General features: G+C 35.0%; 1 pseudogene; it reads right to left on the bottom strand.

Moving 5' to 3' along the window:
* Positions 1–40,741: 40,741 nt before the first annotated feature.
* Positions 40,742–55,223, bottom strand: LOC142638527 (disease resistance protein At4g27190-like; annotated as a pseudogene).
* Between the last annotated feature and the right edge of the window lie 15,083 nt (positions 55,224–70,306).

Below are 70,306 nucleotides of genomic sequence, written 5' to 3'. Positions count from 1 at the left end.
TAAGTTACTATTATTAAGTATCAAACAGAAACTTGGTGATGCATGGTCCTCGAACCACATACCTTGTGAAAATTGATATATTATTAAGTATCAAACAGAAACTTGGTGATGCATGGTCCTCGGACCACATACCTTGTGGAAATTGATATATTATTATGTAACAAATAGAAACTTGGTTATGAATGGTCCTCGGGCCACATACCTTGTGGAACTTGATATCTCATTATTTGTTAAACAGAACCTTAGTTATGCCGGGTCCACAAACCTTCTACTTTGCGAAAATTAACATCTTAAGTTACTATTGTTAAGTATCAAACAGAAACTTGGTCATGCATGGTCCTCGAACTACATACCTTGCGGAAATTGATATCCCATTATTTGTTAAACAGAACCTTAGTTATGCCGGGACCACAGACCTTCTACTTTGGGGAAATTAACATCTTAAGTTACTATTACTAAGTATCAAACCGAAACTTGGTAATGCAAAGTCCTCGGACCACATACCTTGTGGAAATTGATATATTATTAAGTATCAAACAGAAACTTGGTGATGCATGGTCGTCGGACCATGTACCTTGTGGAAATTGATATATTATTCAGCATCAAACAGAAAGTTGGTTATGCATGGTCCTCGGACCACATACCTTGTGAACATTGATATATTATTAAGTATCAAATAGAAACTTGGTCATGGATGGTCCTCAGACCACATACCTTGTGAAAATTGATATCTCATTATTTGTTAAACAGAACCTTTGTTATGCCGGGTCCACAGACCTTCTACTTTGGGGAAATTAACATCTTAAGTTGCTATTATTAAGTATCAAACAGAAACTTGGTGATGCATGGTCCTCGGACCGCATACGTTGTGGAAATTGATATATTATTAAGTGTCAAACAGAAACTTGGTCATGCATGGTCCTCAGACGACATACCTTGTGGAAATTGATATATTAATAAGTATCAAACAGAAACTTGGTCATGGATGGTCCTCGGACCACATACATTGTGGAAATTGATATCCCAATATTTTTTGAACAAAACCTTAGTTATGCCGGGTCCACATACCTTCTATTTTGGGGAAATTAACATCTTAAGTTACTATTATTAAGTATCAAACAGAAACTTGGTGATGCATGGTCCTCGAACCACATACCTTGTGAAAATTGATATATTATTAAGTATCAAACAGAAACTTGGTGATGCATGGTCCTCGGACCACATACCTTGTGGAAATTGATATATTATTATGTAACAAATAGAAACTTGGTTATGAATGGTCCTCGGGCCACATACCTTGTGGAACTTGATATCTCATTATTTGTTAAACAGAACCTTAGTTATGCCGGGTCCACAAACCTTCTACTTTGCGAAAATTAACATCTTAAGTTACTATTGTTAAGTATCAAACAGAAACTTGGTGATGCATTGTCCTCGGACCACATACCTTGTGGAAATTGATATATTATTAAGTATCAAACAGAAACTTGGTCATGCATGGTCCTCGGACCACATACCTTGTGGAAATTGATATATTATTAAGTATCAAACAGAAACTTGGTCATGCATGGTCCTCAGACCACATACCTTGTGAAAATTGATATATTATTAAGTATCAAATAGAAACTTGGTCATGGATGGTCCTCAGACCACATACCTTGTGGAAATTGATATCTTATTGTTTGTGAAACAGAACCTTAGTTATTCCGGGTCCACATACCTTCGACTTTGGGGGAAATTAACATCTTAAGTTACTATTATTAAGTATCAAACAGAAACTTAGTGATGCATTGTCCTCCGACCACATACTTTGTGGAAATTGATATATTATTAAGTATCAAACAGAAACTTGGTCACGCATGGTCCTCGGACCACATACCTTGTGGAAATTGATATATTATTAAGTATTAAACAGAAACTTGGTCATGCATGGTCCTCAGACCACATACCTTGTGAAAATTGATATATTATTAAGTATCAAATAGAAACTTGGTCATGGATGGTCCTCAGACCACATACCTTGTGGAAATTGATATCTTATTGTTTGTTAAACAAACGTAACCTTAGTTATGCCGGGTCCACGTACCTTCTACTTTGGGGAAATTAACATCTTAAGTTACTATTATTAAGTATCAAACAGAAACTTGGTGATGCATGGTCCTCGGACCAAATACCTTGTGGAAATTAATATAATAGTAAGTATCAGACAGAAACTTGGTCATGCATGGTCCTCGGACCACATACCTTGTGGAAATTGATATTTTATTAAGTATCAAACGAAACTTGGTCATGGATGGTCCTCGGACCACATACATTGTGGAAATTGATATCTCATTATTTGTTAAAAACGAATCTTATTTATTCAGTGTCCAATGACCTTCTACTTTGGGGAAATTAACATCTTAAGTTACTATTATTAAGTATCAAACAGAAACTTGGTGAGGCATGGTCCTCGGACCACATACCTTGTGAAAATTGATATATTATTAAGTATCAAACAGAAACTTGGTGATGCATGGTCCTCGGACCACATACCTTGTGGAAATTGATATATTATTATGCATCAAATAGAAGCTTGGTTATGAATGGTCCTCGGGCCACATACCTTGTGGAACTTGATATCTCATTCTTTGTTAAACAGAACCTTAGTTATGCCGGGTCCACAAACCTTCTACTTTGGGGAAATTAACAACTTAATTTACTATTATTAGGTATCAAAAAGAAACTTGGTGATGCATGGTCCTCGGACCACATACCTTGTGGAAATTGATATATTATTAAGTATCAAACGAAACTTGGTGATGCATGGTCCTCGGACCACATACCTTGTGGAAATTGATATATTATTAAGTATCAAACAGAAACTTGGTCATGCATGGTCCTCGGACCACATACCTTATGGAAATTGATATATTATTAAGTATCAAACAGAAACTTGGTGATGCATGGTCCTCGGACCACATACCTTGTGGAAATTGATATATTATTATGCATCATATAGAAACTTGGTTATGAATGGTCCTCGGGCCACATACCTTGTGGAACTTGATATCTCATTCTTTGTTAAACAGAACCTTAGTTATGCCGGGTCCACAAACCTTCTACTTTGGGGAAATTAAATCATAAGTTACTATTATTAAGTATCAAAAAGAAACTTGGTGATGCATGGTCCTCTGACTACATACCTTGTGGAAATTGATATATTATTATGTATCAAATAGAAACTTGGTCAAGGATGGTTCTCGGGCCACATAACTTGTGGAACTTGATATCTCATTATTTGTTAAACAGAACCTTGGTTATGCCTTGTCCACAAACCTTCTACTTTGCGGAAATTAACATCTTAAGTTACTATTATTAAGTATGAAACAGAAACTTGGTTATGCCTTGTCCTCGGACCACATACCTTGTGGAAATTGATATTTTATTAAGTATCAAACAGAAACTTGGTCATGGATGGTCCTCGGACCACATACATTGTGGAAATTGATATCTCATTATTTGTTAAACAGAATCTTAGTTATGCCGTGTCCAATGACCTTCTACTTTGGGGAAATTAACATCTTAAGTTACTATTATTAAGTATCAAACAGAAACTTGGTGAGGCATGGTCCTCGGACCACATACCTTGTGAAAATTGATATATTATTAAGTATCAAACAGAAACTTGGTGATGCATGGTCCTCGGACCACATACCTTGTGGAAATTGATATATTATTATGCATCAAATAGAAGCTTGGTTATGAATGGTCCTCGGGCCACATACCTTGTGGAACTTGATATCTCATTCTTTGTTAAACAGAACCTTAGTTATGCCGGGTCCACAAACCTTCTACTTTGCGAAAATTAACATCTTAAGTTACTATTATTAAGTATCAAACAGAAACTTGGTGATGCATTGTCCTCGGACCACATACCTTGTGGAAATTGATATATTATTAAGTATCAAACAGAAACTTGGTCATGCATGGTCCTCGGACCACATACCTTGTGGAAATTGATATATTATTAAGTATCAAACAGAAACTTGGTCATGCATGGTCCTCAGACCACATACCTTGTGAAAATTGATATATTATTAAGTATCAAATAGAAACTTGGTCATGGATGGTCCTCAGACCACATACCTTGTGGAAATTGATATCTTATTGTTTGTGAAACAGAACCTTAGTTATTCCGGGTCCACAGACCTTCGACTTTGGGGAAATTAACATCTTAAGTTACTATTATTAAGTATCAAACAGAAACTTAGTGATGCATTGTCCTCGGACCACATACCTTGTGGAAATTGATATATTATTAAGTATCAAACAGAAACTTGGCCATGCATGGTCCTCGGACCACATACCTTGTGGAAATTGATATATTATTAAGTATTAAACAGAAACTTGGTCATGCATGGTCCTCAGACCACATACCTTGTGAAAATTGATATATTATTAAGTATCAAATAGAAACTTGGTCATGGATGGTCCTCAGACCACATACCTTGTGGAAATTGATACTTAATAAGTATCAAACAGAAACTTGGCCATGCATGGTCCTCGGACCACATACCTTGCGAAAATTGATCTATTATTAAGTATCAAATAGAAACTTGGTCATGCATGGTCCTCGGACCACATACCATGTGGAAATTGATATATTATTAAGTATCAAACAGAAACTTGGTCATGCATGGTCCTCGGACCACATACCATGTGGAAATTGATATATTATTAAGTATCAAACAGAAACTTGGGGATGCATGGTCCTCGGACCACATACCTTATGGAAATTGATATATTATTAAGTATCAAAAAGAAACTTGGTCATGCATGGTCCTCGGACCACATACCTTGTGAAAATTGATATATTATTAAGTATCAAATAGATACTTGGTCATGGATGGTCCTCGGACCACATACCTTGTGCAAATTGATATCTCATTATTTGTTAAACTGAACCTTTCTTATGCCGGGTCCACAGACCTTCTACTTTTTGGAAATTAACATCTTAAGTTACTATTATTAAGTATCAAACAGAAACTTGGTGATGAAGGTCCTCGGACCACATACCTTGTCGAAATTGATCTATTATTAAGTATCAAACAGAAACTTGGTCATGGATGGTCCTCAGACCACATACCTTGTGAAAATTGATATATTATTAAGTATCAAACAGAAACTTGGTCATGCATGGTCCTCAGACCACATACCTTGTGAAAATTGATATATTATTAAGTATCAAATAGAAACTTGGTCATGGATGGTCCTCAGACCACATACCTTGTGGAAATTGATATCTTACTGTTTGTGAAACAGAACCTTAGTTATTCCGGGTCCACAGACCTTCGACTTTGGGGAAATTAACATCTTAAGTTACTATTATTAAGTATCAAACAGAAACTTGGTGATGCATTGTCCTCGGACCACATACCTTGTGAAAATTGATATATTATTAAGTATCAAACAGAAACTTGGTCATGCATGGTCCTCGGACCACATACCTTGTGGAAATTGATATATTATTAAGTATCAAACAGAAACTTGGTCATGCATGGTCCTCAGACCACATACCTTGTGAAAATTGATATATTATTAAGTATCAAATAGAAACTTGGTCATGGATGGTCCTCAGACCACATACCTTGTGGAAATTGATATCTTACTGTTTGTGAAACAGAACCTTAGTTATTCCGGGTCCACAGACCTTCGACTTTGGGGAAATTAACATCTTAAGTTACTATTATTAAGTATCAAACAGAAACTTAGTGATGCATTGTCCTCGGACCACATACCTTGTGGAAATTGATATATTATTAAGTATCAAACAGAAACTTGGTCATGCATGGTCCTCGGACCACATACCTTGTGGAAATTGATATATTATTAAGTATTAAACAGAAACTTGGTCATGGATGGTCCTCGGACCACATACCTTGTGGAAATTGATATATTATTAAGTATCAAATAGAAATTTGGTCATGGATGGTCCTCAGACCACATACCTTGTGGAAATTGATATCTTATTGTTTGTTAAACAGAACCTTAGTTATGCCGGGTCCACAGACCTTCTCCTTTGGGGAAATTAACATCTTAAGTTACTATTATTAAGTATCAAACAGAAACTTGGTGATGCATGGTCCTCGGACCAAATACCTTGTGGAAATTAATATAATAGTAAGTATCAGACAGAAACTTGGTCATGCATGGTCCTCGGACCACATACCTTGTGGAAATTGATATTTTATTAAGTATCAAACAGAAACTTGGTCATGCATGGTCCTCGGACCACATACATTGTGGAAATTGATATCTCATTATTTGTTAAACAGAATCTTAGTTATGCCGTGTCCAATGACCTTCTACTTTGGGGAAATTAACATCTTAAGTTACTATTATTAAGTATCAAACAGAAACTTGGCCATGCATGGTCCTCGGACCACATACCTTGCGGAAATTGATATATTATTAAGTATCAAACAGAAACTTGGTCATGCATGGTCCTCGGACCACATACCATGTGGAAATTGATATATTATTAAGTATCAAACAGAAACTTGGGGATGCATGGTCCTCGGACCACATACCTTATGGAAATTGATATATTATTAAGTATCAAAAAGAAACTTGGTCATGCATGGTCCTCGGACCACATACCTTGTGAAAATTGATATATTATTAAGTATCAAATAGATACTTGGTCATGGATGGTCCTCAGGCCACATACCTTGTGGAAATTGATATCTCATTATTTGTGAAACAGAACCTTAGTTATGCCGGGTCCACAGACCATCTATTTGGGGAAATTAACATCCTAAGTTACTATTATTAAGTATCAAACAGAAACTTGGTGATGCATGGTCCTCGGGCCGCATACGTTGTGGAAATTGATATATTATTAAGTATCAAACAGAAACTTGGTCATGCATGGTCCTCGGACCACATACCTTGTGGAAATTGATATATTAATAAGTATCAAACAGAAACTTGGTCATGGATGGTCCTCGGACCACATACATTGTGGAAATTGATATCCCATTATTTTTTGAACAAAACCTTAGTTATGCCGGGTCCACATACCTTCTATTTTGGGGAAATTAACATCTTAAGTTACTATTATTAAGTATCAAACAGAAACTTGGTGATGCATGGTCCTCGAACCACATACCTTGTGAAAATTGATATATTATTAAGTATCAAACAGAAACTTGGTGATGCATGGTCCTCGGACCACGTACCTTGTGGAAATTGATATATTATTATGTAACAAATAGAAACTTGGTTATGAATGGTCCTCGGGCCACATACCTTGTGGAACTTGATATCTCATTATTTGTTGAACAGAACCTTAGTTATGCCGGGTCCACAAACCTTCTACTTTGCGAAAATTAACATCTTAAGTTACTATTATTAAGTAGCAAACAGAAACTTGGTGATGCATTGTCCTCGGACCACATACCTTGTGGAAATTGATATATTATTAAGTATCAAACAGAAACTTGGTCATGCATGGTCCTCGGACCACATACCTAGTGGAAATTGATATATTATTAAGTATCAAACAGAAACTTAGTCATGCATGGTCCTCAGACCACATACCTTGTGAAAATTGATATATTATTAAGTATCAAATAGAAACTTGGTCATGGATGGTCCTCAGACCACATACCTTGTGGAAATTGATATCTTATTGTTTGTGAAACAGAACCTTAGTTATTCCGGGTCCACAGACCTTCGACTTTGGGGAAATTAACATCTTAAGTTACTATTATTAAGTATCAAACAGAAACTTAGTGATGCATTGTCCTCGGACCACATACCTTGTGGAAATTGATATATTATTAAGTATCAAACAGAAACTTGGTCATGCATGGTCCTCGGACCACATACCTTGTGGAAATTGATATATTATTAAGTATTAAACAGAAACTTGGTCATGCATGGTCCTCAGACCACATACCTTGTGAAAATTGATATATTATTAAGTATCAAATAGAAACTTGGTCATGGATGGTCCTCAGACCACATACCTTGTGGAAATTGATATCTTATTGTTTGTTAAACAGAACCTTAGTTATGCCGGGTCCACAGACCTTCTACTTTGGGGAAATTAACATCTTAAGTTACTATTATTAAGTATCAAACAGAAACTTGGTCATGCATGGTCCTCGGACCAAATACCTTGTGGAAATTAATATAATAGTAAGTATCAGACAGAAACTTGGTCATGCATGGTCCTCGGACCACATACCTTGTGGAAATTGATATTTTATTAAGTATCAAACAGAAACTTGGTCATGGATGGTCCTCGGACCACATACATTGTGGAAATTGATATCTCATTATTTGTTAAACAGAATCTTAGTTATGCCGTGTCCAATGACCTTCTACTTTGGGGAAATTAACATCTTAAGTTGCTATTATTAAGTATCAAACAGAAACTTGGTGATGCATGGTCCTCGGGACACATACCTTGTGGAAATTGATATATTATAAAGTATCAAACAGAAAGTTGGTCAAGGGTGGTCCTCGGACCACATACCTTGTGGAAATTGATATATTATTAAGTATCAAACAGAAACTTGGTCATGGATGGACCTCGGACCACATACCGTTGTAAAATTGATATATTATTAAGTATCAAACAGAAACTTGGTCATGGATGGTCCTCGGACCACATACCTTGTGCAAATTGATATCTCATTATTTGTTAAACTGAACCTTTGTTATGCCGGGTCCACAGACCATCTACTTTTTGGAAATTAACATCTTAAGTTACTATTATTTAGTATCAAACAGAAACTTGGTGATGCATGGTCCCCGGACCACACACCTTGTGGAAATTGATATATTATTAAGTATCAGACAGAAACTTGGTCATGGATGGACCTCTAACCACATACCGTTGGAAAATAGATATATTCTTAATTATCAAACAGAAAATTGGTCATGGATGGTCCTCGGACCACATACCTTGTGGAAATTGATATCTCATTATTTGTTAAACAGAACCTTAGTTATGCCGGGTCCACAGACCTTCTACTTTTTGGAAATTAACATCTTAAGTTACTATTATTAAGTATCAAACATAAACTTGGTGATGAAGGTCCTCGGACCACATACCTTGTGGAAATTGATCTATTATTAAGTATCAAACAGAAACTTGGTCATGGATGGTCCTCAGACCACATACCTTGTGGAAATTGATATATTATTAAGTATCAAACAGAAACTTGGTCATGCATGGTCCTCGAACTACATTCCATGCGGAAATTGATATCTCATTATTTGTTAAACAGAACCTTAGTTATGCCGGGTCCACCGACCTTCTACATTGGGGAAATTAACATCTTATGTTACTATTATTAAGTATCAAACAGAAACTTGGCGATGCATGGTCCTCGGACCACATACATTGTGGAAAATGATATATTATTAAGTATCAAACAGAAACTTGGGGATGCATGGTCCTCGGACCACATACCTTATGGAAAATGATATATTATTAAGTATCAAAAAGAAACTTGGTCATGCATGGTCCTCGGACCACATACCTTGTGAAAATCGATATATTATTAAGTATCAAATAGATACTTGGTCATGGATGGTCCTCAGACCATATACCTTGTGGAAATTGATAATTCATTATTTGTTAAACAGAACCTTAGTTATGCTGGGTCCACAGACATTCTACTTTGGCGAAATTAACATCTTAAGTTACTATTATTAAGTGTCAAACAGAAACTTGGTGATGCATGGCCCTCGGACCACATACCTTGTGAAAATTGATATATTATTAAGTATCAGACATAAACTTGGTCATAGATGGTCCTCGGACCACATACCTTGTGAAAATTGATATCTTATTAAGTATCAAACAGAAACTTGGTCATGGATGGTCCTCGGACCACAAACCTTGTGCAAATTGATATATTATTAAGTATCAAACAGAAACTTGGTGATGCATGGTCCTCGGACCACATACCTTGTGGAAATTGATATATTATTAAGCATCAAATAGAAAGTTGGTCATGCATGGTCCTCGAACCACATACCTTATGAAAATTGATATCTCATTATTTGTTAAATAGAACCTTAGTTATCCCGGGTCCACAGACCTTCTACTTTTTGGAAATTAACATCTTAAGTTACTATTATTAAGTATCAAACAGAAACTTGGTGATGCATGGTCCTCGGACCACATTCCTTGTGGAAATTGATATATTATTAAGTATCAAACAGAAACTTGGCGATGCATGGTCTTCGGACCACATACCTTGCGGAAATTGATCTATTATTAAGTATCAAACAGAAACTTGGTCATGCATGGTCCTCGGACCACATACCATGTGGAAATTGATATATTATTAAGTATCAAACAGAAACTTGGCCATGCATGGTCTTCGGACCACATACCTTGCGGAAATTGATCTATTATTAAGTATCAAACAGAAACTTGGTCATGCATGGTCCTCGGACCACATACCATGTGGAAATTGATATATTATTATGTATCAAACAGAAACTTGGGGATGCATGGTCCTCGGACCACATACCTTATGGAAATTGATATATTATTAAGTATCAAAAAGAAACTTGGTCATGCATGGTCCTCGGACCATATACCTTGTGAAAATTGATATATTATTAAGTATCAAATAGATACTTGGTCATGCATGGTCCTCAGACCATATACCTTGTGGAAATTGATAATTCATTATTTGTTAAACAGAACCTTAGTTATGCTGGGTCCACAGACCTTCTACTTTGGCGAAATTAACATCTTAAGTTACTATTATTAAGTGTCAAACAGAAACTTGGTGATGCATGGCCCTCAGACCACATACCTTGTGAAAATTGATATATTATTAAGTATCAGACATAAATTTGGTCATAGATGGTCCTCGGACCACATACCTTGTGAAAATTGATATATTATTAAGTATCAAACAGAAACTTGGTCATGGATGGTCCTCGGACCACATACCTTGTGCAAATTGATATATTATTAAGTATCAAACAGAAACTTGGTGATGCATGGTCCTCGGACCACATACCTTGTGGAAATTGATATATTATTAAGCATCAAACAGAAAGTTGGTCATGCATGGTCCTCGGACCACATACCTTATGAAAATTGATATCTCATTATTTGTTAAACAGAACCTTAGTTATCCCGGGTCCACAGACCTTCTACTTTTTGGAAATTAACATCTTAAGTTACTATTATTAAGTATCAAACAGAAACTTGGTGATGCATGGTCCTCGGACCACATTCCTTGTGGAAATTGACAGATTATTAAGTATCAAACAGAAACTTGGTGATGCAAGGTCCTCGGACCACATACCTTGTGGAAATTGATATATTATTAAGTATCAAACAGAAACATGGCCATGCATGGTCCTCGGACCACATACCTTGCGGAAATTGATATATTATTAAGTATCAAACAGAAACTTGGTCATGCATGGTCCTCGGACCATATACCTTGTGGAAATTGATAATTCATTATTTGTTAAACAGAACCTTAGTTATGCTGGGTCCACAGACCTTCTACTTTGGCGAAATTAACATCTTAAGTTACTATTATTAAGTGTCAAACAGAAACTTGGTGATGCATGGCCCTCAGACCACATACCTTGTGAAAATTGATATATTATTAAGTATCAGACATAAACTTGGTCATAGATGGTCCTCGGACCACATACCTTGTGAAAATTGATATATTATTAAGTATCAAACAGAAACTTGGTCATGGATGGTCCTCGGACCACATACCTTATGAAAATTGATATCTCATTATTTGTTAAACAGAACCTTAGTTATCCCGGGTCCACAGACCTTCTACTTTTTGGAAATTAACATCTTAAGTTACTATTATTAAGTATCAAACAGAAACTTGGTGATGCATGGTCCTCGGACCACATTCCTTGTGGAAATTGACAGATTATTAAGTATCAAACAGAAACTTGGTGATGCAAGGTCCTCGGACCACATACCTTGTGGAAATTGATATATTATTAAGTATCAAACAGAAACTTGGCCATGCATGGTCCTCGGACCTCATACCTTGCGGAAATTGATATATTATTAAGTATCAAACAGAAACTTGGTCATGCATGGTCCTCGGACCACATACCTTGTGGAAATTGATATATTATTAAGTATCAAACAGAAACTTGGTCATGCGTGGTCCTCGGACCACATACCTTGTTCAAATTGATATCTCATTATTTGTTAAACTGAACCTTTGTTATGCCGGGTCCACAGACCATCTACTTTTTGGAAATTAACATCTTAAGTTACTATTATTTAGTATTAAACAGAAACTTGGTAATGCATGGTCCCCGGACCACACAACTTGTGGAAATTGATATATTATTAAGTATCAGACAGAAACTTGGTTATGGATGGACCTCTAACCACATACCGTTGGAAAATAGATATATTCTTAATTATCAAACAGAAAATTGGTCATGGATGGTCCTCGGACCACATACCTTGTGGAAATTGATATCTCATTATTTGTTAAACAGAACCTTAGTTATGCCGGGTCCACAGACCCTCTACTTTTTGGAAATTAACATCTTAAGTTACTATTATTAAGTATCAAACAGAAACTTGGTGATGAAGGTCCTCGGACCACATACCTTGTGGAAATTGATCTATTATTAAGTATCAAACAGAAACTTGGTCGTGCATGGTCCTCAAACCACATACCTTGTGGAAATTGATATATTATTAAGTATCAAACAGAAACTTGGTCATGCATGGTCCTCGAACTACATTCCATGCGGAAATTGATATCTCATTATTTGTTAAACAGAACCTTAGTTATGCCGGGTCCACACACCTTCTACATTGGGGAAATTAACATCTTATGTTACTATTATTAAGTATCAAACAGAAACTTGGCGATGCATGGACCTCGGACCACATACTTTGTGGAAAATGATATATTATTAAGTATCAAACAGAAACTTGGGGATGCATGGTCCTCGGACCACATACCTTATGGAAATTGATATATTATTAAGTATCAAAAAGAAACTTGGTCATGCATGGTCCTCGGACCACATACCTTGTGGAAATTGACAGATTATTAAGTATCAAACAGAAACTTGGTGATGCAAGGTCCTCGGACCACATACCTTGTGGAAATTGACATATTATTAAGTATCAAACAAAAACTTGGTGATGCAAGGTCCTCGGACCACATTCCTTGTGGAAATTGACAGATTATTAAGTATCAAACAGAAACTTGGTGATGCATGGTCCTCGGACCACATTCCTTGTGGAAATTGACAGATTATTAAGTATCAAACAGAAACTTGGTGATGCAAGGTCCTCGGACCACATACCTTGTGGAAATTGATATATTATTAAGTATCAAACAGAAACTTGGCCATGCATGGTCCTCGGACCACATACCTTGCGGAAATTGATATATTATTAAGTATCAAACAGAAACTTGGTCATGGATGGTCCTCGGACCACATACCTTGTGCAAATTGATATATTATTAAGTATCAAACAGAAACTTGGTGATGCATGGTCTTCGGACCACATACCTTGTGAAAATTGATATATTATTAAGTATCAAACAGAAACTTGGTCATGGATGGTCCTCGGACCACATACCTTGTGCAAATTGATATATTATTAAGTATCAAACAGAAACTTGGTGATGCATGGTCCTCGGACCACATACCTTGTGGAAATTGATATATTATTAAGCATCAAACAGAAAGTTGGTCATGCATGGTCCTCGGACCACATACCTTATGAAAATTGATATCTCATTATTTGTTAAACAGAACCTTAGTTATCCCGGGTCCACAGACCTTCTACTTTTTGGAAATTAACATCTTAAGTTACTATTATTAAGTATCAAACAGAAACTTGGTGATGCATGGTCCTCGGACCACATTCCTTGTGGAAATTGACAGATTATTAAGTATCAAACAGAAACTTGGTGATGCATGGTCCTCGGACCACATTCCTTGTGGAAATTGTCAGATTATTAAGTATCAAAGAGAAACTTGGTGATGCAAGGTCCTCGGACCACATACCTGTGGAAATTGATATATTATTAAGTATCAAACAGAAACTTGGCCATGCATGGTCCTCGGACCACATACCTTGCGGAAATTGATATATTATTAAGTATCAAACAGAAACTTGGTCATGCATGGTCCTCGGACCACATACCATGTGGAAATTGATATATTATTAAGTATCAAACAGAAACTTGGTCATGCATGGTTCTCAGACCACATACCTTGTGGAAATTGATATCTTATTAAGTATCAAATAGAAACTTGGTCATGGATGGTCCTCAAACCACATACCTTGTGGAAATTGATATCTTATTGTTTGTTAAACAGAACCTTAGTTATGCCGGGTCCACAGACCTTCTACTTTGGGGAAATTAACATCTTAACTTACTATTATTAAGTATCAAACAGAAACTTGGTGATGCATGGTCCTCGGAACATATACCTCGTGGAAATTGATATATTATTAAGTATGAAACAGAAACTTGGTCATGCATGGTCCTCGGACCACATACCTTGTGGAAATTGATATTTTATTAAGTATCAAACAGAAACTTGGTCATGGATGGTCCTCGGACCACATACCTTGTGGAAATTAATATCTTATTATTTGTTAAACAGAATCTTAGTTATGCCGTGTCCACAGACCTTCTACTTTAGGGAAATTAACATCTTAAGTTACTATTATTAAGTATCAAACTGAAACTTGGTGATGCATGGTCCTCGGACCACATACCTTGTGGAAACTGATATATTATTAAGTATCAAACAGAAAGTTGGTCATGCATGGTCCTCGGACCACGTACCGTGTGGAAATTGATATAATAATAAGTATCAAACAGAAACTTGGTCATGGGTGGACCTCGGACCACGTACCTTGTGAAAATTGGTATCTCATTCTTTGTTAAACAGAACCTTAGTTATGCCGGGTCCACAGACCTTCTACTTTGGGGAAATTAACATCTTAAGTTACTATTATTAAGTATCAAACAGAAACTTGGTGATGCATGGTCCTCGGACCACATTCCTTGTGGAAATTGACAGATTATTAAGTATCAAACAGAAACTTGGTGATGCAAGGTCCTCGGACCACATACCTTGTGGAAATTGATATATTATTAAGTATCAAACAGAAACTTGGCCATGCATGGTCCTCGGACCACATACCTTGCGGAAATTGATATATTATTAAGTATCAAACAGAAACTTGGTCATGCATGGTCCTCGGACCACATACCACGTGGAAATTGATATATTATTAAGTATCAAACAGAAACTTGGGGATGCATGGTCCTCGGACCACATACCTTATGGAAATTGATATATTATTAAGTATCAAATAGAAACTTGGTAATGCATGGTCCTCGGACCACATACCTTGTGAAAATTGATATATTATTAAGTATCAAATAGATACTTGGTCATGGATGGTCCTCAGACCATATACCTTGTGGAAATTGATAATTCATTATTTGTTAAACAGAACCTTAGTTATGCTGGGTCCACAAACCTTCTACTTTGGCGAAATTAACATCTTAAGTTACTATTATTAAGTGTCAAACAGAAACTTGGTGATGCATGGCCCTCGGACCACATACCTTGTGAAAATTGATATATTATTAAGTATCAGACATAAACTTGGTCATAGATGGTCCTCGGACCACATACCTTGTGAAAATTGATATATTATTAAGTATCAAACAGAAACTTGGTCATGGATGGTCCTCGGACCACATACCTTGTGCAAATTGATATATTATTAAGTATCAAACAGAAACTTGGTGATGCATGGTCCTCGGACCACATTCCTTGTGGAAATTGATATATTATTAAGTATCAAACAGAAACTTGGACATGCATGGTCCTCGGACCACATACCTTGTGGAAATTGATATATTATTAAGTATCAAACAGAAACTTGGTCATGCATGGTCCTCGGAACACATAACTTGTGGAAATTGATATATTATTAAGTATCAAACAGAAACTTGGTCATGCATGGTCTTCGGACCACATACCATGTGGAAATTGATATATTATTAAGTATCAAACAGAAACTTGGTCATGCATGGTTCTCGGACCACATACCTTGTGAAAATTGATATATTATTAAGTATCAAATAGAAACTTGGTCATGGATGGTCCTCAGACCACATACCTTGTGAAAATTGATATTCTATTGTTTGTTAAACAGAACCTTAGTTATGCCGGGTCCACAGACCTTCTACTTTGGGGAAATTAACATCTTAAGTTACTATTATTAAGTATCAAACAGAAACTTGGTGATGCATGGTCCTCGGACCAGATACCTTGTGGAAATTGATATATTATTAAGTATGAAACAAAAACTTGGTCATGCATGGTCCTCGGACCACATACCTTGTGGAAATTGATATTTTATTAAGTATCAAACAGAAACTTGGTCATGGATGGTCCTCGGACCACATACCTTGTGGAAATTAATATCTTATTATTTGTTAAACAGAATCTTAGTTATGCCGTGTCCACAGACCTTCTACTTTAGGGAAATTAACATCTTAAGTTACTATTATTAAGTATCAAACTGAAACTTGGTGATGCATGGTCCTCGGACCACATACCTTGTGAAAACTGATATATTATTAAGTATCAAACAGAAAGTTGGTCATGCATGGTCCTCGGACCACGTACCGTGTGGAAATTGATATAATAATAAGTATCAAACAGAAACTTGGTCTTGGGTGGTCCTCGGACCACGTACCTTGTGAAAATTGGTATCTCATTCTTTGTTAAACAGAACCTTAGTTATGCCGGGTCCACAAACCTTCTACTTTGCGAAAATTAACATCTTAAGTTACTATTATTAAGTATCAAACAGAAACTTGGTGATGCATGGTCCTCGGACCACATACCCTGTGGAAACTGATATATTATTAAGTATCAAACAGAAAGTTGGTCATGCATGGTCCTCGGACCACGTACCGTGTGGAAATTGATATAATAATAAGTATCAAACAGAAACTTGGTCATGGGTGGTCCTCGGACCACGTACCTTGTGAAAATTGGTATCTCATTCTTTGTTAAACAGAACCTTAGTTATGCCGGGTCCACAAATCTTCTACTTTGGGGAAATTAACATCTTAAGTTACTATTATTAAGTATCAAAAAGAAATTTGGTGATGCATGGTCCTCGGACCACATACCTTGTGGAAATTGATATATTATTATGTATCAAATAGAAACTTGGTCAAGGATGGTTCTCGGGCCACAAACCTTGTGGAACTTGTAATCTCATTATTTGTTAAACAGAACCTTGGTTATGCCGGGTTCACAAACCTTCTACTTTGCGGAAATTAACATCTTAAGTTACTATTATTAAGTATCAAACAGAAACTTGGTGATGCCTTGTCCTCAGACCACATACCTTGTGGAAATTGATATATTATCAAGTATCAAACAGAAACTTGGTCATGCATGGTCCTCGGACCACATACCTTGTGGAAATTGATGTATTATTAAGTATCAAATAGAAACTTGGTGATGCATGGTCCTCGGACCATGTACCTTGTGGAAATTGATATATTATTCAGCATCAAACAGAAAGTTGGTCATGCATGGTCCTCGGACCACATACCTTGTGAACATTGATATATTATTAACTATCAAATAGCAACTTGGTCATGAATGGTCCTCAGACCACATACCTTGTGGAAATTGATATCCCATTATTTGTTAAACAGAACCTTAGTTATGCCGGGTCCACAGACCTTCTACTTTGGGGAAATTAACATCTTAAGTTACTATTATTAAGTATCAAACCGAAACTTGGTAATGCAAGGTCCTCGGACCACATACCTTGTGGAAATTGATATATTATTAAGTATCAAACAGAAACTTGGTGATGCATGGTCCTCGGACCATGTACCTTGTGGAAATTGATATATTATTCAGCATCAAACAGAAAGTTGGTCATGCATGGTCCTCGGACCACATACCTTGTGAACATTGATATATTATTAACTATCAAATAGCAACTTGGTCATGAATGGTCCTCAGACCACATACCTTGTGGAAATTGATATCTCATTATTTGTTAAGCAGAACCTTAGTTATGCCGGGTCCACAAACCTTCTACTTTGGGGAAATTAATATCTTAAGTTACTATTATTAAGTATCAAACAGAAACTTGGTGATGCATGGTCCTCGGACCGCATACCTTGTGGAAATTGATATATTATTAAGTATCAAACAGAAACATGGTCGTACATGGTCCTCGGACCACGTACCTTGTGGAAATTGATGTATTAATAAGTATCAGACAGAAACTTGGTCATGGGTGGTCCTCGGACCACATACCTTGTGGAAATTGATATCTCATTATTTGTTAAACAAAACCTTAGTTATGCCGGGTCCACATACCTTCTACTTTGGGGAAATTAACATCTTAAGTTACTATTGTTAAGTATCAAACAGAAACTTGGTGATGCATGGTACTCGGACCACATACCTTGTGAAAATTGATATATTATTAAGTATCAAACAGAAACTTGGTGATGCATGGTCCTCGGACCACATACCTTGTGGAAATTGATATATTATTATGCATCAAATAGAAGCTTGGTTATGAATGGTCCTCGGGCCACATACCTTGTGGAACTTGATATATTATTAAGTATCAAACAGAAACTTGGTCATGCATGGTCCTCGGACCACATACCTTGTGGAAATTGATATATTATTAAGTATCAAATAGAAACTTGGTCATGCATGGTCCTCGTACTACATACCTTGCGGAAATTGATATCCCATTATTTGTTAAACAGAACCTTAGTTATGCCGGGTCCACAGACCTTCTACTTTGGGGAAATTAACATCTTAAGTTACTATTATTAAGTACCAAACCGAAACTTGGTAATGCAAGGTCCTCGGACCACATACCTTGTGGAAATTGATATATTATTAAGTATCAAACAGAAACTTGGTGATGCATGGTCCTCGGACCATGTACCTTGTGGAAATTGATATATTATTCAGCATCAAACAGAAAGTTGGTCATGCATGGTCCTCGGACCACATACCTTGTGAACACTAATATATTATTAAGTATCAAATAGAAACTTGGTCATGGATGGTCCTCAGACCACATACCTTGCGGAAATTGATATCTCATTATTTGTTAAACAGAACCTTAGTTATGCCGGGTCCACAGACCTTCTACTTTGTGGAAATTAACATCTTAAGTTACTATTATTAAGTATGAAACAGAAACATGGTGATGCATGGTCCTCGGACCGCATACCTTGTGGAAATTGATATATTATTAAGTATCAAACAGAAACATGGTCATGCATGGTCCTCGGACCACGTACCTTGTGGAAATTGATATATTAATAAGTATCAGACAGAAACTTGATCATGGGGGGTCCTCGGACCACATACCTTGTGGAAATTGATATCTCATTATTTGTTAAACAAAACCTTAGTTATGCCGGGTCCACAAACCTTCTACTTTGGGGAAATTAACATCTTAAGTTACTATTATTAAGTATCAAAAAGAAACTTGGTGATGCATGGTCCTCGGACCACATACCTTGTGGAAATTGATATATTATTATGTATCAAATAGAAACTTGGTCAAGGATGGTTCTCGGGCCACATACCTTGTGGAACTTGATATCTCATTATTTGTTAAACAGAACCTTGGTTATGCCGGGTCCACAAACCTTCTACTTTGTGGAAATTAACATCTTAAGTAACTATTATTAAGTATCAAACAGAAACTTGGTGATGCCTTGTCCTCGGACCACATACCTTGTGGAAATTGATATATTATTAAGTATCAAACAGAAACTTGGTCATGCATGGTCCTCGGACCACATACCTTGTGGAAATTGATATATTCTTAAGTATCAAATAGAAACTTGGTCATGCATGGTCCTCGTACTACATACCTTGCGGAAATTGATATCCCATTATTTGTTAAACAGAACCTTAGTTATGCCGGGTCCACAGACCTTCTACTTTGGGGAAATTAACATCTTAAGTTACTATTATTAAGTATCAAACAGAAACTTGGTGATGCATGGTCCTCGGACCAAATACCTTGTGGAAATTAATATAATAGTAAGTATCAGACAGAAACTTGGTCATGCATGGTCCTCGGACCACATACCTTGTGGAAATTGATATATTATTAAGTATCAAACAGAAACTTGGTCATGCAAGGTCCTCGGACCACATACCTTGTGGAAATTGATATATTATTAAGTATCAAACAGAAACTTGGTGATGCATGGTCCTCGGACCATGTACCTTGTGGAAATTGATATATTATTCAGCATCAAACAGAAAGTTGGTCATGCATGGTCCTCAGACCACATACCTTGTGAACATTGATATATTATTAACTATCAAATAGAAACTTGGTCATGGATGGTCCTCAGACCACATACCTTGTGGAAATTGATATCTCATTATTTGTTAAACAGAACCTTAGTTATGCCGGGTTCACAGAACTTCTACTTTGGGGAAATTAATATCTTAAGTTACTATTATTAAGTATCAAACAGAAACTTGGTGATGCATGGTCCTCGGACCGCATACCTTGTGGAAATTGATATATTATTAAGTATCAAACAGAAACATGGTCGTGCATGGTCCTCGGACCACGTACGTTGTGGAAATTGATATATTAATAAGTATCAGACAGAAACTTGGTCATGGGTGGTCCTCGGACCACATACATTGTGGAAATTGATATCTCATTATTTGTTAAACAAAACCTTAGTTATGCCGGGTCCACATACCTTCTACTTTGGGGAAATTAACATCTTAAGTTACTATTATTAAGTATCAAACAGAGACTTGGTGATGCATGGTCCTCGGACCACATACCTTGTGAAAATTGATATATTATTAAGTATCAAACAGAAACTTGGTGATGCATGGTCCTCGGACCACATACCTTGTGGAAATTGATATATTATTATGCATCAAATAGAAGCTTGGTTATGAATGGTCCTCGGGCCACATACCTTGTGGAACTTGATATCTCATTCTTTGTTAAACAGAACCTTAGTTATGTCGGGTACACAAACCTTCTACTTTGGGGAAATTAACATCTTAAGTTACTATTATCAAGTATCAAAAAGAAACTTGGTGATGCATGGTCCTCGGACTACATACCTTGTGAAAATTGATATATTATTAAGTACCAAACAGAAACTTGGTGATGCATGGTCCTCGGACGACATACCTTGTGGAAATTGATATATTATTATGCATCAAACAGAAACTTGGTTATGAATGGTCCTCGGGCCACATACCTTGTGGAACTTGATATCTCATTCTTTGTTAAACAGAACCTTAGTTATGCCGGGTCCACAAACCTTCTACTTTGGGGAAATTAAGATCTTAAGTTACTATTATTAAGTATCAAAAAGAAACTTGGTGATGCATGGTCCTCGGACCACATACCTTGTGGAAATTGATATATTATTATGTATCAAATAGAAACTTGGTCATGCATGGTCCTCGGAACACATAACTTGTGGAAATTGATATATTATTAAGTATCAAACAGAAACTTGGTCATGCATGGTCCTCGGACCACATACCTTGTGGAAATTGATATATTATTTAGTATCAAACAGAAACTTGGTCATGCATGGTCCTCGAACTACATACCTTGCGGAAATTGATATCCCATTATTTGTTAAACAGAACCTTAGTTATGCCGGGTCCACAGACCTTCTACTTTGGGGAAATTAACATCTTAAGTTACTATTATTAAGTATCAAACCGAAACTTGGTAATGCAAGGTCCTCGGACCACATACATTGTGGAAATTGATATATTATTAAGTATCAAACAGAAACTTGGTGATGCATGGTCGTCGAACCATGTACCTTGTGGAAATTGATATATTATTCAGCATCAAACAGAAAGTCGGTCATGCATGGTCCTCGGACCACATACCTTGTGAACATTGATATATTATTAAGTATCAAATAGAAACTTGGTCATGGATGGTCCTCAGACCACATACCTTGTGCAAATTGATATCTCATTATTTGTTAAACAGAACCTTAGTTATGCCGGGTCCACAGACCTTCTACTTTGGGGAAATTAACATCTTAAGTTACTATTATTAAGTATCAAACAGAAACTTGATGATGCATGGTCCTCGGACCACATACCTTGTGGAAATTGATATATTATTAAGTATCAAATAGAAACTTGGTCATGCATGGTCCTCGGACCACATACCTTGTGGAAATTGATATATTAATAAGTATCAGCCAGAAACTTGGTCATGGGTGGTCCTTGGACCACATACATTGTGGAAATTGATATCTCATTATTTTTTAAACAAAACCTTAGTTATGCCGGGTCCACATACCTTCTATTTTGGGGAAATTAACATCTTAAGTTACTATTATTAAGTATCAAACAGAAACTTGGTGATGCATGGTCCTCGAACCACATACCTTGTGAAAATTGATATATTATTAAGTATCAAACAGAAACTTGGTGATGCATGGTCCTCGGACCACATACCTTGTGGAAATTGATATATTATTATGTATCAAATAGAAACTTGGTTGTGAATGGTCCTCGGGCCACATACCTTGTGGTACTTGATATCTCATTATTTGTTAAACAGAACCTTAGTTATGCCGGGTCCATAAACCTTCTACTTTGCAAAAATTAACATCTTAAGTTACTATTATTAAGTATCAAACAGAAACTTGGTGATGCATTGTCCTCGGACCACATACCTTGTGGAAATTGATATATTATTAAGTATCAAACAGAAACTTGGTCATGCATGGTCCTCGGACCACATACCTTATGGAAATTGATATATTATTAAGTATCAAACAGAAACTTGGTCATGCATGGTCCTCGGAACACATAACTTGTGGAAATTGATATATTATTAAGTATCAAACAGAAACTTGGTCATGCATGGTCCTCGGACCACATACCTTGTGGAAATTGATATATTATTTAGTATCAAACAGAAACTTGGTCATGCATGGTCCTCGAACTACATACCTTGCGGAAATTGATATCCCATTATTTGTTAAACAGAACCTTAGTTATGCCGGGTCCACAGACCTTCTACTTTGGGGAAATTAACATCTTAAGTTACTATTATTAAGTATCAAACCGAAACTTGGTAATGCAAGGTCCTCGGACCACATACATTGTGGAAATTGATATATTATTAAGTATCAAACAGAAACTTGGTGATGCATGGTCGTCGGACCATGTACCTTGTGGAAATTGATATATTATTCAGCATCAAACAGAAAGTTGGTCATGCATGGTCCTCGGACCACATACCTTGTGAACATTGATATATTATTAAGTATCAAATAGAAACTTGGTCATGGATGGTCCTCAGACCACATATCTTGTGCAAATTGATATCTCATTATTTGTTAAACAGAACCTTAGTTATGCCGGGTCCACAGACCTTCTACTTTGGGGAAATTAACATCTTAAGTTACTATTATTAAGTATCAAACAGAAACTTGGTGATGCATGGTCGTCGGACCGCATACCTTGTGGAAATTGATATATTATTAAGTATCAAATAGAAACTTGGTCATGCATGGTCCTCGGACCACATACCTTGTGGAAATTGATATATTAATAAGTATCAGCCAGAAACTTGGTCATGGGTGGTCCTCGGACCACATACATTGTGGAAATTGATATCTCATTATTTTTTAAACAAAACCTTAGTTATGCCGGGTCCACATACCTTCTATTTTGGGGAAATTAACATCTTAAGTTACTATTATTAAGTATCAAACAGAAACTTGGTGATGCATGGTCCTCGAACCACATACCTTGTGAAAATTGATATATTATTAAGTATCAAACAGAAACTTGGTGATGCATGGTCCTCGGACCACATACCTTGTGGAAATTGATATATTATTATGTATCAAATAGAAACTTGGTTATGAATGGTCCTCGGGCCACATACCTTGTGGAACTTCATATCTCATTATTTGTTAAACAGAACCTTAGTTATGCCGGGTCCATAAACCTTCTACTTTGCAAAAATTAACATCTTAAGTTACTATTATTAAGTATCAAACAGAAACTTGGTGATGCATTGTCCTCGGACCACATACCTTGTGGAAATTGATATATTATTAAGTATCAAACAGAAACTTGGTCATGCATGGTCCTCGGACCACATACCTTGTGGAAATTGATATATTATTAAGTATCAAACAGAAACTTGGTCATGCATGGTTCTCAGACCACATACCTTGTGAAAATTGGTATATTATCAAGTATCAAATAGAAACTTGGTCATGGATGGTCCTCAGACCACATACCTTGTGGAAATTGATATCTTATTGTTTGTTAAACAGAACCTTAGTTATGCCGGGTCCACAGACCTTCTACTTTGGGGAAATTAACATCTTAAGTTACTATTATTAAGTATCAAACAGAAACTTGGTGATGCATTTTCCTCGGACCACATACCTTGTGGAAATTGATATATTATTAAGTATCAAACAGAAACTTGGTCATGCATGGTCCTCGGACCACATACCTTGTGGAAATTGATATATTATTAAGTATCAAACAGAAACCTTGTCATGCATGGTCCTCAGACCACATACCTTGTGAAAATTGATATATTATTAAGTATCAAATAGAAACTTGGTCATGGATGGTCCTCAGACCACATACCTTGTGGAAATTGATATCTTATTGTTTGTTAAACAGAACCTTAGTTATGCCGGGTCCACAGACCTTCTACTTTGGGGAAATTAACATCTTAAGTTACTATTATTAAGTATCAAATAGAAACTTGGTGATGCATGGTCCTCGGACCAAATACCTTGTGGAAATTGATATATTAGTAAGTATCAAACAGAAACTTGGTCATGCATGGTCCTCGGACCACATACCTTGTGGAAATTGATATTTTATTAAGTATCAAATAGAAACTTGGTCATGGATGGTCCTCGGACCACATACCTTGTGGAAATTGATATATTTTTATGTATCAAATAGAAACTTGGTCATGGGTGGTCCTCGGACCACGTACGTTGTGAAAATTGGTATCTCATTCTTTGTTAAACAGAACCTTAGTTATGCCGGGTCCACAAACCTTCTACTTTGGGGAAATTAACATCTTAAGTTACTATTATTAAGTATCAAAATGAAACTTGGTGATGCATGGTCCTCGGACCACATACCTTGTGGAAATTGATATATTATTAAGTATCAAACAGAAACTTGGTGATGCATGGTCCTCGGACCACATACCTTGTGGAAGTTGATATATTATTAAGTATCAAACAGAAACTTGGTCATGCATGGTCCTCGGACCACATACCTTGTGGAAATTGATATATTCTTAAGTATCAAACAGAAACTCGGTGATGCATGGTCCTCGGACCACATACCTTGTGGAAATTGATATATTATTAAGTATCAAACAGAAACTTGGTGATGCATGGTTCTCGGACCACATACCTTGTGGAAATTGATCTATTATTAAGTATCAAACAGAAACTTGGTGATGCATGGTCCTCGAACCACATACCTTGTGTAAATTGATATATTATTAAGTATCAAACAGAAACTTGGTCATGCATGGTCCTCGAACCACATACCTTATGGAAATTGATATATTATTAAGTATCAAACAGAAACTTGGTCATGGATGGTCCTCGGACCACATACCTTGTGAAAATTGATATCTCATTATTTGTTAAACAGAACCTTAGTTATGCCGGGTCCACAGACCTTCTACTTTAGGGAAATTAAGATCTTAAGTTACTATTATTATGTATCAAACAGAAACTTGGTCATGGATGGTCCTTGGACCACATACCTTGTGGAAATTGATATCTCATTATTTGTTAAACAGAACCTTAGTTATGCCGGGTCCACAGACCTTCTACTTTTGGGAAATTAACATCTGAAGTTACTATTATTAAGTATCAAACAGAAACTTGGTGATGCATGGTCTTCGGACTACATAATGTAGGGTCCTCGGACCCCGTACCTCGTTTAAATTAACGTTCCAAGTTACAAGTTCTAAGTATCACGTTGGTATGCGCGGTTCTCGGCCCATAGGCCTTGTGCAAATTGATGTCGTACTTACTATTGAAACAAAATTTGCTTTCGAAAGGTTAGCAAAAATCCATGTCATGTTAATATTGAGATTTTGATGAAGTATTTTTGATCACTTCATGCCTCAAATTGAATTCTAAGTTAGCTTGTTAAGCGTTACCATTCCGTTGCACATGTTGTACTCTTAAGGTGTAATTTGTGAAGCACGAGTTATGCATGTGTATTATTGTTTAAAGTAACGATAGTTCAACTATTGGAACTGGAGTTAGTTGTCTCATTCATTCTTTCTTTGTGTGCTAATGGGAGCTTTTATGGGAAAAACAAAAATAATATAAAGACAATTCCAATAAAGATCAAAAGAGACAGATTTTCATTAATTGTTCTTGATATGCACTACAAAGAAAATCTCAATTAACAAAAAAAAGGTTGTCCTAGGCTCGGCTCTAAGCTTTTGGAGTGGGGTCTTGCTGGGAAGTATTGGTGGCCTCGGTGCTCTTTAGTTCCATTTCAAAGGAAGACAAGACTTGTTTTCCTTTGTTCGCTGCAGTTGGAGGGGGGACAATGGGCTTAGCACCTTGACTTAAGGCCTTCTCAGCACCTTCACCCTGTTCCTTCTCTTTATTGGAACTTGGAAGTTCTGTAGGAGCTGGAATGGGCTCTGGGATCACTGGAGGGGGCGAAGAAGGAGCCGTCTCAGGGGTAGGAATGACAGCAGGAGGATCTTCTATCTTTTGTATGTCCAGGGGAAGTTAAACGTTCTCGGGCCTCCTTAGTTCAGAATTTGAGAGGATCCCTGCTGCAGTTAAGGCTTCCCCCTAAACCTGCTGGCAGTATTCTCAGCACAAAGCTACGAAGTCCTCTGTCAGTTGGTTTTGTGTGGCCTCCACCCCTTCGTCATAAGCTGCCTTCTTCACGGCCTCTAGCAAACCCTTGAAGGTACGAGCCTCGTCCGTTATCTTAGCAAGCTTTTTCTCAAAGTTGGATTGGTCCCTCTGAACTTTGGACAGCTCTTTATCCTTTTGATGAAGAACCTTGCGCTGCCCCTCTACTTGGGTCTTCATGGTCCTTAGGCTGGCCTCAGCGCCGTCTCTTTCTCTTTTCAGACCCGCCAGCTGATAAGTGAGCTTCTCATTTTCTGCAAGGGCCTGGCCCAGGGACTTCTCAGTTTCCAACTGAAGCTCCAGCTCCAGTCCAGCTTTCTTCCGAGAATCCTCCACCCACTTGTCGGCAGCAAAAACTTGCTGGACGGCCTGTAATAAGATATCAGGTTATTAAACGTATAAAAAGATCTCATTCGGTCAGTTTAAAAAAAAAGAGGGGAATGAAGATAAAACTTGAATGTTTACCAAACCCAAGTCCCTTTTTAGTGAAAGGAACAGCTGGGAATGAGTCATCCTATCTAGGGACTCCACGTCCCTAGGCAGCAGCAGAGGACGTTCCAAGACCTCTGCCAGGTAAAGGGCATGGCCATGTTGGAACATCCTGATGTTGGACTGGCAGGAGATCGGTGCCCCGTCCAGCGTGAGCTCGAGAGACCAGTTAGCCAGTGCATGGCGCACTTCGGCAAGATCCCGGATCTCCCCGCTTTCTACTGAAGGAGCACGCCCCTTGCCTTTGTCCAGTTTCTATTGCTGGGGTTGCTGTTGCTATTGTTTCTGCTTTTTCTGTTTTTCCCCACCAGCCTCTTCGGCCTCTCCATTCCTCTTCTTCTTGGGCTCATTGATGTGAGGCTTAGGATTGGATGGAGGAGGGGGTGGTGGCAAGGACGGGGGGACTTTAGATCCCCCTACCCCTTTTTTGGCGACTGTTTCGCCCCTCTGTTGCATTAGCCCTTTCAGCAGATCCATCTCTTCCTCTTCGAAGCTAGAGTCGAGGCAGGCAACAACCAAACCTACAATTCCGAAAGTCTTGGCAAGCTTGTCCTTCTCGTTCGAGAGTACGACGAATGGGTTTCCTCACGACCTTTCAACGTCTTTAAGTTGGAATTGGTCTATCTCCTCGTCCAACGAGTTCAGCGAGGAGGCTTGTTCTTCCGAGACAGCGGTCGTTTAGGAGTGCGTCAAGAGTGGAACTGCTGCGATAGGGTGCACATACAGGATGGTATTGGGTTCATTGGGAATATCGTGGTTGGAGAAAAAGTGCGGCCTTGCTACGTTTATCCTCCTGCGTCGCTGGTCCCCTGCGATAATCGCGTTCTCTATCTCTTGGAAGTCCGTTGATATAGGATCGTATCCTAATATCAAGTGTGCTGCTCTCACTTGTAAGTCTTCACTCACAAAGACTTCTGAGCGGAGAACTCAGTTTAGATCGGCAACGTTACAGTGGCTCAGGCGTGGGCGCACATATTGTTTATCTGCAAGGAAAAACGTCCAAGAAGAAGGACATGGTCAGACTGAGGATAGACATCAAACAAAAAGGAAACAACGTGTGATGAAAGTTTAAAATGGTAAAGGTAGTAGGATTGAATTAGGGGTTAGTAAGTCTAATTCCTAAGAAGTCACACCTGGATCTCTCCATTCGATTGGGCAGTGGGGACCGTCATAGCAGTTCCCTGAGGTGATGAGGTAGTCGTCCTTCATGCCTTTGTTAGATTTGGGTAGACACGAGATTAACCTAACTACACTAGACCGTGACTTAATGTAATAAACTACATTTCTAAGTTTGTGGTATTCATACATGAAGGCAACATCGTGCCATGTGAGGTTCAACCCAATCTGCTCATTTAGAGCGTTGACACTTCCTAAGGCCCTAAACACATTTGGTACGCACTGGTCTGGGCATAACCTATGGCTGCAGAGGTATTCCCTAGTCACACTTCTCATAGGGAGAGTCATTCCACCTTCGATGAAGGCGATCATGGGAATGATGACTTCCCCCATTTTTCTAGAGCCTCCTACAGCTTCTACCGGGTAGTATTTTAGACCTATGTCATTAGGAATCTAGTATTTAGCCCTAAACCCTTCCATACCAGCATCGGTATCTACTAGGCACTTGAACCTACCCATTTAGGAGAGGTGAAAATACAAGTTTTGAGAAGGAAGGAAGTTAAGAGTGGATCTGAGGACAGAATCTGAGAAGGGAGGAGCAAAGAAAGCAAGAACTTACGGGGTTTGGTTATGCAAGTCTTCACGAGTTTCTGGAGAGAAAAGACGATGACTGATATTTTGATGTGATTGAATTCTAGAGAAATGAACGAAGGCGCAAATTTCCAAGCGTTTTGACGTGCGAGAGGCGGCCTCGAAATTAAATTTGTCCCACTCAAATTTTCAGGGGGCGACCTGGACCGTTAGATGTTCATCTCACCATTGAATGTGGGAAACAGGGTGTAACTTGCGGTCATAAATGTGCGCGTTCCGGGATTCGAAGCGCCAGATGACATTTTATGGGAAACAAAAAGACCCCCACACGTGTGGCGATGTACAAAATGTGCGAGAGGTATTCTGGTCGGATCAAAACTCTATTTCTCTCCTTGGATGGGGGGAAAAATAAAGTTTTGAGGGGCTATTGTGGGGGGTAAGATTTACAAAACAAGTAGATGGATTATGAGCTTGATCAATTGGTACCAGTTTGTTTTTGTCATTGGGCCCCTAAGCCCACGAGCCAGCCTACACTACAGGCATCCGAGGAATCGTCCGAGGATGAATGTCTCCTCGGATGGGCTCGGCATGCACCCTCGGATTTGCCAAGAAGATTAAAGGTAGTGTCTTGGAAAAGCTATTGGGTAAGAGGGGGATCCAGGTACCCTCTAGAGGCAACAGTGTGATAAAAATATTTGTGAAAAAGGCTGCTACCTACACATTAAAGACCCTGCACCTACCTCCCTGGCCGCATTAATGGAGAAATGACCTCTAAACAGTAGAATAAAACTTTCCAGCTATTATTTAAAGACTTCAAGAATGTGGTAGAGAGGGAGATCGGTCAGAGAGCAGAAAAAGAACTAAGAACTGTAATTTTGGCATAAAAGAGAAGCAATACATAAATCGTCATCGGCTTACGTCCGAGGAGGTTCCTTTGTCATATTTGTCGATAATTTGCAAAGATTGTGGCGTTCTAGCCTGTTTGTCAAGTTTCCAATACCCCTAAACTAGATTTCAAATCCACACTCAACAAATCTTATTGTTTAAGGCTTATTGGGCCTGAGCCCACGTCTATCTTTAGGTCCAGGTGCAATTGTGCACTTACAAGTGCTATGGTAGCACTTTTCTCTCTAGATTTTCCTTCCGATTTGGAAGGAAAAAAAATGTGGGCCCGGAGAGAAAACTTTCTCCTGAGTTTTCTCTTCTTCCTATTTTCCTTCCCCAAACGAACAGTGAAAAACAGCATTTTCCACCCTATTTTCCTCTCTCTATTTTTCATCCTCCCTATTTTCACCCCAAACGGACGGACCCTTAGAGAACAAGAGTATTAAATGTATAAATTTCTTAGTAGCTCAACATAATGAGGTGACTCCATGGTATACAAAAACAAATATGAACATGTATAAACAATTCTATCATGAATATGTTTGCTTTCCCCTACCCCTTTTATGTTAATTATTGATTGACTAAGATCAACTACACATTTAGCTTCCTCAATTTTTCACATTTTTAAAATTGTGTGGAAAGGAAAAATAGAAATCAATACATGTTTTGGGGAGAAATTTTTTTGTAATAGTTGATTCTCATATACGAGTTAAGTGATTATCAAAATATAAATTGTTATAACTTTGTTTAATAGTTCTTATGTGATAAAATGGAAACAAAGTTTGGATAAATTGCTCATTAACTTCTCCAAAAATGCAAAATAATGTTTACTTTTATATGAAATCATCAAGATTCATTTTCGTATTCTAATAAAAATTATACATTCTCTATTTTTTTTTTTATTGTGTTGCATTTTGATTCATATCTCACTCTTATAACTTATTAAAAAATATCTTGCCATATATAATAATTGAAAGTAAAATGCAACATGTTTCCTTGCAATATATATATATATATATATATATATACACACACACACACAGTAATTCAAGATAGAGGCTTCTTTACTTACGTAATATATGTTATATATTAAAATGTAATCACATTATTGTGAGATGAGTTTGAGACTATTACTTTTAAGCCTCAATTAATATTCTCATTTTTCCTTACTTAACATATATATATATGATGTCAAATTTTCCTACGCATTGCTCAGGCCTGCGTCTAGTAACACTTAAAAGCTAGCGAACAACATTAGGAACCGTAAAATTTACAGATCTTTGACGATGGGAGAACTCCCACATAGCAAAGTGGGACAAAAGACTTGTTTTAGTTTTTCCACATTTTTTATTTTTAATAATTCGATAGTTGGGAGAGTAGGTATTTGAACATTGGATATCTCATTTGGAGACAACAGGAAGTACCAACAAATTGAGCTATAAGGCTCTTGGTCTTGGTAGTCTTTCCACTCATTTGCAAACAATTGGCTGGTACAACGATATTAGGATTGTTTCTCTAATTTTTGCAAGAGATAGTTTTGAGAGAGAGAGAGAGAGAGAGAGAGAGAGAGAAAGATTTGGGTGTATTTGGGATACTTGAGATAGCTTTTGTGCCACTATTGTCTCTGTATTTTCTTAATGAAACTTTTATCTCGTCACTGTCCATGAATGTGGGCAATTTACGATTCACATATATTCTTGTATTCATCGTGTATATGTTTGTTGAGGTATTCTTTTCTCTACTATTATTGGCATATTGGTATGAATCCTAGATGGGTGTGTTATTGCACAACATTCATCACTCATCTGGGTTATGTTGGCAGTTGGTTGTGATAGGTTTTGATTGGAGAATGATCCTTTAATGAACATCATGCATGCTTAAATCTTTTACATCACAACCGCAAGTGAAATATACCAAGCACTGTGCTCAAGCAGATTACGTTAGTCTCAATTTTATTGAACTATATCCAATTCAATAACAGAAGTCCGAAGATATGTGAAGGGAGAATTGAATGTTATACACTTAATGAGAGAAAAGTCATCACTTCTAGTTCTGTTGGATGCAAATAAATCAACTGATCCTGTTTTTATAAATGAAAGCAAAATATGAGTTCTTGGTTCCTCCAAGAAATCATATTTTGCTTTCATTTCCAATTTCTATATCTATTTTTTGTATCCATTTTCTAAATGTGAGAGCAAAAACCATTGGGTATCCTATTTGGCACTTGATTCTTTTTTTTTTTTTTTTTAAATTTTATTATAAACTTTGGCACTTGATTCTTACATATGAAAAAAGGCTACTTATCTCACTGATATGCTCACAATCTTCAATTTATTTTTTTTTTTTACGAAAGTGCCACTGAACTCAGTTTGTTGAAAATGAAAATGCCAAAAAGTTGTTTTTTCATATTCTGTTTTCATTCTTACATTTTTTGGGTATTGAAAAAAAAAAAAAACCAAACAAGTTTTCCACTAGTGAATCCCGTAGAAAATAGGAAATAAAAACAAAATACACCCTGTTTTAAGAAAAACCAAACATGGTCAGAATCCACGTTTATGGTTTTGATACGTAGAGTGGATTACCTTGTTTAGGCAACCGAAGGGAGATTAACCTGATTAACTTGAAGTTAATATGTAAAGATGAGAAGTTTCTGGTAACCACTGTATTTCAAAGGTTCAATTAAAAAGAGTTGTGCATTATCTATTCTAGAAAATAAATTAAAAAGGTCTTTATTTATTACAGCAATTGCAGAAAAAAGAGTTTTTGGAATTGGAGACGCTCATATGTTAAAGGATCTGTAATGCAATGTATAAAATAGTAAACAACAATACTTACTGATTTTGTGAGTTTGAATTTGAGTGTCTGTTAAGTCAGCATTGAAAGCTCAAATAGTGTGAAAATACTATAGTTTGTTTAGACCTCCAATTTTAAATTACGGTTTAATCGCTTTTACTCTAACTTATCTAAATATGGAACAAGAGTACGTAAGTGGTGTGCAATTAACCGAAGCAACTCTCTAAGGCATAAGCATATACATTAGACAATAAATGTAAAGCTTAAAGAGTAGGGGAAGAAAGATGCAAATATAAGATAACACCGAGACGTGTTATCGAAAAGGAAACCGAAGTGCTCAGTGAAAAACCTTTCCGCGGCCCTCCAAGCCGAAATCGATCTATTAGTGAATAAAGTTGAAGTACACGAATATCAAAAAGACCCTCCAAGCCTAATCTACCCAATGTACTTGATGTTGGAAAAATAGTATTGAGTGAATAAGAAATTGATGTTTTCTATGTTCACTTGAAGATATTATTAAAAATGGTAAAAATTCTGAGTCCCACATAGAAAATGAAAGAGATAATATATGAGTTTATATGCTCATGGGCTGGACATTGGGTTGAGTTTTGGCATATGTGGACTGGGCCCTCTTGTCCAAATAATAATTTTTATTATTTTGTTTTTGAGTCAATCAGTTTGTGCACAGCATTTTTTATTTTGAACAGTGTGTCTGTTCAGTAACATATAATTTTTCATAGTCCCTCATTCATAAAACAACTTAAAAAAAAAAAACTGTTAGTGAGAATATTTTGTGCATTTCATTTTGTGTCAAAGAGAGAGAAAGAGACATTGAGTAGTTCGCATAGCACGACCTTGTGTGCTTTGTTTTCGTGCTGCAGATCATTTTATCCCGGGAGACAGACGTCTGTGAGTCTCAAACTACCACAGAGATTGTGTGAGGGACGAAATCTGCTTTAAGGAGATTGTGTCAAACACAAGATTTGATCTGAATCATTCATCCTTCACGCATTTGGTCTGTGAGTGTTCTATTCATTAGAATATCTCTGTTATCTTTGCTCTTGGCATTTTTTAATAAGAGGCCATTCTTCACTTTGATATTAAACCAGTTCATGATATATACATAAGATTGTTTCGTTGAAATGTGGTCAAGAAACTGTGTTCTACAGTAATAAGTTATTCTGAATAAGTCTGGATACTCGTGGAATGCAACTAGCTAGTAATTCTTAATATGTTAAATACTGCTTGTGTTTGTGAATGTATCAATAAAGATTATCTTGGTTGGAGATATAAATACTGTGCTGTAAATCTTTGAGGATAATGATATTTGATAAATTTTTGGCATTTAACAATTTGATTAAGAGATATGGTTGTTTGAAACTGTTTCAGATTGTCATATATGTTGGTATATATAAATGAAGACATGCTTACTTCATTTGGCCTTTGCTTACGAGATATATCAATGATTATTTGTTAGATGAATTATTTATATTGATATCTAACCTTAAACTTTATAACGATGACCACGTTTGGTGGTGCTTGTTCAAAAGGATATTCTTGGCCTTTTATGTGCAATGGTGTATGGGCTAGATGAATAAAAGAAATTGGAAATTTTGATGGAGGCAAAAAAAATTTTTTTAATCCATTTAAATGCATTCAATTTTGGTCATGGCTGCAATTTTCTAGTTTTTGGTTAGCCTTTACTAATTCATCAAGTGATCCTCTATTTGATAATTAAAATTGCATTATGAGAGCTATTATTAATAATTTCAAATGTGTGGATATAAGCCCAAGAATGAGACCGATTACACACTAGTGGGACTGTAATTATGGGGTTTCACTCTAAGTTAGAGAGTGTATAGTTCACCCCTTGGCCAAAGGTGTTATTTATATATAAAATTTAAGGCACAATTGTTTGTATTGATATGAGGGATACATGGTTGTTGTATTTGAGCACATATAGCCTTATTTAATTACATACATATATATATATATATATATATTTATATATTTTGAGCATGTGTGAACTTGATTGGATATTAATGTGTTTAATTCCAATATATGTTTTGTAATATTTCTTTGGATGAAATACATGATACATGCATTACTTGACATATTTGGGTTGTCTAAAATGTAGTATGCACAAGAGTCAGTTATGAGTGCTTATAAGTAAGCAAGGATGAGGTATTAGAGTTTCATTTATTATAAGAATGAAGTTGAGAAATAACTCAATGAATGTAATAAGTTCTTGATTATCGTAGAACTTGTGGGGGGAAGCTATTATTTCCACCAAATATTTGTTAATTGAGATGCCTTAAAAGAAACCACTAAAACACCTTGTGAATTATGGAAAGAATGATCGTCTTTCCATAAATTCTTTAAATGTGGGGGTTTTTGATGAAGGTGGTGATTCCTATTCTTAAAAGGAAAAAAGAAAAAAAAAACCATTGATTATGTTTTCATTGGTTATGATCATTACAGTAGTGCATAGTGCTTTTCTAATTTATGTATCTATTATTCTTATATGGATGAAAATTAATTACAATATATTTCAAGTGTTAAACTTTCTTAAAAGAAAGTTTAAGTATATGTTTAGTATCTCTCATGATCAAGAGTTGATGGAAGAGAGGTTGAGCCTAAGCGTAGTAATAAAGACAAACGTCATATTCGTTTGGTCTAAATTTTCTAATTTGAATGTTAGAAGATTAACTTAAGCCTTAAAGAAGCGATATCTTTTGAGATGCCTTCTTGGAAAAGAGATTGTCAATAGTTCAATAAATCTATCTTAGAAATCTATGCATAGTAACTGTGGATCTAGCACCTAAGAATTTGAGAGTTGATAGAATTATTGACTATTACAATGCGAGACTTGTTTCAAAAGGCTACAAACAAAAGGAAGAAGTGAGTTTTCTTGATACCCATTCAACCAAAGGGGTTAATGATTCCCGTACAAGGAAATAAAGTGTGTAGGCTTGCTAAATCTTTGTATAGATTGAAGCAAGTTTCAATGCAATGACATGAGAAATTTGACAATAAGATGATGTCAAATGAGTTTAGGTTTAATGTGACTAGTATGTTATGTAAAATATATCACAAGAGGCTATGTCGTTGTGGGATATGCTCATGTAAGTGTTGTAGATGTGATACTAGAAATAAAATTTTCTACTACATCTGATGGACTTGTCTTGTCTCAATCTCGTGAGAAATGTGACGACAATCTAGTGAGAACACCTTATGCAAAGAGTATATGTATTTTTTTGGAAGTCAATAAATCTAAACAGACATGCATTGTTGGATGCTTGTGCCTCCTATTTGTATATATTGGTAGGGCATAAAGTTATGGTAGGTCTCGACTTATTTGTTGGAGACATAATACCATGAGGCAGTTGCTCTAAAATGGAAGTGATTTTAAATTATAAAATGGATCCGTAATCAGTTGTTTAAGTGGAGAGCAAGTAAACTACTCATCGAGGGGAATTGGGTTAAAGCTTATGATCTAAAGTTTTCATGACAGTAACCCCACCTAGTTGATTGGAGATCCCAAGATCTAGGTTTTCAAAGGGATAACAAAATTGTGAAGACTAGTTTTTATCACTATAAAGATAACATCTTCCATCCATTCCTATGATAAAATAGTGATGCCTGTAAGCGATGTTCAGGGTTAGCTTTGCTTTTAATGATTCTTATATCTTAGAATTCCAAGTGGAGTATAGCAGGATATTCTCAATAAGAGTCACCTATATGAGTGTGAAGTGGGCCACTTCCATGAGAATTTTAAGGCTGAATTCTCTAAAGCACTTCATGAATTTACCAGGATATATTCAGGGCCGAAAATGAACACAACTATAAGAACGAAATATATTCGAAAAGGAGCTGTGTCAATTCTACTGTCTTGGTATACACAAACAGCTGATAGTTCAAAAATATCGTGTTCACTGATTAGCTAGTATATCCGATAGTCTTTCACAAAGGAAAATTCAAATCCAAAAGCTACTTCTCCCGATACAGTAACTTTTCTTCTACTCTCTCTGTGTCTGCATCATCATTTTCATTGTGTTTTATCAATTTCCATTCATGTGGGGGATTGTTGGAAAAATAGTATTGAGTGAATAAGAAATTGATGTTTTCTATGTTCACTTGAAGATATTATTAAAAGTGGTAAAAATCTCGAGTCCTAGATAGAAAAGGAAAAAGATAATATATGCGTTTATATGCTCATGGGCCAGACATTGGGTTGAGCTTTGGCATATGTAAACTGGGCCCTCTTGTCCAAATAACAATTTTTATCATTTTATTTTTGAGTTAGTCAGTTTGTGCACAGCAGTTTTTATTTTGAATAGTATGCCTATTCAGTAACGTATAATTTTTTATAGTCTCTCATTCATAAAACAACTTTGAAAAAAAGAAAAACACTCTTAGTGAGAATATTTTGTGCATTTCATTTTGTGTCAAAGAGAGAGAAAGAGACATTGAGTAGTTCGCAGAGCACGACCTTGTGTGCTTTGTTTTTGTGTTGTAAATCATTTTATTCTGAGAGACAAACGTCCGTGAGTCTCAAAGCACACAGTGATTGTGTGAGGGACGAAATCTGCTTTAAGGAGATTGTGTCAAACACAAGATTTGATCTGAATCATTCAACCTTCACGCATTTGGTCTGTGAATTTTTAATTATATTACAGATTTCTTTTTATATAAGCAGTGTCTATTTATTGGTTTTGCCTATCATATCCTTTTTATGTTATTGCTTATAATTAGATTTGTATGTTGTTCCCTTTTGCTTAATAACAAAGTAAATTGTTGAAATATATCCAACACTTGAACCCTCCAAGTTCCAACTACCAACGAGCTTTTCTGAGCTATGTCTTTACAAGTTATCCGGATCCTGCAATTAGCTCCAAATTGCATCTGCTAATTAATGGCTTCTTCCAATGTTTCCCATAGGCACCAAAACTTCTCACAACTCTCAGATTGGGTGAGAAAAATGTTTGGGCTAAGAATCTCTCAAGGATTTATAAATAGAGAGGTAAGAGTAGAGGAAAACTTTAGAAAAATGGTGTAGATGATTGTGGGTGAACAATCTCTAACTCTTAAGTATTTGGCCAGGGTTTCTCTCTCAAAAGTTCCTTTATAAAAACTCATTTTTCATCTAACAATTTCATGGGTAATGTGGGCTTATATATAGTGTTGGTAAAGAAATGAGAAAACACACTTTAAAAAAGCTCCAAGCAGTAAGTTTCGCGGGTCACTCGTCACTTGGCTTGAGTCGCGAAGTTACTCGTGAAATCTAGCCTGTCATGAGTCTCTTCAGATTTCAGCATGTGCTTCTCATGTGGCCTTTTGTGGGTTGGCAGTCGCGAGCTAGTCATGAAATCCTCTTCTTCACAGAATCTTCACCAAACTCTCACACACAAGCCTTATCCTTGATATTATCCTCTAATTGGACATTTGGAGCAAGGTGGAGACCAAATGCCTAGTTTGGTTCAGAAATCTGAAGACTTGATTAGAGGAGAACAACAAACACAACCAAAGCACCAAGTGCAACCTTTTCAACAACAAAATTATTGTCCAAGCATGAAGGACTAAAAGTTTGGGGTTTGGGTTTCATATGCTAGCCTAAAAGTTTCATGTGCTCGATTGGAATAAACTATGCAGGCCAAAATCTGTTTGAGTTTTGGGTTTTAATGAGTAATTATTAAGTACGTTTGAAGAACAACCAATGTGGTGCTCCAAATAAATAAAGACAAGCTACCTAATACAAAAGTATAACATAAGTTCAAAAAGTCATGTGAAAAAAGGTGGATTTTTTTTTTTCTTTTGTATTTGTATTTGGTGGCTTGTTTATATTAGTTCAGAGTATCACGTCAACTGTACTCTAGGAGTATTGAATAATTTTCCTGATTTTGACAAGCTTCCTTGATTAATAAAGCTTTGTTTGCTAAGCAGTTTTGGACGCTTGTTGCTAATCCTAATTGTTTAATGAATAACGTTCTTAAACAAAAAATATATATATATTTTTACCACAGCACTGCACTTAGTGTGTACCAATAGCTCTTCTTAGCCTTGGGGCAGTATCCATTGGTTTAGAGGGACACAGTTAACTGGGGTTAAGTGGGGACTTGGAAATGAAATTAACATTCCAATTGACCATTTTCTTTGGCCTAGTTCTAGAACTGAGAACAAGGGCATAGAGGCTGAGCAACTTGTGTGGCTAATCAGATGGACAAAACCTCTGGTAGTGGAATCAGCAACTAGTCTTGTCCTTGTAGGACACACTTTTGCCAAACTCTATTCTGCAGAAGCCTTTTCAAGATTTGGTTAGCAAGACTATTCTGGCCTTGCGCTAATTCAGGTTCTTTAGAGGCTACGATGGGATTTAATGAGATCCCAAGGTTTAGGATAGAACCTGGAAGCTTAACATCCCCTACAAGGTTTCGGTATTTACTTTAGAAAATCTAGGTATATATTATGCCTCCGAGACCTCAACTCAACTCAACAGGAAGGGTATTGTGTCCTCTGTGTAAGGCTCATGAGGAAACTCTTGATCATATTTGAATCATATGTCTTTTGGCTTGGGTTGTGTGGTTTGGTTCTGTATTAACAATAGATAACTTGGTTCCTAAACTCATTAAAGCTTTGGGTCTCTACCAGCTTGTCTACCAATAGGCTCTCACTTAAAAACTGTGTTGGGTGGCAGGAGGATGCATGTAAAGTGAGTGGTGGTGCTTAGAAGGGATCCAGTTTTGTTGGGAAAGACAGGGAAGGCAGAAAGATGCTGGCTTGTTGCCACAGTTGCATTGCTGACCCCAATATTGGCATTAACGCTTGGCTGTCAGGTAAGCATTAATTTTGGGTTTGAGTGAAGGTTTCCATTCTAGGCTTCTTAATTTTGACTACTTGTACTGAATGGATGCAACTGCTATGTGGGATTAGAAGGTGCAGTTGGATGTTAGAACCTGGGTTTGAAGACGTTGGGATACTACAAACACAGTTATAACAATGCAGGTTTAGATTCATTAGTCAATTGGTGTTGGTTGAAGTCAGACAGCATGCAAGGCTTCTAGTAGCTTTGTAGTGTGAGCTAGAAGATAGTGTAATGTGGTCTGAGCCATCTGCTGACTTTGTTTTGCAATGCTATTTTGTTCTTCCTAGATTCTCTCTATTGTACTAAACGGGAATAAAAAAGAAAAACACTCAATACAAGGATCCAAGTTTCAAGTAACTCCTCAAATTGTAAATATCATCATTTACTTTGACTTCTAGTGCCTAGTTTTTACATTCAACAATGCAATAAATCTAAAAGGAACCATTCAACAAAATAAACTTTTCTCCCATGTACCTAACAAATTAGGTCTGAAATAAGTACAAAAGCATATTTTAATCCTGATACACCCAATTCCACCCCCAAAATAAGAATATATATATATAATTACAGAAAGAAGCAAAATGAGAGACATGAGAAACTGAGCATAAGGAAAATTCATGACTCTGGCACGTATAAAGAGAAACTCCAGTATAAGATTGATCACTAACGCATTTTAAAGACCTTCCAAATTCCCCAAAACCCAAGACTTTCTGAAATAATACAAGAGGTTCACAAATACACAAGATTTCTTTAAATATTTAAGCACTCTAGAGTTACAGGTTGAGAAATGATACAATAGGTTCACAAACACATGAGAATTCTTTAGTTTTTAAGCATCCTAGAGTTACAGGTTGGCAAAGGACAATACTAGGATACACAAGTTGCATCTATTGATTCAGATCAGAAATAATTCTAAATGAAAGGCCTCTTGTATGATTAAGCATTTTCATTGAAATGTGAACCAAGCAGCATTGAACTTAGAGGGAACAAAAGAGGATACTCAAAACTTAAAAAGATCACAGTACATTCAAGTATGTTTTCCTGAAAGCCTGCAGCTCTAAAAACTAAAAAAGTAGCAAAACACAAGGAAAATTAACAATCTAATTGATCTTTCTCTTCAATATTCATGTCGTACTAACATACCTTCATAACACAACAGAGTTTATAATTTAGTAAATAAGAACAAAATCACACAAAAATACGTTTGAGAGTGAAGATCTCCTTGCTCGCACTCGCACACACCACAGAAACATTTCATTTGAGCTTCAACTTGTCAAGAAGTCCTAATGAGACCAAAACAGGAAAAGAAACCACTTGTGAAAACAATTTTACAAGAAGAGTGATAAGGAAGTAAAAAGCATATATATATATATATGTGTGTGTGTGTGTGTGTGTGGTCTTACTTAACCCGATTCACAATTTTAGGATGTGATTAATAGCTGGTTGGTCATATCCAAAACAGGGTGTTAAAGGGATTTTAATTTAAAAATATATATTAGAGAAAAAATAAAGAGATAAAAGTAGGTAATCACTACAAAGATGAATGAAAGATGTGAGAGTGAAGAGAGAGACATACCCATGCTTAGCATTCACGGAATACCAAAAAAGGGTTCAAGGACATTCTTAGTGTCGGGACAGTCCCACTCCAAAGATTCCCACCATATGCCGCCCGATGACCAAATCAAAACGTGTTGAAGAGAAGGGGGAGCAGATAGTTGTCCATTACTAAGACGGGGCAGAGAGAGAGGGAGTCTCTTCACCTTTGGACATTCACGTAGCTCAATCATTTCAACAGAATCACAAACTATTACTTTACTGCTACTACAGATGGTCTTCAGTTCCGGTAGGTACCGTAATTCTAAAACCCTCAAATTGGGGAGAGTGATTTTGGTAGTGTCCATTCCTTCCTCCTCTTCTTTTATTTCTTCTTCAAATTCATCACTTGCTTCTCCTATTATTTCCTCTACTTGCTCACATCTGTGGACCCTAATATTTTCCAGATTGTGCAGGTGTAGCAGCAACCCAGGTGGAAACAACTTCTTTATCTTAGAACACATGTATAAATAAATTATTTTGAGAGAGGAAAAGGTGTCAGATGGGATCCATGCTGATGCAGCTTTCTCTTTCCAAAACAATACGCGTAAGTTATCCAAATGGAAAAGCTCTAATCTCTCTAGAGTTTGAAGAAGAGGAAGGGTACAAGAAGAAGAAAAAGAAAGAACGTGCTCTATTCCTCTACAAAGATTTAGATGTATACGTTGTAATTCACTTGCGTGGTTCAAAGATGGAACATCGCATAAACTTTTTAAATCGTGACAATATACAATTTCTAGGGATTGCACGTCTTTCGGTAGCACTAAGGCATCTCCTCTTCTTAAATTGCACCCTATTATATGTACTCCTTTGCCGACCAATCTACATGGTGATTCTCTGTAGCCCTCCCCCCACTTCCCCGCTCGAATTTGGTAACATGCAAGTCGCCTGTTCTCTAAGGATCTGATATACATACTGAACTTGTCCGCATCATCAAAAATGCCTGCAAAAGCTTCCAATTCCTTTAAGCTTGCTATCTCCTCTTCGTTCACTACTGTTGCCATCGATTGCCAATAAACTATGAGGTACTGTAGATGAGAGATTTTCGGTAAAATCCCAAGTGGCATGACTTTTAGTTCGCTCGCGTTCAAATTGAGGAATTTTAAGTTGACCAACATTTCTAAACCATCAGGTACTTCCGTAATTCCTGTTCCCTCAAGGTCTAACTTCCTCAATGCTGTAAGTTTTGCTAATGAAGGCACCTGCTTCAAGTTTTCACACCAGCTAAGCCTTAATGTAGTAAGATTCTCCAAGCTAAAGACAGAATTCGGCAGAGATTCAATAGCAGTATTTGATAAATCAAGAACCTTGAGCCTATGCAAATGCTTAAACAAAGAATCCGGGACATTTTTTAATGATTTGTTACCTTGTAGCAGCAAGGTTGAAAGGTTAGGACACCTTGGTGATACATTAGAAGGGATTGTTGATATGTCCTTGTACCTCAAAGAAGCCTTTACAAGATCCTCTTTCCATTTTCCTTCCTTTGAAAAATCCTCCAATTCCGAGCAACCTTCTACCATAAATTGAGGACTTGCGACCTCGAGGACCATGTCTCTTACCAAATCATGCATCTTCACAAGCTTTTCCTTGGAAATACGATCTGCATCAATTCCACCTTCTAATAAGCACGCATTTTCAAGTTTATTCAACATAGAATAACCTCTATCAAACTCCGCTTGCCTACTCTTCATTCTTTCAATAACTCCCTCATCAATCAAATGTTCTATCAACTCTTGTTTTTCAATCTTGAAGTCTTCAGGGTATAGTGCACAGTGCAGAAGACACTGTTTAGGTTCCTCATTTTCTAAACATTCATAACTGAATTTAAGCGTCTCAAGTACCTGCTTCTCTCTATTGTTAGACCTCATTACTAATGTCTTCAGCTTTTCCAGTGCATCCCTCCACTCGAAATCTTATCTTAAGGGTTTGAAACTTGCAGCTATCGTAACAATTGCAAGAGGCAATTGGGCACATCTTTCAAGAACCTCTTTTGCAATTGGTTTCAAATAGGGAATATTAAAAACATCATAACCCATTTTATCCAAAAACAACTTATGTGCCTCCTCTTTCGAAAGTAGCTCCATTTTGATATCTTTACAACTCATTCCTCGTCAAACAACAAGATCTCGTGTTGTTAACAACAATTTGCATCCATTTGCTGAAGTAGGCTCTGGAATTCCTACTTTCTCCAAAGCAAATGCTTCCCAAGTATCATCTAAGATTAGAACATATCTATTCTTATCTTCCAATTTTGCCTTTAACTTGGCAGCCCTTTCTCTTACATCCTCAACTTTTGTGAGATCTAAATCCAACTTGCGTGCAATATCATGTTGTAGTTGGATAAAATTTAAAGACTTTGATACAGTGACCCAAATGACATTGTCAAATTTGTTTTTCTCTTTTAATAGACGATTATTGATGTGCTCCATGACAGTTGATTTACCTATACCTCCCATTCCATAGAGGCCAATCTTTCTAACATCATTGTCCAATATGCATGCCCAAATTGCTTCCTTTACTCCTTCAGCTGTGCTTTCCCCAATCAATGTTGGTGTTGACATTATTTCTCCATTGCTTGGAGGTGGATCAATGACCAAACTATCAGAGAAATTACCCCTTTCATAAAGTTCCTCCACCTTTTGTATCTTTTTAAAAGCAATTTTTCCTATATGTGCACGTGAGAAAAACCTCCCTTCTCCAACTTTCCGTTCAATGGCTTCTATTTCTTCATTCATCATTTCTACATCTCGGATCCATCCTTGAACTTCTTCCTTTGGCGTCTTTCCTGGAAGAAGTTGTGCTTTCATTCTAGAGGCCGTGTCTAACTTCCGACGTTCTAAATCCTGCCATTTGTTCTTGAGAATTATCAAATGCTCACCAGCGCCTCTATAGTTATTGTAGTATTCAAGAATTGGAGCAAATATCATTTTTGCAATCTCGAAAAACGAACCAACAAATTCCATTGTTTTTGTTCCTGCATATGTACCCAATATGTACATCAAACATTTTGCACATTTATAACTAAAAATTAAAAACAAAATGGAAGAATTCATCTTTAGTCCCCAAGTTTTTAAAGGCATGGAGTTGGCTTGGATTGGTAAATGGTAAGTGCAAGGAGAGGTGGCGGTGGATCAGTCAATCTCATTTTCTTTCACCCCCCCCCCCCCCCCACCAATGTTTTGTCTTTATAATGGACAGAAAGAAGAGATTGATAATAAATTCTAAAGTTTACTTGTCTAGTTAAAATTTTAAAATATGATTACAGCATATCTAAATTTAGAGGAATAAATATAGGAGTATATATATTTTAAGTAAAGGAATTAATATATTTTTTAAGTGAAAATAATAAATTTGGACAAACTAATAAGAAGCAAATAATAATTTAGTTCAGCTATTAATAATTCAATTTATGAATTATTAGACCAAGGTTATATGGCCAATGGCTATTACAAGAGGACTTGGCTTTTTCCATAGGTTCTAAAAACAAGCTTCTATCGATTAGAATATGTTTTTAGGGCAAAGATTTACTGCAAACTAAGTTACAACAACTTCCGCAAAATGCATGCGTGTCAATGCCTCAAATAGACCCCATTTGGTGAAAAATTCATTGTTGACACAGATAAATATAAGCCTAGATAGGTCACATCTAAGGCATTGATACCTACCTTAAATAGGCATTGGCTACAACTTAGTTTGCAGCAAATCCTTACCTTTTTTATTATTACTACTATTTTCTTTTTTACCCCTAAGCTAATCAATATCCATGGAATCAAATATTTTTTATTTATGGGAATGAAAAATTTTCACAATCTTTATAAAAAAATATATTAACGTGGCCTATTGTAATTAGTACATAACAAAAGTAGTGTTATTGAAATCTCATAAAAATGGGGCTACTTAAAAGTCATGTCTCTAATATTGGGCTTTTAAAAAGAAGCTACGACTTTGAAGTTTTTAGTGAAATCACATAGAAATTACATGTGCAATTAAATATCACGATAATAATACAAACTTCTACTCTACCTTTTCCAATTGAAAAAGGTATGTTGATGTTAATTGAAACTCAGGGATTGTAATTAATAAGAAAGACCAACAATGTACACAGGCAGACAATGTCTTACTGAGCACCAAAGGCAATGAAAGAACATAATCTTAAACCCATGATAATCAAAGATATAGCACACAAGAAAATACAATGTATAAGCACAGAGAAGAAAGTAACGCAAACGACCTAGAGCAGAACAATATAATGCAAAGCCACAGAGAAGAAAGCAACGCAAACCAGAACAAGTTTGTACAGGGAAAATCAGATGGAAGAGTAGAAACAAAAGATAGCTTTAGAAGAAACAAATTTCTGCAGAAAGGAATGTTTCTCTCTGTTTGCTTTCAAATGGAAATGATTCATTTCAAAGTAATTAATTTTTTTTCAAAATGTTTAGCCCCAAAAGAACATTTTTTTTTTTTTTTAAACTATGAGGAGGCTGGAGAATGAAGTAATGACCCAGTATATAAAAGAAAGTCCACTTTTTCTTTTACATGAATGAAAATTTTCGTGGAAAAGATAGCTAAAATAAACAAAGAATGTATTATAATATAATCTTTTATATATATATATATATATATATATATATATATATATATATATATGAAAATTTCAGTAGAAAAGATAGCTAAAATAAAAAAAAGAATGTATTACAATATAATCTTTTATATATATATATATAAAGCATGCACAGTCATCTAATCCTATAAATATCTAAACCAAAAAATAAATAAATAATTTCATACGCAGAATCACATCACATCAAAGATCTTACCAGTCCTCTTATCTCCAAAAGAAAGCCAAATTAAAACACAAATTAGCAACAACTATTTAGAAATTCGAGAAGACGTTTAAATACATAGACCGTTTGGCTGTTGTCATGCTGCTGCTCTTAATAAGCAACATACAAGGAAATAAAAACACAGAGGTCAAGAAGATAACACAAATGCTAATCCTTGGGAAGAAACTACGAAAAGTAAGAGAGTGAAGGTAATAATGTAACATAATTAGTGAAATAAATGAGAAAGAAATAATGTAGACTTGCTTTTAGGTCATTGCACTGCAAGACAAGTGGAGACGTCACTATTGTCACCTCAACTTTGGCAGAAGATGCTGGGAAATTGTCATGGCCTGTTTGGATAGAGGAAGGAAGAAGGGGGAGTGGAGTGGAGGAGAGTAGAGTAGAGTTGGCTAAAAATAAGTTTGTGCTCAATTTAATTTAAGTGTATACGTGTGTGAAACTCTCTCCTAGAGATTTAAAACCTAGTCATTGCTCCCTAGACTTTACAAGCACTTATACTTGTGAAGAATGAATTATATTTGTGTGTTATTAAAGTAACTAATCAAGATTAATCACGAAAGGGAACCTTTAACCGACTTAGGTAGACAAATGGTCATTTTACTGTACCCCTTCTTTTTGGGGGTATAGTACCCACGCAAACCCTAACCATCAAATTGATGATTTTTAATCTAACCTGTAAAGTTGTGATTTCCAACTAGCCTTTATTGGCTTTAATTCCGTGCCAAATTTGGTTGTAATTCAGTCAATTATTTCCCTGTATTTATGTGGTTTTAATTGTAAGGAATGAGTGTGAGAGATTGGTGAAGAATCAAGCATGCAATGAAGATCAGTGCAGCTTCGCGAAAAGCTCGCAAGAAGCTCATGAGTAAAAGAACCCGCGAAAAGACCACGTGTGAAACACATGACTAGAAGTTAAAGAGACGTACCAACCTATCATTTTGAGTACTTCGGAAGAAAGGCCATCTCGTGAGGAACCCGCCAAATTCTCTATTTGGCAAAAATGAAAAGTGTTTTTCTATTTTCTTTACACACACTATATATACCCTCATTATCCGCGAAATTGTAAGGAGTCCTTTTCAAAGAGAAAACCCTAACAAAACACTTGAGAGTTAGAGATTGTCATACCTACAATCATCTACACAAATTCTCTTAGTTTTCCTTTACTCTTAACTCTCCATCTATACATCTTTGAGAGGTTCTTAGCCAAACACTTACCTCACCCATCCTGAGTGTTGAGAGAAGTTTTGATACTTTTGGGAAGTATTGGAAGAAATCATTAAGTAGCGGATGCAATTGGGCGAAATTGCGAGATTCGGAAAGTTAGTGAAGACAAGACTTCGAGAAGTCCGTTAGCAGCAGGAGCTTGGAGGGCTCAAGTAAATTAGGTAGATTAGGCTTGTAAGGAGTCCTTTTCAAAGAGAAAACCCTAACAAAACACTTGAGAGTTAGAGATTGTCATACCTACAATCATCTACACAAATTCTCTTGGTTTTCCTTTACTCCTAACTCTCCATCTATACATCCTTGAGAGGTTCTTAGCCAAACACTTACCTCACCCATCCTGAGTGTTGAGAGAAGTTTTGATACTTTTAGGAAGTATTGAAAGAAGCCATTAAGTAACGGATGCAATTGGGCGATATTGCGAGATCCGGAAAGCTAGTGATGATAAGACTCCGAGAATTCCGTTAGAAGTAGGAGTTTGGAGGGCTCAAGTAAATTAGGTAGATTAGGCTTGAAGGGTCTTTTTGATATTCGTGTACTTCATTTTATTCACTAGTGAATCGATTTCGACTTGGAGGGTTGCGGAGAGGTTTTTCGCTGAGTTCTTCGATTTCCTTTTCGATAACACGTTTTGGTGTTATCTTGTGTTTGCATCTTTCTTCCCTACTCTTTAAGCTTTACATTTATTGCTCATTGTACTTGCTTATGGCTTAGAGTAGTGTTAGCGGTTTATTGCGCATACTTTACTCTTGTTTCACACTTAGATAAGTTAGAATAAAAGCAATTAAACCGTAATTTAAAATTGGAAGTCTAAACAAGCATTAGTGTTTTCACACTAATTGAGCTTTCATGACCGTTTATTCAAAATTTAGTGGATACCAATTACCGACAAGGCAAGTTAGCTTAAAATAAAATAAAAAAATAAAAAGAACCAGATCTCTCTCTCAATTCTGAAAGGCGAATCAAGTGCTTGCATGACTAACTAAAAGGGAATTGTTTTGCTTGGTTCGCTCCTTAGAAAATTGCCACCAGAGCTCCACCCAACTAGGACTAAAAAATGGCCTTGGCAGAGCACTTAGTGCTTGATCTCCGATAGAACTATCTCCTTGGACTCTCTCTAAGGTACAAAAATCGCAAACCTTCGGTTTTATATTTTTCTTCTTCCCTTTTTTTTTCCTTTTTCTTTAAAAGATGATTGCTTTATCATATTTGATATATTGCATATTAAAAATTAGGTCTTCGTGTTTGTTTTATGTATTTGTAAATGTGGGAGTTAGGGTTTTTGATTGTTTCAATATGGATTTTGGATTTGAAGGTTCAGTAGAGGGGAAACAAAAATGGTGCCATAGAATGTGACAAAAGTACGATCAGACCTCATGTTAGTACTACGTGATGTTACAATGGAACCGTCAAATGCGAGTAAAAAATAAGGGTACCAATGAATGTAACAAAAGTATGATTTGAAATGATGTGGTACTAGTTGGGTGAAAATGGAACCATCATATGTAAGAAAAAAAATATGGGAACCATCGAATGTGACAAACGTACGGTCACACCGATGTTGGTACTGTCGAATGTGATGATGAACTGTCAAATGTGAAAAAAAAAAAAATAATGATCCCACCAAATGTGACAAAAGTATAGTCATAAGTAATGTTGATACTGCCCAATGTGACGATGGAACTATCAAAACGTGGAGGAAAAAAAAAACTGTACCACCAAATGTGACAAAATTATGGTCAGAGGTGATGTTGGTATTACCCAATGTAACAATAAAACTGTCAAATGTGAGAAAAAAAAAGAAAAAAAAAAAGAAAAAAAAGAAAAAAAGAAGGTTACCACCAAATGCGATAAAGGTACAATCAGAAGTCATGTTGGTACTATCCAATTTGACAATTGAACTATCAAATGTGAGAAAAGTGTTGTATATATAGATATATACATGGATAAGTTGTAATAGTGATGTTTGAGTTTGGAGAATATTGTTTCATAAAGTGAAAATTTAAGCTCTGAAATTTTCTAAGTGAAAATTCAAAATACAACATTTTCAATCGGTCGAAACTTTGACTCGATCGATCAAAATGATAGAGAAAAAATCCTAGAGTCTTTGGATGTCTCGATCGCTGCTCGATTCCTATTCGACCGATCAAAAAGAGCACTCGATCAATCAAAAGTAACTTTCGACCTATCGAAAATCGTGAAACAGGATTTTTCTGTAGAATTTTTTGGTGACTATTCAAAGAGTTTGAAGAGGTTTCAAGCCTTATGAATGGTTTTATGAAACATTTTAACTCTCTATACATGCCTTTTGATGAAATATAACCCTATAGGTATAAATAAAGGCTTATGTTCACTTGAAAAATAGTAAGTTAGAGAGAAACACAAGAAATTCTATGGTTATTCTCCAGAATTGCCATCTGTAGAACCCAACATCTTAGTTGTATCCTAAGGACAAATTTGCGATATCCCTTTAACAACAATCGTGTAGGGGAGGCAAATATTGTCTAAGGAAAACGATATTGTACCTCTAAGTTATCTATTTTCTATTTATCTTTTGTGTTAACCTTGTTCTTCCATTATTACTTCGTCTAATATCCTCAACCAAAAGAATAGGATATTATCGAATGCAACAAAAGTACAGTCAGATGTGATGTTGGTATTGCCTAATGTGACAATGGAACCATCAAATGTAAAAAAAATAAATAAAAGAACCACCAAATGTGACAAGAGAACAATCACATGTGATATTAGTACTACACAATGTGAAGATAGAAACCATCAAATGTGAGAAAAAATACAAAATGTGACAAAAGTATTGTCAAATATTATGTTGATACTACTGAATGTGACAATGTAACCATCAAATGTAAGAAAAAAAATATGAGAACCACCAAATGTAACAAAAGAACAGTCACGCGTGATGTTGGAGCGCACAATGTAAGGATGAAACTGTCAAATATGAGGAAAAAAAATAGGAACCACCAAATGTGACAAAAATTCTATCTAATGTAATGTTGGAACTGCACAATGTGAGAATGAAACCGTCAAATGTGAAAAAAATAAAGGAACCACCAAACGTGACAAAAAAATAATCACATGTGATGTTAGTATTACACAATGTGAGGATAAAACCGTCAAATGTAAGAAAAAGATAAGTGAACCACCAAATATGACAAAAGAATAGTCACGTATAATGTTGGTACTGCACAATGTATAAATGGAACCGTCAAATATGAGAAAAAAATAAGAGAACCATCAAATTTGACAAAAGTACTTTCAAATGTAATGTTAGAACTGCAGAATGCGATAATGAAACCGTTAAATATGAAAATAATAATAATAAAAGAACCACAAAATGTGACAAAATAACAATCAAATGTAATATTGAAACTGTACAATATGAAATTGAAACTGTCAAATGTGATGTTTGGGTAACCTGGTATAACAAGTTGCCTATTAAGTGCGGCACTTTATTTCCCCCTAGGTAGTAGGTACGGTAGAATTACCCCCTGGACTAGAAATAACACGGTAGAATTGAAATATCATGTGATTTATTATGCTCTTATCTTTCTTAAAGTTTCTTTCTTTCACTAATCACTATTACTTCATTGATTTTCGGCTTTCCATCATTTCCATGGATCTCATCACTCAAGTCATGGTCTAATTAGCATCATCTTTAGCCTTAAGTTACGGATATCAACATTTCTATTCAAAATATTCATTTAAACCTTTATGTTTTATTTTATTTCTCCATATATAATAGATCTTGAAAGTTGAAATTTGAAAGCTATATAATTTTTTTTTCTTAAAAGAAAATCGTTTCATTGTGCTCCTCATTAAAAAAAAAAAAAAAAAAAAAATCATTCAAAAAGAAATGATTGAATTGTGACTAGAAGTCAAAATTGACTGCCTTTAAAAGCTAGGTGTCATAATATATTTCAACAAAACCTCATTGAGTAAACCCCCAAAAATTAATGAACGTTGACTAATGTGTTTGGGTAACTAAACACCTTCCTTCAAATCTCACAAAGCGCTCACTCAGGATTGAGATCACCGTGTAATTAACCCCACTCCCTCTTAAAATATTTTTTATTAATCTTACCTTTTTTTTTTTTTATTCAATAGTTGAAATTTAAAGTTACTTTGCTGCCTTGATGAAAAGATGAACATATTTGATCATACATTTGGATGAGTTTTTAATAATTAATAATCTATCATAATTGGTTAAATAGTTCAGCAATGATTAAAAATTTGGGTGAGCTTTTGACAATTAAGAAAAAAAAAAAAAACTGTCATACTTTTAGTTAAATGGTTCAGTTAATATTCGCAAATTTTCACGTTTTTGCCCTGCCATGCTAACTGATACACCTCTCAAAGCAATTCATAAAAATTAAAGTTACTAAACCCAATTTTACTATTCCCCTTCCACATATTTTGATTTTGGGTTTCAATACAATTGTAAAACTTGAGACAACAATTTTAAGTAGAGTTTTTTATATTTAATATTAATTGTCTCGCATTGCTTAAGAATATATGTTGTGATATGTTTATAGTATAACTTGTCTCACCCTCTTTTAAAATTTACCATAATTTTTTAGTGGAAATTGTGGTGTGCCTTTGTGTTAGAGTATTTGTGCGAGTTTGTTTCTAAAAAAAAAATCAATTAAGTAATATTTATTTAAAATTTTATATTATAATATTTATTTAACATGCATTTTTCTTTTTCTTTTTTATTTAGATGCAAATTAAATAATGACTAATTTTTTGTATTTAAATTTTGCTAATACATCCGTTTTAATGATAATTGGTAAATATACTAAATTTTCATGTGTCATGATCAATCTTAAGAAAGATTTTAGCAATTTTAATTTTGAATTTTTTTTCTTATAGAAACAATTATAACAAGTATTGTTGATAAAATTTTGTAGGCAATACATGTATTTGAGAAAGAATTAAGTCTTTTTATATAATCATGAATTTCTATATTACATGTTTGAACATCATTATAATTATTTTCGTTATTATCTTTATGTTATCTTATTTCAATACCTTCTAACTCTCTTTGATGAATTTCTTGTTCGTTTGTGAGATTTTCTCATAAATTTTCAATTAAATTTTTTGATATTTCTAGCAACAAATTTATCAAGTGAACTTAAATGAGATTATATTAATTTTTATATTTTAACATTTAAAAAATGTATTCACATTTATATGGGTTTTTTTCTAATAGAAATTTTATAATTTAAAAAAATTATTTACAAATAAAACAAACACTATGTATGGAGTAATTCTTAGGTACTCTAGGAGCACGGAGAATGATGCTCCCTCCTCTCACATTTATGGTGGGACCCACTCATTAAATTCATGGAAGAGCCCACCATGAATGTGAGAGGAGGGAGCACCATTTCACTATACTTCGGGACTACCTAAGACATCATTTCACTATGCTCTGGGACTACCTAAGAATTTTCCGTATGTATATTATAGGAAAATGTTCAGCATTTATTATTGAATCTTTTTAGGAAATTTTTTATAAAGAAAAAAAAAAAAGGTAATTAATATTTTAACAAATTTTTTTTTTTATACAAGATAGAATTCTACTCTAGTCTAATCTAAGTATATAAGTGTGTGTAGCTCCCTCTTGGATACTTGAACCCCGATCTTTACCCCTCACACCCCACAAGCATTTATACTTGTAGAGTGATCACCGCATCAAGGATACGCGGTGGTATATTTTGACAGCTTTAATCTCAAACATATGATAATCAAAGATTTATAGCACCCAAGAAAATATAAGGTTATGTTTGGTAATAATTTTTGTTTTATATTTTCAAAAACTTGTTTTTGGGAATATAATAAAAAAAAAACATATTTCTTGTATTTTTGAAATAAAAAATATATTTGGTTAATTGAAATTAAAAAATATATATATTTCCATGAAAAAAAATAAAAATATATGTTGTTACTAGGATTTGAATTCTAATACTAACTCATTAAATGAGATAGATTCATTAAATTAAATACGTATTTTTATTACTTTTGAAAATTAGAAATTAAAAACAGCCTTATGCATGTTTTCAGTTTCCTTCACAAATTGAGTTTTGAGAACAATTTTTGTTTTCTGTTCATTTTGAGTTGCCGAACAAGTTTTTAGTCTCAAAAATAGAAAATTATTTTTAGAAATAGAAAATAAAAGAAAAAAACAGTTACCAAACTTACCGCAAAACCATAAAGAAGAAAGTAATACAAACCACCTAGAGGATAGAGCTAGAGCAGAACTAGTTTTGTTTTTCCATGCATTATGCATAAACTAGAATGGAGGAACATATCAACTGAGTTAGGTTTAACATGAGAATCATAGGTCTTAATTATTGCATGCAAGAAACTAACAACAAAAAAGTATATACCCTGAAAAGCGTACTCTTCTGATTCAATAAAGTAGAAACGAACTAATTGAAGCAGAGGAGATGATAAAGAGGTCGCCAAACCTTCCTGCCAAAATATATATGTTTGTTTCGTGAGAACAGGGAAATTTGTAGTCAAAGAATCAAAAACATTTAAAGCATAAGCATTAACATGTTAAAAAGACTAAATACTAATAGGTAAGAGTCTAAGCAATACAAAACTGTGCCATTTGAAAAAAGCTTAGGGAAAGAAAAGTGGTAACCTCTTCCTATGTCTTTGTATTCATATTTTGGTCTGTTTTGCAACTGGGTAAATCTTAATTTTATGTCCAAATTGTCCAACTAGGTAAACGGATTTTGATAATTCTCAGTCACGACCTTGATCTGATTCTTCTTAGTAGAACCTGAAAGTCGACATATAGCAATGAGATTAAAGCATGACAAGCACATCGGTTTCCTTCTAAGCCCAATGAGAAGTAGATCGAATAAACAATACCATATGATGAAAAGGGGAGAAAAGTATCAATACAAGAAAAGTCATATGGAAGAGAGAGGGAAAAAAAAAGCTTTAAAACTTACAAGAGACAAATTGCTACAGAAAGGAATGGTTCTCTTGGTTTGCTTTCAAATGGAAATGATTCATTTCACAGTAAAAAATTAAAATTTTCATAATCTAAAGATGTACAAGGTACTATCACATTGAATCTTCTTCCCTCAAATTAATAACGAATAATTAGTAAATTTAAATGTCTTAATATCACATATTCCTATAGATTCATAAAAAATTAAATCTTCTTTATGAAGTGGTTCTTCTCCATCTTAAAAATATATATAGTAAAGAAGCAAAAAAAAAAAAAAAAAAAGGAATTCCTTCTTTACAAAATGTTTAACCCTAAAAATAAAAGAACAATTTTTCTGTTCTCTGATTTTATTTTAAACTACAAGCAGGTTAAGGAATCAAGTAATGACCCAGTATATAAAAGAAGGGCCACTTTTTCAGTTTTCTTTCACATGAATGAAAATTTTAGTGGAAACGATAGCTAAAATAAAAAATATATCTATTAGAGTTCCTCCTAAAAAATGATAATATAATCTTTTAAATTAAAAAAAAAAAAGAAATGTACAGTCATCGAAAGCTATAAATATCTAGACACAAAAAAAAAAATCATACGCACAACATTCAAATCAAAGATCTTACCAGTCCTCTTATCTCCAAAAGAAAGCCAAATATACAAAAAAATAGCAACAACTGTTTAGAAATTCGAGAAGTTTAAATACACAGACTGATTGGCTTTTGTCATGCTGCTGCTCTTAATAACATACACGGAAAGAAAAACACAGAGGTCAAGAAGATAAAACAAAGCAACCCTTCTAGCTAAATGCTAATCCTTTGGAAGAAACTACGAAAAGTAAAAGAGAGTGAAGGTAATAATGTAGCATAATAAGTTAAACAGCTGAGGAAGAAATCATGTGGACTTGCTTTTCAGGTCAATTCGCTGCAGGACAAGGAGATATCATGTAGTGGGGTAACGTTACTCGGTAAAGCCGGAAAAAATGGCTTTGTAGCCTGTCGAGGTCACAAAGTGGCTTTGCTTTGGTTTTATCCAACTAGCTGAACAAGATTACTGATTACATGGTAATGGTAGAATTGAAGTAACACGTGATTTGTTTTTTACTCGTATCTTTCTTTCGTTCCCTATTTCTGTCCCATGGGTCATGGGCTGTGTTTCACTTCTTCATGTACCATTAATAAAAAATGACATAGTGGGGTATTAATGTAGCGTAGCATAAAATAAATGGAAATAGACGGGGATGAAATCATGTGGACTTGCTTTTGCTTTTAAGGTCATCACACTGCGGAAGATGCTGGGAAATGATCATAGTGGGGGTAAAGTAGTTTGGTGTGAAGGCAGATAAAGTGGCTTTGTAGAGGTCACAAAGTGAATGGATTGCTTTTGTTTTATTAAAGTAACCATTCAAGATTAATCATGGAAGGGAACCTTTATCCAACTAGCTGAGATGATTACATGATAGAATTGAAATAACATATATATATATATATATATATATATATATATATATTACTCCCATCTTTCTTTCATTCCCTATTACAATTAGTTTTACTGCCTTGCATGTGTTTCTTTCCTCAAAACCTCATTGATGTTCAACTTTTTTGAAAACTCACTTAGTGTATAAACACAAGTGATTGTTTAGACTCCTAAATTCAAATTTTCTAATACAAGCTTATATTCAAACAATATAGGTATGCGGAATATGAAATATAAGCAATACCCAAATAAACAAACTACTCTAAGTCATGTTTTAATCACAACTCAACAGTAATTAAAAGCGAAGTGTAAAGAATAGAGAGATGCAAATACAAGATAACACTAGCACGTATTATCGAAGAGGAAACCGAAAAACTTGGTGAAAACCCTCTACGCCACCCTCCAAGCGGTAAATGGTCCACTAGAAAATCAGTTGGAATACATAAATAGCAATACACCCTTCAAGCCTAATCTGCCCGATGCACTTAAGCCCTACAAGCTTTTTACTCCAACAAGGTTACGCCGAACTATATCTTCTCTAGCTTACCGGATCCCGCAATTAGCCCATTGGATCAACAAATATGAATTGGTTCTCTCTTGAACTGCTTCCCAAACACCAAGAACCTTCTCACTATTCTGAATTTGATGAGGTAAGGATTTGGTTTATAATCCTCATATGGGTATGACAATGGAGATGGTGAGAATAGAAGAATTTGAAGAATCAAATGTATAAGATTGTGGATAAATCAATCTTGTTTTTTTCTAGGGTTTCTTGCTCAAAATTCTCTTTGAAAGATCTCTTCTCTACTCTTCGTTTCGTGGGTATAAGGGCATTTATACTAGGGTATGAGATGGAATGTGAAAAGTCAGTTTTCAGCAAAACATGGTGCACTGGCAACTCACTTTGCGACTGGGATGAGTCGCAAGTTCCAATCACCAGTTACCAGACTGGCCAAACTGTACTTTTTTGTCCTATAGTGATCTAGTTGTTCTAACCCTTCAACTTCCTGCATGCTTCACATGTGTGCTGCATTTTGGCGAGTCATCACTCGTGAGTCAGTCGTAAGTTTCAGTCGTGAGTCTCTCCTTATTGCACACACTTGATCAAATCTTCACACTCTCTTACACACAACTTTTACATTATTCTCATCTAAATACAAGGTTTTTAAATGCTGAATTACAAGCAAATTTAGCACGAAATAAAGTAAATAAATTCAACTTTACATTTTTCATGTATCTCATCACTCAACTCGTGGTTCCCCTTGTATTAGCTTCATCTTTCCACCCCTTTTGTGACCTATCTTTTTCTTTTCTTCTAGCACAGCTGTTAGTGATAAACCCATGACGCGTGATTCTATAAATGAAAAAAAAAAAATTAAACAAAATAATATCGTGTGGCTCAGATGTATACGTGATTTGAAAATTTTTTTTTTTTTTTTCTTCAGAATTCACAACTTGTATTCATTTCACGAAAATATATAATTTGGGCGTTGGTAGAAATCAATCACTTGGCACTGAATTCCCAAAGAGGCTCACACATACAGTTACACATCCCCTTCATTCTCATATCTTTTAATGGCTCAAAAAATAAAATGTAAAACTCTCAATTTGAAACTTATTTTAAAGTTTATCTGAACCATTGGTAAATAATGTTAGTAATTTTCACTAATTTAGTTGGGTTGCTTGAGAGAGCATTTTTTTTTCTGGCTTTGATACTACCAACAAAACCAGTAACATAGTGGATTGATTGACTTATAGCCGATATAATCCACTTCCTCATTAAACACAGTACTAGGGAATAATAACTGGAAATTAGTGCTTGCTCAAATTCGTATATGTATATAGTCCATATTCCACCTTTGAATAATTAAAATGTGATTTACTCAAGTTTAACCAAATAGTTCAAATAATATGTTATGGGTTCCAGTTAGTTTAACTAGTAAAATCTCTTGTTGTCGAATAAAAGATTTAATGATCGATTTCCATCTACACCAAGAAAACCAATTGGTGCCTACACAATCTCCTTGCACAATCATAGGAGAGGCAGTGAGTGATAGAAGTTTATAAAAAAAATATAATAAGCAAAATTCACACTTAATATTTTAAAATATACTTTAATTAAAATTTTAAAATAATGAATTTTAATTATAAAATAAGTTAATTTTGGAAAACCACCATTACTTAGTGATAGGTTTGTACACAACTTTTTAAATATCAATTTAACAAAGTTTGGTAAATTGGATGTCAAGGGAGAAAAGTGTTTTTTTCTTTCAAGTTTGGGATAGTGTGTTATTTTCCCAAATCTTGAGAAGTGTAATTACCACTTTTTTAAATAAAAAAAAAATATTGATAACATCTTGAAACAAAGTAACAATGAGGAGTTGAAAAGAAACGGCCATGTGGGATTGAAGAAGAGCAACTATATAAAAGTAGGATATTGATGACTGTGTTTAAAATAAAACCAACCTTAGAGTGAATAGAGCCATAGCCAGTTTCCAGGCCAAAATGAGCTTTTACCCTTTTCTTTTAAACTTTCCAGTATTTTGCCCCATTTTTCAAACTATTCAAAGAAATGTTCTTATTTTGAAACTCGATTTTCTAAAAATCGAGTTCCAAATGTAAAACTTAATTTTTGAACAATCGAGTTATAGCAAATGTGGACTTAGAAAAAAAAAATGGAACTCCAGTTCCATAAATTTTTTTTTTTTAATTTTTAGTTTTGTATAACTGGATTTTCCAAAAATCTAGTTTCAATTGAAACTCGAGTTTAAATTGAAACTCGATTTTTAGAAAATTGAGTTTTAAAACAAGGGCATTTCCCTAAATAGTTTGGGAAATGGGGCAAAATGCTGGAAAGTTTTAAAAATAAGGGCAAAAGCCCATTTTCTCCCAGTTTCCAAGACCATATTGCATCGTTCACGTAAACTTTACCCAAAGGTTGAAGCACATTCTCTAAGAGCAACCACATCAATGGTTGCAAAATTTTGCAAAATACAAAAAATTGTGCATATATGCAAAAGTGCTATAGTAACCATGTGAAATTGTGCATTTATGCAAAAGTACTACGGTAATCATGCATATATACACAGTTACTTTAGCTTTGCATTTAATATTTTAGTTTTTTTTTTTTTTGTCTCTAGTCCTTCTCACTTTCCCTTTTTCTCATTTGATCAAATCAGAATGTCAAAACCATTAATCCTCTCAGCTCTCTCTTTCTCTCATCTCATAATTTTTATCTATCTTCCACCGATTGCCTACCGCCACTGCCACTAATCTCTCGCTACCATTTAGTATATCCACTACCATCAATCGCCGATCTTCGATCACTCCAATCTCTTATCGAAGCCTGTTCGATCGCTAATTGCTTTCCTTTGTTTCTCGTTGATTGATTAGTGGGTTTCGGGTTGAATGGGGTTGATTTGGCTTTCCTTTGGGTTGAATGGGGTTACGGGTATTTGGGTTAATTGGGCTAGATTGAATGGGTTTTCGGGTATTTGGGTTGATCTAGCTGGATTGAATGGGTTTTCTGGTATTTGGCTTTCCTTCGTGATGGTGGTTGGGTGGGTGATGATGGTGGCTGGGTGTGGATTGATCATTGGGTAGTGTTGGGTCTGTGAAAGAGAGAGGCAGTGAGTGAGGAAATGATAAAAAATTGTAAAAGAATGAATATTTTATTGAATATATGTGTAGAATAGATAAGCCGATGTGGATGTTTTGTAAAAATGGGTGTGTAAAATAGAAAAAGTAGTTTTTTTTTTTTTTGGTAAGACAAAAATTTTACATGGAATGATGCAGTTGCTCTAAGAATTTTTTTTTTTTAAAGGACATTCTCTAAAGATTAAATAAAAATATTGAGTATAAAGCAGCATCATATTGGTTTATATCATACTATTAGGTAAATTTCACTCACATCCTCTGAGGTTTAGGCTAATGCCAACCAGGTTTATGACTTATCAAAATTAATCAATTTGGTCTCTAAAGTCAATTTAGTTACAAAAAAAGTTGAGAAAAAAACAACTAATTATTTAGGGACTAAGTTAGCTTTAAAGATCAAATTGGCTAATTTTGAAAATTCTTGAACCTGGTTAGTAAAAACCCAAACCTCAAGGTATGTTAATGGAATTTACGCTATACTATTTTACCAATCTTCACAGTAAACCGTACAACAAGATGAATTCCTCTTAATAAAGCTTATAAATTAACAAAAAAAAAATTATGGCCAAATTATAAAGCACAATTGAAATAAAAGAGAAACAGAGGCAAAGAAAGAGAAACTCTAACCAACTCTGTTACAGAGGTATGATTCTGTTTCAAGGTGTCACAGCTACACACGTGCTACTGTGGTCTAGCAAATTAGTCTCAACTTTCGCACGTGTGAATGAGTGTCAACAAATCACGTGCGTCTCAGATGTTGCTCATAGCGACACCGTTTTATAGCTTCCAAAATATTACCGTTGCACAATGAATAATGAATGATTGCTGGGAATGTGGCTTCAGATATACAGGGCCAGTGGCGGAGCCAGGGCCGGAGTCAGAATTTTGGTTCAGATGAATTGATCTAAAAAATATTAATCTATAATAATAACAAAATAAATAAACAGTTGAAAGAAAATAAATATATTTCATATCATTAAAAAAAAAAAAAATTTAATTCATACTATAAAATCTACAAAAAAAAGTTTATAAACTGATGTGGTAAAAATATTAATCTATAATAATAACAAAATAAATAAACAGTTGAAAGAAAATAAATATATTTCATATCATTAAAATAAAAAAAAATTAATTCATACTATAAAATCTACAAAAAAAAGTTTATAAACTGATGTGGTAATTATGTGATTAGTGTTACTTAAATAATATATGATGAATAAATGTTTGAAATTATTTTTTATGATTGATGACATACTAATTTTTAATATGTAAATAATAAGATTTTTAGTATCTCTAGCGTCACTCAACAATAAAATAATGTGAAAAGTATCATTAATAGTGAAAATATGGAGAAAAAAATAATAGAGAAGAAAAAAAGAAAAGAATTGTGAAGCAGGTGTCAAACTTGGACAAAGACAAAAACAACTTACATGAATGGTGAAATAGGTGAAAAGGTCATACGGTTTGATGTTTGAGAAAACTTTTTTTTCCTTTCTTTTTCCTTGTGTGAGAATCACTTTCAAGTTTCAACGAAGTGGGAATCCTTTTTTAGGTTTTTTTTTTTTTTTTCTATGCCAGTGAGTAACTACTTAAGAATCTTACTTTTTAGGTTTTTTTCTCTATGCCAGTGACTAACTACTTAAGATTTAAGATTGCATATACATGACAATTTTAGAGGAGTTAGAGGGGGGGGGGGAGGTATCCCCTCACCCCCCTCTAGCTCCACCCTTGCTCAGGGCCTGTTTGTTACCGTTGTTTAAATAACAGTTTTCAGTATTTAAACAACATTACACGTATTTTCACACATTTTTTTCACTCACATGTATTTTCAAAAAATACAAATAACATTACTAGAACAACATTACCAAATGAGCTCTCAATTTCATCAACTGATGCCCAAAGAGCTATCTTAACTTGATGTAATTAACAGCCTGCATAGACAAGTTGACCACCGGCATATACTAATGGAGATGTAGTGACAACTTGGCAACATTCTGAGACAGATAAGGCTGTCTAAGATTACTCAAATAGAATTTATAGAGGACCTAGCATCAATATAGAGCAAATATTGGTCTAACGTAGATATCTTGAAAGTACTTGAATGTAGAAAAAAAATCACACGCACAATCCAAAGAGAGCAGAACTGATTCTGGTCTTCCTAAGCATGAATTAGAATGGAAAAAGATAGTGAGATGGAAATTTTCAGAATTAAATGGTGTCTTAGAGAAGATATGAACAAAAATGTACTGACGGGAAGAAACATATTTACCCTGATAGGCCAGTTTCTCCTTTCCAAAGGATCGTTAGTTATGAGAATTTACAATATTTTCCTGCTGTAGTATTAATATTGTTTTAAAGAAAAAAGGGTCAAATTAAAAATTACACCATATAACTTTAACATGTTTTCAATTTAATACTTTTACATTTTAGTCTTTTAATTTGTTTTCAATTTAGTATTTTAAGTTTTCATTAATAAAAACTCGTGAGTAGAACTCATCTTTGAAAACCGGCTTACAAGGAAATGGTATCCAATAGCTTATATACACATAATTAAGCTTACATTTAATTTATATGAGACTCTATAGCTTATATACACATTTAAACTCATAAGACTCTATATGATTTGTTGTGAAAATGTTGTAAAAATGTTGTACACGTAGCATCTCTCTAACTTCATGAGAAATGATATGTCCACAACATTTTTACAACATATTTACAACAAATCCTAAGTAGCAGGTTGTTATTGGCTGTTATTGTTGGAGTAAAAAAGTAATCTTAGTATTAGGTTTAAATTTGAACCAATAACAACTAACCACCAATGATTTGTTATGAAAATGTTGTAAAAATGTTGTACACGTAGCATCTCTCTAACTTCATGAGAAATGATATGTCTACAACATTTTTACAACATATTTACAACAAATCCTAAGTGGCAAGTTGTTATTGGCTGTTATTGTTGGGCCAAAAAAGTAATCTTAGTATTAGGTTTAAATTTGAACCAATAACAACTAACCGCCTATGATTTGTTGTAAAAATATTGTACACATAGCATCTCTCTAATTTCATTTGTTTGGGAGTTCAATTGCAACAACGTTAACTCCCAATATGTATTCTACTTTAAAGACTATCTGATATGAGTAAACTAAATAAGTTAACAGTTCATGAAGAGAAGCAAAACTAAAGATGTGAACATATATAGTCAAAAACAGAAACAGCGTTCATGCAAGAGAATTTTGGTCTGATTGCTTATTTCTTGAGGCTCTAAAAAGCTCAAGACATAAATTTCTATTCATCTTTGTGGCTAAAGTGTAACCAAATATGTTGGAAATAAAGGAGAGATATTACTTGACTTTTTCTTGAAAATTATACAATATGATTTTATCAAAATAGGTGGCGAAGATGAGGCGTGGATCAAGTCATTGTCTTGAGACAAATCGTGTCGTCTACGGTATATCCAATGTAGTTAGACAAAATGTTTTTGCATGTTGTTCCTAGAATACAACAGCCCAGCCGTCTTTGCAGATTATCCTTGCGAGCCTACATTGCTCATAGGATATAAGCTCTCTATAGCTCATAGGATATAAGCTCTCTATACTACTTTTTTTTCCCAAAATATTTAGTAAAAGATAAAATATTTTTGTGAATAGTAAGAAGCAGTAGATGGTAAGTGTTTAGAACAATAATAAAATTGTTTTTTGAAAGTCTGTAGTTTTGTAATTTAAGAATAATATGTATTTGAAACTTTTATTTCTTTTCATATATATAGAGCTGGACATGTAACTTTTCCTTAGCCAAAGAATCAAAACGTTTGATAACATTTAAATGGTCATAAAGTTATTGAAATCAAAATATAATCAATAGTTTTCTCTCTCTCTCTCTCTCTCTCTCTCTCTCTCTCTATATATATATATATATATAATATATTATAATATAATATAAAAACCGTAAATGAACTTGTCTTTGCCAAAATCTATACGTTGAAAGCAATTGAATGGAGTCATAATGCTATTGAAAATTAATAGCCCATAAAGTGACTGAAAATTGAATGCCAATCCATTTAAGACGATATCAGAATATACATAAATATAGACATCTTTTTTGACTTTCCATTAAACCAAATAGTAAACACTTGTATATATATATGGTAACTTATTATAATATAAAATAATTCAGTAATAGCTGTATATGTAAGTGCTGAAAAACCTTCCATCTATGACGTTACCATATCATATTCAAATAAGAATGTTTGAATACAAAATATTTAGAATGGAAAGTATATATTTGTAATAAAACCAAATATGCTGCCAATGATGGTATTAATATCATGTTAACGTTCCGAAATATCTTAATTAAAAACCATTGACAATAGCTATTCAAATTTTGAATTATATTTGAATTTCAAAATTTAGCAATCAACGTATCTGACATTAAGGGATAATTGATTTCCTCAATTCACATAAATTAGCACTACTTTTTTTTTTTTTGTTCAAGTTCACTAATTTGATTTGAGCTTGTTTTTGTTTTTTGCTTTTTTTTTTTTTAAGATCTTTATATGTTTATTTTGTACTTGTAACGTAAGCTTACATTATATACACACAAAAAGTGGTAAATATTATATATATTTGTAAAAATAAATAAATAAATAAATATTGTACAAATTTTGCAAATGTGTAGAACATTTGCCAATTTTTATGCGTTTACAATATAAATTTACATTGTAAGTACAATGTATATTTATATATATAAAAAAAGTGAATGAGAAAAGTTATAGTAACTTCGCTATAGTAGTTTTGATTTGTTCAATTTTCACTATTTCGCTAGCCTTTTTTTTTTTTTGGTGAATGTGTAAAGCTGATGTAGATTTGCTATATTATTTTTTATTTGTCCAATTCGCACTATTTCATATTATAATAAAAAATAACATAACAAATTGGCACAATATTTTATCAATTGTCGAGGTGTTATTCATTATAGGTCAAAATAAAATAATAAATTATCATGCTAGAACCAACCACAACTAAAAATAAAGGTATTGTGAAAAAGAAAGTGCTACATCCACAATATTTTTCACAACATTTTCATAAAAAATCATAGGTGGTGAATTGTTATTGGTTCTAATTTAAACTTACTAATGAAGCTACATTTTTTTCACCAACTACTTATGATTTGTTGTGAAAATGTTATGAACATAGCATTTTTGTGTAAAAATGTTAAGACATCTTATTGTTGTCACAATATTTTCAAAACTACTGAGATATCAATTCTTTACAAGTCAAAATAAAATATAACAAAATTATAAAAGTATTATGAAAATGTTGTACTATTTTGTTGTTTTTTTGAAAATTTTTGTTGGTTTAATCAGCTTTGTTGAGTCAAAACTCATTATTTCACATACAAATTTTCTTGAATTAACTTTTTGTATTTTCTTTTTCATTGCACACCATTTTAAGTAAAAATACATAGTTTTGCACATAAAAACAAAAACAAAAACTTAGGAAAGAAAACACCTTTCATCCTTTATGTTTGGACTAGTTTACATTTTCTCCTTAAACTTTTAAATCAAGCAATTTTTCCCTTAATATCTTGGAAAAGAGCAAATATGTCATATTGTTATTTTCTCAGTTAAATCCTAATGAAAACTTATGATTCTTAAAATATTTTATTGTGTAATGTCTATATTACTCCCTCTAAATTTTCTTTATGTATTTTGAGTTTTAGATGGTAGATATTTTTGGAAAGTTGGAATTATGATATAAGGTGTTTTATTTATTATCTAAAGAACGTTGATTTTTTAGGTTTAAATTTTTGAAACTTATAATTTATCTAACGAAAAATTTGATGACACATGCCTTTCGTTATCTTTAAAAAAAAAAAAAAAATTTCTTAGCAAAACTCAGTTGTTTATTGTTGGAAGACAATGATATTCGTTATCATTCTTAGAAATTTTTAGTGAGTAGATATATTTCCTTTAGCAAGTAGGTACTAAAAAACTATTATAGTAAAATAAATATTTATATGTTAAATAGCTACCCTAACTTTGTGGTTGATCAAAATTCTTATACAAATGAGATTAAATTTTTACAACGCAGTTATCAAAATTCTAAAAATTAATGTCTCTTTTGATTAATGTAAATCTCTATATATTTAAAAAATCAAATGATTTATATATATATTTTGTGATACAAATAAAATATAGAATTGACCTTAATCACTACTCTTTTTCCACGGAAAGCACGTGCCTTGCACGTGCTTCCCTAACTAGTAGTATTTTTAAAACAGGTAAATACTTCCATTCTTCATATTTTTACAATAGGTCTTGATGCCTACAACCTCCCATTTAAGAATATGCCACTTTGTTTAGTGTCTTGAAGTGCATTGTTTTCCCATAACGTTGTACTATAACAAGAATAATTCAAGGTGTTGGTTATTGTGTCTTTTATTTTATAGAAGTGTAACTTTGTAAGCAGTCAATTTACGTATTTGCAAGCAAATTGAGGAAGGAAAAGTGAAATGATTTGTTGGTGGTAAGGTATTTGAGAAGATTTTGGATTCATAAATCAACCTTTTTTTTAATGTGAGTTAATGTAATTTTTTTTATTCAAGATTTTATTATATATTCTTCAATATACATTTGGTAGTCAAATAGATTCAATTAGAAATTGAATAAATTTTTTATTTCAGTTTTTTTCAATAACTGAAATTTAGTTTGCTTTTGGACAAATTTTGTCAGTTTAACAGAAACAAAATAGTGCAGAAAACCAGGGTACAATGCACAATTAACCACCACAGGAAGATATTTTTAGTAGTTGGGAGTGGGTGCCATTATCTGAAATTCAGTGTTTCTACCAATGGCATTTCTATGCCCAAAAAAAAAAAGAAAAAAAGAAGAAGACAATTTGAAGATCCTGTAGAAGTTAAACTCGTAGCTATTTTAAGTTGCTGAAATTTTGCTCATGAAGAATAGAAAGGCTTATATTTTAGAAAGTAATTTAGGTATTGTTGCTTTGGTATATGAATGAAAATAATTAATTATTGATTGAGTTTTGATAATATATATATATATATATATATATATATATATATATATATATATTTTTACATATTCTAGAGTATTTAATAAAACCCAATTTCTGGATATGTAAATTCAAGTGCTATTTGGGAAGAATAGAAAGTAGTTTGTGTAGAGAGGGAAAATTCCCGACCTATCACAAGCTAACACATCATACTACCAAGTTCACAAAATACAGCCAATTACAAGGCGCCACGAACTGCTGCTAGGTTTTGCCATCACTATTCAGAAACCAATAGAAATTTGCCAAGTGTCATTGAAATAAAGGCATGAAACTGCATCAGCAGGTGTAAGCAATGACACAAGCAGCTTCGCACGTGTAAGCGATGACACAAGCAGCTCCGCACGTGTAAGCAATGACACAAGCAGCTTCGCACGTGTAAGCGATGACACAAGCAATCAGCACGTGTAAGCGATGACATAAGCGGACCAATCAAGCTGTGACAAGTGTCACCAATCAGACTCCGCCACGTGTCGCTCACCTACTCCTAAACTCCTATAAATAGAAGCCTTCCTAAGACAACAGAGCACGGACAGACAAGACAGAGAGAAGGAAGAGGAGATCTTGAGTTCAGAAATCCAGAAGCTCTGCCGGAATCAAACCCCGAAGCCTCCAAGAACTTCAAGAACTTCAACCTCGAATACAAACAACATTCGAAGCAAAATCATCCAAACTACTCGTCCAGATCTCAAAGTCCACTGGAATCAAGCTCAAAAGCCTCCAGAAACCTCAACAAACCACAAATTGGTGAAGCTCTACGGATTCAAGCCTCCAAAGCCCCGAAGAACTTCCACCACAAACCTTCAAATACGAAGAACAATCGAAGAGGAATCATCCAAATCATATTCCTAAATCTCAAAGTTCACTGGAATCAAGCTCAAAAGCCTCCAGAAATCTCAACAAACCATAAATCAACGAAGCTCTACGGAATCAAGCCTCTAAAGCACCGAAGAACTTCCACCACAAACCTTCAAACACGAAGAACACACAAAGAACACGAAGAATACACGAAGAACACGAAGAACACACGAAGAACACGAAGAACACGAAGAACACACGAAGAACACGAAGAACAAAGAATTTCTAACAAGCTCATAGCCAGAGATTCATTGTAATTCCGTTTCAAAGATCTTCGATCCATTCCTCAGCCAAATTGAAGAATATCAAAATCACATTACCACAATTCCAATCAATAAATCTTTCAAGGAGATCGAATCAGAGGATCACTCTTTTGTAATTACAGAGAATTGTACCACACATTTATCAATACAAATTCGTATTTGTGAAACTATTTTACTTGTTTGATTTATTTCGAACAAAGAAATTTAGTCGTCTACAAATTCTGGCACGCCCGGTGGGACATCTCTGCCTCTCATCTCATTCTTCTTCAAAGAAAAAAAAGATTTCATCATCTTGCTACCAACTTCAATGGCCTCTAGCAAGAACATTCAAGCTTCAACAATAGCTACTTCAATTAAACTTGGTACGGCTACCACCAACAGTTGCATTGGAGCAATGGATTGTAGCCAACCTAAAGCTCACAATCAACTTCAATCTCAATCAATAAAGGAAGCCAAGATCCAGACAATCATCTCCTTAGACACTCTTAAAAGAAATAAGGTCATCAACAAGGACATCTCCATCTTGGAACACTTCAAGTATGGGGGCAAATCCCCTTCTTCCTCCACAAGAAGCTGGTCGCACGATTTCTCTCTCATCAAAGGGAACCCAAAAGATGAGATTTCACGTGCTCACTTCAATTCACTTCCTTCTCCATCATCTGTGGAAGTTGTGTCAGTCATGATGACTAACACCTCTACCATGGAAGAAAAGATGGCTGAAATGGAACAAAGGGTCGTCCTTCTCACAAAAGCACTTGAAGATAAGGACCTCCAAATTGCAACTTTAATAAACAAACTCGAAGTACAAGATCTTGGTGAATCAAGCCATGGTCATAAATTCGCATCTGCAAAGGATGATGAAGGGAAAGAAATTAAAAACACTCCCCGACAAGAACAATCCACCTCAATGGCCTCGATATCTGTCCAACAACTGCAGGACATGATAACGAACACCATACGAGCACAATATGGAGGTTCTTCCACACATTCTCTCATGTATTCAAAACCTTATACGAAGCGCATTGACAATATGAGAATGCCAAATGGGTATCAACCCCCCAAGTTCTTGCAATTCGATGGCAAAGGAAACCCTAAGCAACACATTGCTCACTCTGTAGAAACCTGTGAGAACGCAGGGACTCAAGGAGGTCTCTTTGTAAAGCAGTTCGTTCGTTCACTAAAAGGGAATGCCTTTGATTGGTATACAGACTTAGAACCCGAATCAATCGATAGTTGGGAACAACTTGAAAGGGAGTTCCTCAACCGGTTCTACAGCACACGTCGTACGGTAAGCATGATGGAGCTTACCAATACTAAGCAGTGGAAAGATGAGCCCGTTGTTGACTACATCAGTCGGTGGCGTTCTTTGAGTTTAGATTGTAAGGATAGACTATCTGAAATATCTCGTCGTAGAAATGTGCATCCAAGGCATGCATTGGGGACTTCTGTACATCCTACAAGGGGTAAAACTCCGAACATTCGAAGAATTGGCAACTCGTGCGCACGACATGGAATTGAGTATTTCTTGCCATGAAAATATGAAACCTCCCATACCTGAGGAAAGCAGAAAGGAAGTAAAGATGAATGACAGGAATGCAAAAGGCAATCTCAAAGACCCAATAACTGTTAACACTACCATAGTTAAGGTTCCAAGGAGAGGAGCAAAGACAAATGAAAAACAACTTGAAGGATGGCAAAAGAATGAAGTGCGTCGTCTGACCTTTAAGGAACGTGAGCAAAAATCATATCCGTTCCCCAATGAAGATGTGTCAAACATCTTAGAACAACTATTGCAATTACAGCTGGTTGAATTGCCAGAATGCAAGCGACCAGAAGACATAGGGAAAGTTGATGACCCTAACTACTGCAAATATCATCGCATCATTGGCCACCCAATTCAAAAATGCTTTGTCTTCAAAGAACAAATCATGAAGCTTGCCAAAGAAAACAAGATTGATCTAGACCTTGATGAAGTTGTTGGGTCAAACCATGTGACCATTGCTTGTGATGTACTTCCAACTCTCTGGCAGCGGGCAAACACCAATAAGGCTTACAAATTGATTGATCAGGAGGGTGTAAGGATCGGCCCCATCAATGGGAAGCTCCTCAAACGCTTCTATGCTTGAAAATCAAGAATTGCTCCTCGGTAAGAGCTTAAACTACCCACTGCAGCACTATAAGGGTACATGATATTTTCCCATTATCTTTGAAAGTGCACAAATAAGGAGAAATTAATCCCACTTTATGTCACCATTTGTGAGTGTGGCGTAGTGGTTGGATGCCTATGTCACCCTTGAGGCCAAGGTCTCGGGTTCGATTAGAGGTGATACCCACTATTGCACAATTGGTACCCATGAAATGCCGTGGGGTGTAGGGCGAGGATTACACACGTGAGCCCTCCCTTTTTGTAAAAAAACAAAAAAACAAAAAACAAAAAAAAAAACAAAAAAACAAAAAAAAAACAAAAAAAAAAAACAAAAGAAAAAAAAATCATCAAAAACAAAGCAAAAGAAAAACAAAAAAAAAAAATCATCAAAAACAGAAGAAAAAAAAATCATCAAAAAAAATTTTTGGTTGAACTACGTAAATGAC

Source organism: Castanea sativa, chromosome 6 (assembly GCF_040712315.1).
Source record: "Castanea sativa cultivar Marrone di Chiusa Pesio chromosome 6, ASM4071231v1".
Taxonomy (NCBI): domain Eukaryota; kingdom Viridiplantae; phylum Streptophyta; class Magnoliopsida; order Fagales; family Fagaceae; genus Castanea; species Castanea sativa.
This window is presented reverse-complemented; position numbering and strand designations above follow the sequence as displayed.